We start from the raw sequence: 72,089 nt of genomic DNA, 5'->3' as shown, positions 1-72,089 counted from the left end.
ATCCTCAAAATTTATCTGAACCACCCGGAATATATATTCCACACAACTGATTCTAGTTTCCTAGGTCGTTCCCTCGACCTCACTGTTTCTGTAACATTACCTTGACCAAAAGGTACAAATTTTTTCCTCAAAACCTTATTCTTTCTGTTAAAATCTGAACTAGTTACTCCTCAAAGGATAACTTAGCCCCAATCTCCAGATTCCCATAACTCATTTCACGAGTTCCCTGTAACCCATGTTCTCAACATGGAGATACATAATACACTATATACTACCGACAGTGCCAAAGATAAGGCCAATCTAAAGGCAACCTGACCGGTCCTATCCAGAATTCAAATGGTCATATCAATCTAGGGCTCAACTTGCCCCTATCTCCTCACCCATTTCCATGGTGATATTTTAAGGAAGATACAATCTTCTACTTGGAACTCCATGTTCTCGCTTTTCAATTCGATAAAACTTTTCCATTTACTCTGAGAAGTGAGAATCCAAGCTCTTGGTGGTTTTTATAGATCAAATCAGAGATTATACGTAGTGGAACAACAATCAAAATTGTTAATTTAACCCCACAAGATTTCTAGATCTACTTCTTCACATACATATATATATATATTGAATCAAAGAGATGAATAGAAAATTACCTCAAGTCCTTCCTTGCTGCTTTCTTTTTGTACAGCAAAAATCCTTGAGATCTCACACCAGGATCTTCCAAAATGTTCTCAACACACAAAGAACGAGTGTGGGCTCGCTATACAAAACAATAGGAAAAATCTATTTATCAGATGTTCTCAACACATGAGATCTGATAAAGTTTGGACCTAAGTTTGTGAAGAACAGTGACCTATGCTTGTATCACTGTTCTATTTCTCTCAGGGAGATTTCACGATATGTTTTCTATCAATGAAAAGTATCCCTCTGAAAAAACGGATCTCCTATATTTAATATATCCAATATATTAAAAATAAAATATTAGTTATTTAAAACAATTTAAAAATAAATAATCAGTTTTCAGATTTTGTTTAAATGATAATATTTTAATCATATTACTATATCTCATTATTTATTTAATATTTAAGTAACTAAAATTGTTGAACCAAGAATCTTCTAGAAGCTTCTTGTGCATGTAGCACAGTGACTGTGCACTGTGCTACACGTCCGCCACATGCTAGGGAAGGCATGTGATTTTTTCCAATTTTCATCATTATTTAAATAACAAAAATCCCAAAAATAAATTAATTCAAAATTAATTATATTTTTGTTAAACCAAATAATTAATTAATTACACATAATTATACAATAATTATGTTTAGTGCATAGAAAAATATTTTACTTATCAAATAAGTCATTTTGCCCATTTTTGTATTTATCTTTGTCAGTATTTGTTTGAGCCATTTTGGGGACCATGGACCTAAACATTAAGCTCCAATAAATTAATACTAAATAATTAAACTCTTTAATCATTATAGTTAATTTATTAATTCTGATATTTCTCCACTATAAATTCATAATTGAACTCTTTATGTTATAGATATACTTTTACATAAATCTTATTTTCAGTTGTCCATTGATATAACCATCTTACAATAGTTCAACCCTCTAATTAATTAGTTCATAAATTAGAATGGAAGAATTACCATTTTACCTTTCTAATTTACTTCTTATTCCTTAAGTACCATTAATTCACTAGTGAACAATTAATCTATAATCTAATTATAGATTTGAGCTTAAAATCATTCAGTTCCAGAACTAACCCTTAAGGGAACCAATATACGATTTGTTAAGAAAGATTAGATTCCGTATTGTTGATACATGTTCCCAGCCATCCATGATATTAAATCTCCAAAACAAAAGTCATTAGCCTCATTCTATGAAGAGACCTTAACGAATGAATCAAAAGATTTAATAAACATGAACAGGAGTTCATGAACACTCAGGATTTAGGTTGATCTATAAATGATCATCAGTTATGATATGAATTACAAGTCTTTATTATTAAATGGTTTTTGGATAAAGACTTTTATTCATATCGGTCCATGTCATATATAATCATATTATATAAAGCACATTTACCGAGATGTCTTGCCACATCAATAATCTGAATCTAGATTATTTGTATCAACATGATACTCAATAAACCGTACCTACAACCCCAATTAAAGAATTTCATAACTTCAATTTGTTGTTGAATCTTTTTATTCATTCATGTGAACTTAATTCTCTCGTGCTAATACAAGATCGCATCCTCAATAATGAATATGGAATTTTTCTGATATTTACAAAAATTATTCAAACAATAATTTAATAATCTAAATATAACAATAATAGACCATTATATTTATTTATTTATTTATTGAAATAATAAATATCTTTTACATGCTTTTAGGACATACTCCTAACAGCTCTAACATTTTCAACAATCTCAATGATCCCATGAATTACCTCAGGATCCTGATATAATATCTCACCCATCTATTTCCAATGAACAGGTGATAAACATTTTCTATCATACCTCATCTCGTAAGGTACCTTTCCAACAGCTGGATAACTCTCTCTCTCTGATTTATCATCAGTCTGAGGATAATTAACTATACTAAATTCCATCTATATATTCATGGCCTTCTGCAGCCTTCCTCAAGACTTTGAAGTAAAAACTGAGTCCTCATCTGATAAAATAGACCTCGAGTTCCATGAAGGCAAACTACCTCTCTCACACATAGAGATCTGAATATTGATCAGTTGTGTTATTCGTCCTTACTAATAGAAGTTGACTTACTTTAAATACTGGTCCATAATGACCTAATTCAACTCATACTGGCCCACCATCCTGGGCAACCACACTGCGAAACATGTCGCAATGTTTCCTTATTTCCACTATAGAATACTCAAAGGCTATAATAGCCTTACTGGTTTCTGATACTCTGTTTTGACCTGCTAACAGGTTAAGAACTTTGTCACACATTCCATTATGTCCCTCTCCATCCCAAGCCATCAATATAAAGCTTTCATATCCTGTTACATTTCCATGATGCCTGGATGAAGAGAATAAGAGGATAATATGAGATTCATCCAGAATCTCCCATTTAATCCCAGTGTCCATCAAATTCCAAATCTGATCCGTATACCGCAATAAACTCATATCTGACACTATATAATCCTTAGCTAACCCAGCTAATACATTCCTCTCAATTCTTCCATCTGTGGTTCACTTAAATGTCTTCCCTTTAATCCTCTCTGAAATAGTAATCTCAAATGTAAAGCTGGCCACCTGACCCACCAGAAACTCTAGCTCTGGTCATATCCTTTAAAAAATGCAATGCATAGGCAATCCCTTTTTCCATGTCACTGAGGTGTCATAACAACCTATAAACTGATTCTGATCTGCAAGAAGACTCAGAACTCTTTCCCAAGGTACATATAATATCCTGCCCGTCCAAGGAAACTCTTGCCCTCTAAGGCGTTCCTTGACCTTGGAAAACCTCCAACTGAGAATATACTATAATACCGTCGATCAAGACATTCATAAATTCAATTCAAATAATCCTTAAATACTCTGTTCATCTGATTCATCAAAGCAATCTTGGCATTAACCAAATCCTCAAAATATACTTAGCACTCCCAATGCCCTTATCTGATACAATAGTCAGTCTTTTGCATATCATTCTCTCTCTGATCTTCAGCTGGTACTAACCAAATCAAAGATCCACCTTGGAGAATACCACCTTATCCAATAACTGAGCCTTTAGGTCTCACAACTTTGCTGAAGTCGTTTAAAATTGTGCCCTAGATCTTAATCCATTCCTGGCACCAATCCAATCACCATTCTATCTCTTCATATAAAGGTAACCCTGGCAAATCCCTTGGAAGCACATCTAGAAACTCACAGACTACTCTAGTCCGTCCTGATCCTACTGGCATAACCTAAGTGGTATCCACCACACTAGCTAAGAGTTCTATGCACCCTCCTGCAATAGATCTCTAGCTCTAAGTACAGATGCCATAAGCATACGAAATCCATGCACAGTGCCAACTGCCACAAAGGTTTCCCACTCTCAAACCCAAGGTTTACTATTCTTTCCTTGCAATCCTCCATTGCCTCACACTTGGTTGACCAATCCATATCCAGGATCATACTGAAGTCAGTCATAACCAACTTTATCAAAACCACTGATGAGTCCTTTTCATCATAACCTAACTCATCTCTTAAATCACCAATACAATATCGCATTCTCATCACAACATAACCAGGAAATCTTCATATCATTTCTATGCCTCTCTATATGCATCAAATAAAGAAGCACCATGGCACCAAAACCAATCAACATAATACAAAAATCAGAACTAGAAAGCTTACCTGACACCTCTGAGGAACTAGTCTTAGTCTCTGGCTGCATCGGAACGAACACTCGAGCTGGAATCGAGCTGCCCATCCCATTTTGCTCATCCTTTCTTAGCCTTGGGCAATCCTTCTTGAAATGCCCAACCATGTCACATAAGAAACATGCCTTTGCTCGGCATTCTCCCAGATGACGCCTCGTGCACCGAGCACATACTGGACGGGTCCTCCACTCCTTCTTCTTGCTTGGTCCAATAAATGGAGGCATCACTGCTTAAGCTCCATGCTCTCCAGCACTCTCCTGCCCAATCTGATTTCCTACGCTCTCAACAACAAGAGCCTTCCCTACCACCTGAGCGTAGGTAGAGATTTCATGCACTAGGGCAACTCTAATGCCCTGAGCTATTCTGGGATTCAATCCCTGAATAAAAATTTTCTTTCGATCTGCATCTGTGGGTACCATGTCAAAAGCAAACTTAGACAACCCATCAAATCTATTAATATACTCGGTTACTGTTGCATTACCCTGAATGAGGTTCATAAAGTCATCCATCTTAGCAGTCTTGGCTGCATCACAGTAATACCTTTCATTGAACAACTGCCTAAATTCTCTCCAATCCATCACAGCTGTATCTCGCATCTAGGATACTACCTCCCACCATGTTCGGGCATCATCCCGCAATACATATGTAGCACAGATCACCCTATCGTGACCTACCAGCCCCATATTGTCAAGAATGGAACTGATCATGCCCATCCATTGCTCAGCTCTGAATGGATCTAGGCCTCCCTCGAGGACTGGAGGATAAAACTCCAGGAATCTTCCACAGAGAAATTCCCATTTGCTTTTAACCCTAGGCTGAGCCAAAACTGGTGCCACTCCTGGCACAACAAAGGAAGAGGTGTTCCTCGATAGATTCTGTTGTTGCTTCAAACACCTGATCTCTTCCTCCTGCCTCTTCAATCTTAATTGCACATCTGTAAGCAGCTGCTGGAAATTCTGAGGGGCAGATGAAGAACTCAACCCCTGGCTGAAACTCCCAGCCTCTGAATAACCGCCACTAGGTCTCATTATTTTCCTTGGATACATACCTGCTGATTGAATCTGCAGTCAATAACTTGACCCATTAAATATGATGAGCATATTAAGAGATTTCCCCACGGGAACAAGCATACCATACTACAATCACAACCCAGTGCAGTGCTAAATACATGCCCATAGCATTCATACATCAATCATAATCCCTGCTCTTCCAGCATTCACCTCATGCTTCCAACTCCAGCATGCAAATATCACAATTATATATTCATGGAGCAGCTAATCATATAGTCAAGAGCCATACTCTATCAGAATCTCATGCTCCCTAATACAATGTCCAAGTAAAGCATTTACATTCTATTTAAGCAGTTAAGCACATGACTACAGAAATAGTTACCATTCCCTGAGTGAAGCTATCTTTGATGATGAGTGTACATGCCCAGCTTGTCTTCAGGAACCCTTAACCTTGGCTCGCTCTGATACTAAGTTGTAATGCCCTAAACTCCAGGGACCGTTACGGTGTGCATTTTAAACAGTGCTAAACTCGCTAATCGAGTCATTTGTCCATAATTGTGTAACTAAGTATGATTAGCGGTTTAGGGTTAAAAATCTTGGTTAAGATACAATGTTTCATTAGAACATTTACTGTATACATTGGGATCCCAAAAATATAATTTAGAGGTCTGTTGACGGTGAGAACTCGTCAACGAAGTTAAGTTAGAAAAAATCAAAGTATATAGCTTAAAAATGAAAAACTTCACGGATCTAACAAGAAGCTTAGAAGATAGTTGCAGGAAGAAAAAATGGAGAAAAGAACTTATATTCCTCTTGGTATAAAGCTACAGTGTTTTTTCAACCCCCTTCAATGTTGAAGTAGGGTTCCCTTTATGGTGGGCTCTAATGGCCCCTGATACATTGTGGTCTAGGGGACCAGATTGTACACAAGTACATTGTCAGGAAAGTGGTATCAGGTGTAGTGGTGTCGACTCCAGTAAATGGTCAAAGTCTGTGGGAGCACCTCCACTTTAGTACTCGATTGTGCCTCCACTACTCGCCTAGTACAAGTGTCAGAGATTGGCTGGTGAGGACCACAACAGGTACCTCACTCGTACCACCATTACTTGTCTGGCGTGGATATTATGTACGTACTCTAACTTCTTTTGGTTTGTAAGTGCGCTTTGTACCTCTTCTGACTTCGCATCGAATCGCTATGAGGCCTTCCCTTAACGCGGGTTAAAGAGATCCTCGACTTTACATCCTGTGATACCCACAGGAAAAAAGGTGCCCCGTTGGTGGCGGTTATCTCAGGGAGAGAGATGAGGCCTCTTCTACGAGGCCTGCTACGTATGAGATAAGACTTGACACCCATGTGTGAGTCGATGGTCTCACTTCACGAGACCAGTGCCCCGTGGCCCCCATGCGCGAGGTGCAGGTGCAAGGTGTCAAGGACCCATGCAATGGCCATGCCTTGCGAGGCTCCTAGGGCGAGAGGCCTCGCTACGCTTGCCTCCTTGCGGCACGGACCCAAGCATGCGAGGCGAGGGCATGATGGCCTCGCAAGAAGTCGTTGGTATGAGGTGCCTTGGGGTGCCGTGGGGGTCGCGAGGCACTTCCCTCCTTGCGGCACAGACCCAGGCGTGATGGCCTTGCAAGAAGATGGTGGCTCGAGGGCCTCACGAAGGCGTAGGCGCATGAGGGCCTTGCGTGGCACACCTCCTGGGCATGCACGATGGCCTCGCGAGAAGATGGTGGCCATAGGGCCTCGCAGAGGCGTAGGTGCATAAGGGCCTCGCGTGGCACACCTCCTGGGCGTGCCCGATGGCCTCGCGAGAAGATGGTGGCCCGAGGACCTTGCGAAGGCATAGGCGCATGAGGGCCTCGCGTGGCACACCTCTTGGGCACGTACGATTGCCTCGCGAGAAGATGGTGGCCTGAGGGTCTCGTGGAGGCGTAGGCGCATGAGGCCTCACGTGGCACACCTCCCGGGCATGCATGATGGCCTCGCAAGATGATGGTGGCCCGAGGGACTCGCGACATAGGTATGTACTTAGGCATTTATGGGACCTTAGCGCGCGCTTTGGATCTTTTACAAGTATGGAATTTTGAGCATCCACACTAGCCCTCCAGTCTAGGAGAGGACCTTTAGGTGCTCTGGTAGACTCTTCTCTTTGGTTCTGATAAATTGGCCTTCAAAGCATAGGTGGTGTTAGTGATGATCCTTGTTATTACTTGAGATTGAATTTGAGCCCATCATTTGGCTCCGCGGATCCCAATTTAGGTGTTTGGACATCGAGGCGAGGTGCGCCTCACTTGGTGCAAGACACATGGCCTTGCTATGCGAGACTATGGGCGCTTGGGGCGAGGTGTGCCTCACTTGGCGAGAGACCCTTGGCGCGAGACCCTCAGGGCGAGGCTAGGTGCGCCTCACTTGGTGTGAGACACATGGCCTCACTATGCGAGGCTATAGGTGCTTGGGGTGAGGCGCTAGGCACGAGGCCGTGGTGCACGACCCTTGGCGCGAGTCATTTGGACATTGAGGCGAGGTACGCCTCACTAGGCGCAAGACACATGGCTTCGCTATGCGAGGCTCTCCATATGCTGTGACACCAAGGGACCCAGACCCTTGCGCGACCGTCGTGGGCCTGCCACCCTCGGCACTTGGCTAGCCGAGTCATGTGGGGCCTCACTATGCAAGGCACTTAGCATTGCGAAGGGTGCACGAGTGCGATTGGCTGGCTACCTACATGAAGCCTCATGGTGCTAGTCTTCCTCAGCGTAAAGGACGGAACTCATAGAAGACTTTCTACGTGTTGGCGTAACACAGGCCTCCTTCTTGGGTGCCTTGCACCTTCAGTGGTTTTTTTCTTGGCAAATTTTTGGCATCCACACTTGCCCCCCAGTCTATTAGGAGGTCTTTAGGGGTCCTTGTAGACTCATTATAATGCTACACTCACTATGCTCTGGTGGTACTGATGTGTGATTCGTGTCTGTTGGTGCACTTTGATTACTTGTAAAGATATGTTGACCCATTGGGTTCTCGCTATCCTTTTATATATTTTTGTGCGCGCGTTTTACTTTGTGCGAGAAGCGTCCTTCCCATCATTATGCATAATACTATTTTTGCAAGCGTCTTCTTAGAGACCCTTTTTGCAAGCGTCTTCTTTGAGACCCTTTTCACAAGCGTCTTCTTTGAGACCCTTTTCACGAGCGTCTTCTTTGAGACCCTTTTCACAAGGGTCTACTTTGAGACCCTTTTCACAAGCGTCTTCTGTGAGACCTTTTTCGTAAGCATCTTCTTTGAGACCCTTTTTTGGCTAGGTGACCTTGGCCGATTGCGATGATTTGATGAATCCTACTAGCTTCTTCTGTGAAGCCTTTTCGTAGTCCTCTCTCAATTTTCAACTTGGTTAGCGACTCCCCCGTCACAATGTTTTCCTCTACATGGAATCCTCAGACGTATTGGCAAAAGGGTGACTGGAGGAAGGTTCACTTCCCTCAACATATAAGTTCTTATGGCCCTCTTCCACACGTATGTACTTCTGTGCTCTTTCCAAGAAGTCATCTAAGTTTGTAACCTCTCTCTTAAGCATGTTCCCCCGTAACTTTCTTCTCAGACGAACTCCGGCTGTAATAGCCATCTTGAGCTCCGCTTTAGTTGAACTTCCCGTCTTTGTTGCTTCCATATTGAACCTATGGACATAGCTCTTCAAACTTTCATTCTCACCTTGTTTTACGTTAGCGAGGCTAATAATTGGCATAACGTAATCATAGACTGCACAATGTTGCTGAATAAATTCATCAGAGAATTGCTACCATGACTTGATTGTTCCTGGCCTTAACCTCTTGAACCACTTGTACGCAACTCCTTTAAGTGTAACGACAAAGCAATGGCACTTTGCTCTGTTGTTGATCCCTCTTAACCTCATCAAGTTATTGAAGGAATCTAAATGATATTTTGGGTCCGTAGTACCCTCGTACGGAGTCATGCGAGGCTCTCTGAAGCCTGTGGGCATTTGCTCAGCCTGGATCTCCCTTGTGAAGGGCGAATCATGGTCAAATTATTTGTCATCTCTGTGCCCCCCAAGTGCAATGATAATCATGCCTCGAGGGCTTTGCATTTTGATGTCTAGTTCCCTCCTCTTTTTTCTTGAGGAGTCTTGTGGGTTCTCAGACTGAACCCTTGCTTTGGTTGTGTCTCTCGGGGGAATTGCGAGGGGAGTGGTTTTTACTTCCGACCTCTTCCCACTTGACTTTTGTCTTAGGCAAGGGGGCACCTCTTTTAAGGTGACTTCGGCCTCGTTCTTACGACCATTGTCGCCCCTCCGCCTTTGCTCCTGGGGGTACTTCGTTGGCCTAGGTCCCTCATGGTACTTTGTCTGGGGAGTGTTGCTGGTGGAAAGTCAGGTTCTCCCATCGTCTAGGGGGACACTGGTTTTCTTTCTCTCACGCTCCTTCTCTTTACGCTTAGGAAGGGGTGTGCTTTAATTTCCTTTCAGAAGGTCGTTTAAAACCTCCTGCATGCTTTTTAGCGTGATTTCCAGCCTTTGATTCTTTTTGTGTAACTCTCGAATCTCATCCTCGTAGAAGCGGATCCTTGAGCTGGAACTCACCGAGTGTACTTAGGGCCTATTGCCTGGCCTGTGCGTCGATGGACCTGGGTCTTGGTGGCCAGAGCGTGGTGCCACCGGGGGCCAGGGATGTGGGTGCACTAGCGGCTCTGAATGACCTCCGTCGGGCCGGACAGCCGGGGACGATGCTTCCTTCTCCTCCCTTGGGGGAAGAGGTTCCTCTGGCATACCTCCATGCTTAGGCGAATGAAGGTCTTTCCTGGAAGCCCTCAGTTGTTCTCCATCCAGGTGAACCTCATCATCTTGTAGTTGTCGTAAGCGTTTTGAATGCCTTAGCATCTTTCTTTATTGGAAGTGATGAAAGAATGTTGGCTTGATGCTTGTTCTTCCCACAGACAATGCCAAACTGTTGACGGTGAGAACTCATCAACGAAGTTAAGTTAGAAAAAATCAAAGTATATAGCTTAAAAATGAAAAACTTCATGGATCTAACAAGAAGCTTAGAAGATAGTTGCAGGAAGAAGAAATGGAGAAAATAACTTGTATTCCTCTTGGCATAAAGCTATAGTGTTTTTTCAACCCCCTTCAATGTTGAAGTGGGTTCCCTTTATAGTGGGCTCTAATGGCCCGTGATACATTGTGGTCCAGGGGACCAGATTGTACACAAGTACATTGTCAGGAGAGTGGTATCAGGTGTAGTGGTGTCGGCTCCAGTACATGGTCAAAGTTTGTGGGAGCACCTCCACTTTAGTACTCGATTGTGCCTCCACTACTCGCCTAGTACAAGTGTCAAAGATTGGCTGGTGAGGACCACAACAGGTACCTCACTCATACCACCATTACTTGTCTGGCGTGGATATTATGTACGTACTCTAACTCCTTTTGGTTTGTAAGTGCGCTTTGTACCTCTTCTGACTTCGCATCGAATCGCTATGAGGCCTTCCCTTAACGCGGGTTAAAGAGATCCTCGACTTTACATCCTGTGATACCCACAGGAAAAAAGGTGCCCCGTTGGTGGCGGTTATCTCAGGGAGAGAGATGAGGCCTCTTCTACGAGGCCTGCTACGTATGCGATAAGACTTGACACCCATGTGTGAGTCGATGGTCTCACTTCACGAGACCAATACCCCGTGGCCCCCATGCACGAGGTGCAGGTGCGAGGTGGCAAGGACCCATGCAATGGCCATGCCTTGCGAGGATCCTAAGGGCGAGAGGCCTCGCTATGCTTGCCTCCTTGCGGCATGGACCCAGGCATGCGAGGTGAGGGCATGATGGCCTCGCAAGAAACCGTTGGTGTGAGGCGCCTTGGGGTGTCGTGGGGGTCACGAGGCGCTTGCCTCCTTGCAGCACGGACCCAGGCATGCGAGGCGATGGCGTGATTGCCTCACGATAAGATGGTGGCCCGAGGGCCTCGCGGAGGCATAGGCGCATGAGGGCCTTGCGTGGCACACCTCCTGGGCGCGCACGATGGCCTCATGAGAAGATGGTGGCCGGAGGGTCTCGCGGAGGCGTAGGTGCATGAGGGCCTCGCGTGGCACACCTCCTAGGCGCCCACGATGGCCTCGTGAGACGATGGTGGCCCGAGGGCCTCGCAAAGGCGTAGGCGCATGAGGGCCTCACGTGGCACACCTCCTGGGCGCGCCCAATGGCCTCGCAAGAAGATGGTGGCCCGAGGGCCTCGCGGAGGCGCAGGCGCATGAGGGCCTCGCGTGGCACACCTCCTGGGCATGCACGATTGCCTTGCGAGAAGATGGTGGCCCGAGAATCTCACGGAGGCGTAGGCACATGAGGACCTCGCGTGGCACACCTCCCGGGCATGCATGATGGCCTCGCGAGACGATGGTGGCCCGAGGGCCTCGCGGCATAGGTATGTACTTAGGCGTTTATGGGACCTTAACACGTGCTTTGGATCTTTTACAAGTATGGAATTTTGATCATCCACTTATTACAAAAAAATATTTACAACCAGCCGACCTAAGCGGAAAAATAGGGCTTAACCCTAGTTCCTCTTTCAACCCTCAGCCGTGGCAGTCGAGCAGCCGCATATGTACATATCGTCACCTAAGCTCTCCAACTCAATGATGGTCCAGCTTTCTTTTGCCTTTACCTGCACCACATAGCACCCACGAGCCGAAGCCCAGCAAGAAAACTCAATATGCTCATGAATAGTAATAACATGTCATCAAATCATAATGTGCATGTCTAGCAATAATAGCCTTAATCGCGCATGCAAATAAGCTCAAATAATGATGGTTGTGGGCCCTGCCCTCCTGTATGGATGACTATCAAGTCAATCCTAAACAGATGAGTGATTAACACTTGAGGTTCTGATAACCATGCTAGGGCTCATAGCCCTAATCAAATGAGTGACTGAGGTGTAAGTCACTAACATGGGATCTGCACCCTTAGATGAGTGACTGATGAGCAAGTCACTAACATGGGATCTGCACCCTAAGATGGGTGACTGATGAGCAAGTCACTAACATGGGATCTTCACCCTTAGATGAGTGACTGATGAACAAGTCACTAACATGGGATATGCACCCTTAGATGAGTGACTGATGAACAAGTCACTAACATGGGATATGCACCCTTAGATGAGTGACTGAGGAGTCACTAGTGTAGGTTCGTACCCTTATCCATGCGACAATGCAGTCACCTGGGCCTTCTGGCCCTGGCTCTAAGTGACTAGCCATAGACTAGACAAGCGCTTATAGTTTTCATCGAACTTGAGGTCGGTTCGGCGTTAATGCTCATGATGAGTCATTCAATGCAGATGTCGATTAGATCTAATCTTTTTGGCTCTGCGTTCATGACGCTTATGCCACTCCTGACTCATAGGTCAATAATATACGACTAGTGCTCAATACTGCTGTCGAACTTGACTAGTAAATCACAGCTTCACAGTCAATTCTGACACCATATATCATATGTCAAATATCCAAATGTAGGGCATTCAGCATGCTTACTTAATAGTTGCTAGCATAATCATGATCATACACAAATACAGAGACTCAAGCTCTGATCAATCTCATATTCATCATTCATGGCATGCCCTAATCACATGTTTCTCGTGCATCACATGCATCACATACTGGGTGCAGTTTTCTTACCTTTGGTCCAAGCACAGGTTACCAATAAATGAGCCACAAGCACGATCCTATTTCCAAGCCCCTAGCGATAACCTAGTCATAACCATAATATAAAACTTCATCAAAATGAGTAATAAAAGATTCCTAGACCAAGACCTAGCCTCCGGGACGTCGAATCCCACCAAACTGGGTAGTAGGAACGATCCCGAGGCCTAAGGTTTGAGTTCCCATGATCAAAACACCACTTTGGCCACAAATTCCCTCAAGCACCGTGGCCCTCAAGCCCTTCAACACCACCGCCCACCTGCACCAAGCTCAGGCCGCGGCGCCCAAGAACAGGGTCGCGACCCCACCTCGAAACCCAGCCATAACCTCAATTTTAGCATTTTAAAACTTTCCAAAAACCTATCCAAACATCTCCAAATTCCAAAATCAAAGTTCCCAAGCATCCCCATGATCCAAAACCAACAAAACTCAAGCTTCAATTCAATCAAAAACTCATCAAAACATAAAATCCAACTCAAGCTTAAAAACTTTAAAAAATTATAACTTAAAACTTGGATTACCTCCGATTGAGTTGTTTCCCAACTAAATTCTCTGGGTCATAAGCTTCTAATCTTCCCTAAAATTGTTATGCCTCGATCCTCACTTGAATCCGAGTCCTAAAACACAAGTTTCCTTCGAAAATGTGATCGGGTGTCGGAAATGGAACTTTGAGGGAGAGAGAACGTTCTAAACGTTCTTTTTATTTCTTAACAGGTTACTTCAAGCTTAAGTAACCTCAAACAAATCCTAATGCTCGGGGTCCCGAAAACGCCCCCGGGGGTAAAATAGTCAAAACCTCCATAATTTTCCCCTGATCTTACTAACTCCTAATTTATCATTAAATACTTATTCCCATTACCCAATATTCAGGTAATGTGCTAAATACCCCTTGACTCACTCCAAGTCAAGTATAAATCCTGTTGTGACTTTCCCACCTCCTAGGATCGCCTCATGCTTAGCAACCCTAGCATAACTAAATAATAATGAAACACCACACACATATACCACATATATGCCAAATATTCCCAAAATGGCCAAAATATGAAAATCACCCAATTAATCAAAAATGGGTTCACATGCATATTATCATTTAATTGCATAATAAATCAATTATGGCCCTCCCGGACTCCTGCTCAAGGTCCTAAACCTTATTAGGAAATTTGGGGCATTACAGTTAATAAGAGGCAAATGTGGAGATTATTGAAGAATTGCCTCATTTTTAGAACATGTCTGGTCGTAGCCTCACAGTCAAAGAGCAGTTGTTGCAGCAAGGAATGTTAGTGGGCATGGCCTGAGCCCATGTTTTAACATGCGGTTTTGGATGTCTCAACATATCTGGGTTTTATATCAGAAAATTAGTTTTGACAGAATTTGTTGATGTGCCAGTTTCTTTTATTAGAAATATATTTACCCATTTTGTTCATTACGATCCGGAATGAATCGGAGAGTGCATTTTTTAATTGAGAGAGATTTCTAGAGAGAGAGAGAGACTAGTTCTTGGGGAACTAATATCTTGAGTTTGTAACTTTCTTCTAATTGTTCTTGATACACAATTGGGGTTTGAGAGTGGTTCTTTAGATCTCTGTAAATTACATTGGTTGTTGTAATCTCTTATATTTTTCATAGTGAATTTTTTCTAGGGCTTTGCCCTACCTTGGATGTAGGTAGCAAAAACATCTTGCTTTTGTCTAATGAATCAAGTAACATTGGTATTGTGTGTTTATTCTTTTGTTCTGATTTATTTTGTTCATCTTTCGTCTATTGTCTTTAGGTTTACCTAACAATAGTTAGTGCAAACATTTCAAGCCAAAAGTCTTTAAAAAGTTTGAATAATTTTTCTCATCACCATTAGAAAAACTCTTAAAGCACAAATAGTTTCAATTTTTCTTTGTATGGGCAAGAAGCACCTTTAGTCGAGAAGGTTGATGATCAAATTGAAAAAATAAAAATAAAAGACCTATTTGCCAAAACCAACCGTACATATAAACTCATAAATTTATATAAACTTATTGGATAGATTTTCATTTTAATTCTTTTTGTTACATTTTAAAGAAAAAAAAAGGTAAGACATCAGATATGACCATATGGCAAAGCTAGTTATTATATGGACATTAAGTAGTAAACCAAAAAAGAGACGAACATACGTATACATCTCTAACTATGCCTAGTCAGAATTAAATCAAAGCCCAAAGAAAACTTGAGGTCTATCTAAAAAGGTTAAAAGTTGAAATTATTTTTGTTCTAGGAGTTTTTTTAATGGTGATTTGAGAAGAGTTAGAGTTCAGTATTTGTTTTAGGATTTGTGAGTTATAATTTTGAGTATTTAATATCAATTTTTTTTTTTTAAAAAGTATTACATACTAAATAACAAATTTGTAAGTTTTAAGGGTACTTTTAATCTAAATAACAAAATTTTCGTTTTAGAGGAAAAAAACACTCACTCAATGGTTAACATAGACCACAATTTTTGGTGAAGTAATGCTCAGACCCGCAATAGATCTCACAACAAAATGACTAAATTCTAGGCTAATCAATCTGAATACAATGAAAACTCATCACGCAAACATAAAACTAGATGATTCAAATATAAACTCTCAAACAAATATGCATAATAATGGGTCGTCTTTTAAAGGTGTAACACTCAAGTGATTGTATTCCATTACCGAATCGGTGCCACCACCTAGCAATCCTCGACCATGACTAGTCTGATACGAGATAAAAGATAATACCAAAATTGGCACAAAACCAAAAAAAAATCAAAGGATGAGGTGATAAAATACTATTATTCAACCAAATACCAAACCAAACATAAACACTAAACTGCTAAATAGAACACAAACAAAACAAAGATAACTAGATCCAGAGCCAAAGGAACAGTGACTGAAGCATCTCCACTCCACCACCCAGACTAACTCATAAACCACTGGATGAAGGAAAGTGAAACACCTCAAATAGGAACCATCTTGGTGCCGAAGAAACCAAATGCTAAGCCTCATCCGCCCCGAAAAGCAAGAAGCCCCATTGATGGAAAAAAGAAGCCCTGAGCTCCCACCTTTCCCTCCCACTGTCGAAACCAAGCTTTTGTCCGCTGCGTCTCACTGGCCAAGAACAAGAGCCACAAAAGCTTAACACAACCAGTGGTAGAACCAATAACCTATTACGGGGGGCAAGCAAAGAAATCTTAAATATAAAAGGAAAAAAATCTAATTTTACATAATTTATGCATTATATAATTATTTTTCCAAAATTTTGGGGGGCCTCCATGATGCAAACCAAGGAGCTGGACATGCTGATCATACATGTGGGAATGGAGCTGGATTTACACTAGACCCTTTGTCACTTCCTAGTGGCCCAATTACAAGACTTAGAGCCAAGCGTTTCAAGGAAGCACTAAATGGGCTAATCCAAGAGAATTGGGCTGATTCTAAAAAGACCAATATGGACTCAAATAATAATCAAGGCTTAGTCCATGTCATCAAAGCAAGTGAAGGGGCTAAATAACATCCAAAAACGTAATCAGCATGGTTTAGTCATTATAGGGCATGAATTTGATGAGTTTCAAGGATATTAAATAGGGGAATGCCAATGGCATTGGCTGGTTATGTTAATGCATTGAATTTAGTCATTTAAGTCATTAAAGGGCATGAATTTGATGAGTTTCAAGGACATTAAATAGGGGAATGCCAATGGCCTTGGCTGGTTAAGTTAATGCATTAAATTTAGTCATTTAAGTTATTTTTGGCAGCCTTTTGAAGTCCAAAAGCCTAAAAACGTGGGGAGTTATTATTTTTATGTTTATGGTGATTTTTAAGGCTGAATTATGACTTTTCATATTCTTGGAGGATTGTTCCAAGTATATATAGGGGTTTTATGAACATTGTAAGACATTATGATTTTGAGAAATATTATTATTATTGTGAGGTGTGTTCCTCTTCATTCTTGAAAGAACTCTTGAACTTATCAAGTTAATCTTGTGGCGTTCAAACAACCAAACTTATCACCTTGATCCTTGAGATATTCTTAGGCTCCTTGGTGTGGCGTTTTCTATCCTTGGTAGTCTTGGTTTTCATCTAATTAGGTGACGGGTCAAGGCTTAACAAATCTTGTCTACACGATCTTGGGGTTCCAAACCATCATTGTTATCGGGTTTCATCACAATTGTTGGTGAGGTTCATATCATTTGGTATCAGAGCTTTGGTTCTAAGGCAAGTTTGACTATCTTTTATTTTCGTTTTCCAATTCCCTACTGTAGTTGAAAAAAAAAAAAAAAGAACAACAGCAAAAAAAAAAAAAAAGTACACGATTCCATTCAGAAAATTTTATTCCTTTCAATCTTGTTTCTCACCGTATTCAAGTTCTTGATCTTTGAGCTTTTGATGAGTCCTTTTTTTCCCTTCTTGATTTTTTGATGAGTTTGGTTGCTTCTCCTTTTTGAAAAGTTTCTAGATTATTTTGGATTAGTTTCTTGAAGTTTGATTAAGAACTAAAGAAGACACAAAAGAGTGGAAAAAGGCAAGAGTGTGTGAGGCCATAAGAGGGTAAAAGTTGTTTAGAGTGAAAACACGAGTGCAAGTGTATCAATTGTTGAGTGAAACACGTGAGGGAGTGCTTGTGAGGATTCTAACTTTGTTTTGCAGATTTTAAACATGTCCAATAATAATCAAGAAGAAGACACACCCGGAGATTTTCAACAACCCGCAGGTCCGAACCTCCAAATGCAAGCGTTGTTAGGGGAGATGAGGCGTATGATGAGGACTGAATTAGAACCTATTCATGAGAGGTTGGACAGGGTAGAAGCAGGAACTCCTAGGGCACAACAATAAGACATCCCCAATAGGCAACAAGGTGGGCGTGTTCCGTGGCAGAATGTTGAGGAAGAGGCTGAGTCAGAGGAGTTTGATGAGCCATATTTGAACCGGGGCAGGTTTGAGCATGGGTATGGGAATAGAGAAGATAGGATGGGTAGGCCTAGGAGGGATAATGATTTAGGAAACATAAAGATTAAAATCCCATCTTTTCAAGGTAAAAATGATCCTGAAGCTTATTTGGAGTGGGAAACTAAAATAGAGATGGTGTTTGATTGTCACAACTACTCGGAGATAAAGAAGGTTAAGTTGGCAGCAATTGAATTCACTGATTATGCCATTGTTTGGTGGGATCAATTATTGATTAATAGGAGGAGGAATAGAGAGCCACCCGTGGACACTTGGGAGGAGATGAAAATTCTTATGAGGAAGCGTTTGTACCCAGCCACTATTATAGGGGATTGTATCAAAAGTTGCAGAGGTTAAATCAAGGTTCCAAGAGTATGGATGAGTATTACAAGGAGATGGAGGTAGCTATGATCCGGGCTAATGTAGAAGAGGACAGGGAAGCCACCATGGCTAGGTTTTTGCACGGTTTAAATCGAGAGATTACGGATATAGTTGAGTTGCAGCACTATGTTGAGCTGACGGATATGGTGCATCAAGCCATAAAGGTGGAGGAACAACTCAAACGGAAGGGATTGGCTAGGAGGGGACAACCTATGGCTACCACCAGCCTCTGGAAGACAGCTCCAAAAAGGGACGAGCAGCTACACAATAATCCAAAATTTGAACCCTCGAATGCCAAGCCAACGACCACCACTACTTTAGGTAACACTGGTTCTTCTACTTCTAAAACACGTGATATTAAGTGTTTTAAATGTCAGGGGCGGGGACACATAGCTAGCCAGTGTGTAAAAAAAAGGGTGATTGTAACGCCCTGGTTACCCCAGAACAGTTACGGTGAACAGTGAACCAGAAATTTGACTCGCTACCCGAGTCCTTTGGTTAAAAACATGAACTAAGTGCTATTATCAGGTTAAGGTGAAAAACCAGTAAAAAGGAAAGGGTACATTTCATTAAGTAAACAAACTGCTCATGAGCCTTTCAAAATGTTTACAAGTAGTTCGTAATACAAAAGAGTCGCTACAGTTTCAAATTTACAATCCCCGCCGACCTAAACGGCAAAAATAGGGCAAACCCCTAGTCCCTCCGAGAACTCCTTGACCGTGGCGGTCAAGCGGCCCTGTATGTACACCACATCACCCAAGCTCTCCACTCAAGGTTGGCCAAGCTTTTCCTTCCCTTTACCTGCACCACATAGCACCCATGAGCCAAGGCCCAGCAAGAAAACACAATAAAGCATGATATAATATCAACAACGATCATAATAACCATTCAGGACTATTAGTCCAACAAATAGGTGACAATAGCCAAAAGTCACAATAATGAGCAGCGCTCCCTCTAGCCATGTGACGATAGGGTCACCAGGGCTTAACTAATAAGTGATTCTTTCATAAGCTTAGTCAGGACAGGTGTATGGTGATTAGTCACCAACATAACCTTCCTCACAACTCTAGAGTCGAAGCTATGGATAACGTCCCCTAGCCATGTGACAACGGTCACCGGGGTCAAATACCTTGGCTATAAACATCTGGTCGTAGACCAGGCAAGCGCTTATAAGTTCTTCGACTCTAGGGTCGGTCTAGCATTAATGCCATAGAGCCATTCAATGCATGATTCTCGACTTTAGAGTCGGTCCCTGACTAGTCAGTGTCTCAATAGGTAATCAGCGTTCACTAGCATTTAATATGCAATCCATGTCCACATATATCAACCAACATGCCTCAATATCAAACCATGCATGTCATATACCTATACAGGGTGCAACTGTACTCATACACGGTTTTCTTACCTCTGGTTCGAGTGAGAATTATTATATGAACGACCCCTGAGAACGATCAACCTTTAAATTCCTTGACGGTCACCTGGTCATAACCAAATTATAGGATTCATCAATAAAAATGATAATTGAGGGTTCCCAAACCAAATCCCAGCCCCCGAGACATCTAATACTACCCAACCGGGTATTAGGTCCAACCCCGAGGCCTATGGTTTGAATCCCCAAGCTAAAAACCACATTTTAAGCAAAATTAGCCTTAAGGGCCATGACCCTCCCCTACTGCGCCGCAGAGCGCCCTCAAACAGAGAGGGCTCCCTCCTGACAGACGCCAAGGGCCACGGCGCACCCCTGCAGCGCCACGGCGCCCAGCCCAGACCAGCAAGAACGCCCTTAACAAACCAGTTTTTCCCCTGTGCGATTTCCTCTCAAACCAGTCCCTCAAACCTTCATAAAACCCCTTCCTAACATACAATTAAACCCCTAAACAACACCCATAGCTCACCCTCATCAAATCCCAATCAAACCAACACAAAAACTCCCTTTAATTCTCACTTCCCACATCAAAATCATAAACTAAAAACCAAAAGAGAAAACAGAGCATACATGGAAACTAGTGGCTAAAAGCTTACCTCAAGTTCAGGTTATGGTGCTCTTCAACAGTGGAACACTCTCCCAAAGTATCAAGGCTTAGCTCCCAAGCTCAAATCCTCAACAAGTTCACAAAATCTCACAAGGAAGATGAGGGAAAGAGAAGGTACGGGAAGAAGAAGAGAATTGCTTCTATTTTTACTCTGTTTATTCTACAGCCTTCAAACATCATATATATCCAAGCCAAAATACTAAAGTACCCCTAGGTCTTTTAAAGCTTCTAAATCCACTCCAAGGGTAATTTTGGCACATTCCACTTATCCCGTTAATCATAATTAACGCTTCCCAATTCCCGCTAATCTCAATATCCTCAAACACCAATAATTCATATCCCGTTACCCTAAAATCCTCGAGACTCACCCCGAGCCCCGAGCTCAAACCTGTTATGACCAAACCGATAAATCATATTTAAAGATCGTCTCATGTCGAAATACTCGAACCAATCCACATTATAATGTGGTCTCACAATGTATCATTAACACTCAAACAAATAGTCAATTATACCCTCAACGGGCCAAATTACCAAAACACCCCTGTAAACAGATGTGGACCCACATGCATGCATTTAACATCATATTATAATGTAATTCTCATAAACATGCATAAACACATTTAATGGCATAATTAAATAGTTATGGCACTCCCGGCCTACTAACCCAGCCATTAACCATAATAGGGAATCCGGGGCATTACAGTGATGGTGATTAATGCCCAAGGAGAGCTTGAGTCAGAGAATGAGGAAGAAGTAGATGATGATGCCATGCCACCTTTGGAGGATGCTGATGATGAGAAAAATGCTGTGGTTGGAGATCTATTGGTAGCAAGGCGAGTTCTCAATGTGCAGCTTAAGGAGGAAGAAAGTAACCAAAGGGAGAACTTATTTCATACTCGGTGCTTTGTAAATAACAAAGTTTGTAGTGTCATTATCGATGGAGGGAGTTGTACAAATGTAGCCAGCAATTATTTGGTGGAGAAATTGGCCTTAACCACTTTGCAACATCCCCACCCTTATCGGCTTCAGTGGCTGAATGATTGTGGCGAAATCAAGGTGACAAGGCAAGTGTTGGTGGCGTTATCCATTGGCAAATATGAGGATGAGGCGCTTTGTGATGTGGTTCCTATGCATGCATGCCATATATTGTTGGGAAGACCGTGGCAGTATGATTTGAGGGTTACGCATGATGGATTCACGAATAGGTATTCTTTCACTCTTAAAAGGCAACCTATTACTCTTGTTCCATTTACTCCAAAATAGGTCATGGAGGATCAACTAAAGTTACAAAGATCAAATGAAAAAAATAAAGAAAGGAAGGCTGAAATAGAAAAAAGAAAAGAGTTGAAAAATAAAGAAAGAGAGAAAGACATTGATCAGAGTGAAAAAGAAAGAGAGAAAAACATTGATCAGAGTAAAAAAGAAAGAGAGGATTTCAGCCATAGTGAGAGCAAGAGAGGAAAAATTCAGTTATATTGCAAAAAAAAGTGAGATCAAGAGAGCATTTTTTTCACACCAGCCCCTTATTATACTCATGTACAAGGAGGCTCTTGTATGTACTAATGATCTCGTCGGTACTTTGCCGAGTGATGTTGTTTCTCTTTTGCAGGAGTTTGAAGATGTCCTTCCCGAAGAGGTACCTTATGGCTTACCTCCAATTCGAGGGATTGAACATCAAATTGATTTCATACCCGGTGCATTCATTCCAAACCGACCTGCTTATAGGAGCAATCCCAAGGAGACCAAGGAGCTTCAAAGGCAAGTAGGTGAATTATTGGAGAAGGGGTATGTGCGTGAAAGCATGAGTCCTTGTGCTGTTCCTGTGCTATTAGTTCCTAAGAAGGATGGAACATGGAGGATGTGTGTTGACTGTTGAGCCATCAATAACATAACGGTAAAGTATCGTCACCCCATTCCTAGATTAGATGATATGTTGGATGAATTGCATGATTCTTGTGTCTTTACAAAAATTGATCTTAAGAGTGGGTATCATCAGATTAGGATGAAAGAAGGTGATGAATGGAAAACTGCTTTTAAGACTAAATATGGTTTGTATGAGTGGTTAGTAATTTCTTTCGGTTTAACTAATGCTCCGAGCACATTTATGCGTTTGATGAACCATGTTTTACGTGCATTTATTGGCAGATTTGTAGTTGTGTATTTTGATGATATCCTAATTTATAGCAAAAACTTGGAAGAACATGTAATGCATTTGAAATCTGTTTTGGAAATTCTAAGAAAAGAAAAGCTGTTTGCTAACCTCAAGAAGTGCACCTTTTGCACGGATAAGCTTGTGTTTCTTGGTTTTGTTGTTAGTAAGAGCGGAATTGAGGTGGACGAGGAAAAGGTGAAGGCAATTCAAGAGTGGCCAACGCCTACAACAATCAGCCAAGTGAGGAGTTTCCACAGCTTAGCTAGCTTCTATAGACGGTTTGTGCGTGATTTTAGTAGCTTAGCCGCCCCTCTTACTGAAGTCATCAAGAAAAATGTGCAGTTTAAGTGGGGGAAAGAACAAGAAGGGGCATTTAATCTGATCAAAGAAAAGTTAACTAATGCGCCTTTGCTTGTTTTACCTAACTTTGCTAAAACTTTTGAAATTGAGTGTGATGCTTCAGGAATAGGTATTGGAGCTGTTTTGATGCAAGAAGGACGTCCAGTTGCTTATTTCAATGAGAAGTTGAGTGGGGCAGCCGTAAATTATCCCACATATGATAAGGAGATGTATGCCTTGGTAAGGGCTTTGGAAAATTGGCAGCACTATCTATGGCCAAAGGAATTCGTGATTCACACAGATCAAGAATCTTTGAAACATTTAAAAGGACAGCAAAGGTTGAAAAAACGCCATGCCAAGTGGGTGGAATTCATTGAAACATTTCCTTATGTAATCAGATACAAGCAAGGTAAGGAAAATGTGGTGGCTGATGCATTGTCCCGCAGGTATGCTTTACTTTCCATTCTAGATACAAAATTGCTTGGCATTGAATACATTAAGGATTTGTATGCACAAGATTCTGATTTTGGTGATGTGTTCAATGCATGTGAAAAAGTGGCGTTTGGTAAGTTTTATAGGCATGATGGATTTTTGTTTCGAGAAAATAAACTGTGTGTGCCTATCTGTTCTTTGCGTGAATTGCTTGTGAGAGAAGCTCATGGTGGTGGTTTGATGGGCCATTTTGGTGTAGCTAAGACTTTAGGAATTTTGCATGATCATTTTTTTGGCCTCATATGAAACGTGATGTGGAAAGAATCTGTGAGAAGTGTATCACGTGTAAACAGGCTAAGTCTAAATTGAAACCCCATGGTTTGTACACCCCTTTGCCAATACCTCATGAACCTTGGACTGATATTTCTATGGATTTTATTTTAGGTTTACCTAGGACTAAGAGGGGGAGAGATTCAGTTTTTGTGGAGGTAGATCGATTTTCCAAGATGGCACACTTCATTGCATGTCATAAAACTGATGATGCATCACATATAGCTGATTTGTTCTTCAAAGAAATTGTTAGGTTACATGGCATGCCTAGGACCCTTGTTTCTGATCGGGATGCAAAATTTTTGAGTTACTTTTGGAAGACTTTGTGGGGAAAGTTGGGAACCAAGTTGTTATTTTCTACTACTTGTCATCCACAAACGGATGGTCAAACTGAGGTAGTGAATAGAACTTTGTCTTCTTTGTTGCGTGCTATCATTAAAAAGAACTTGAAAACATGGGAAGATTGTTTGCCACATGTTGAATTTTCTTACAATAGAAGTACACATTCTGCAACTAAGTTTTCACCATTTGAAATTGTTTATGGCTTTAACCCATTGTCGCCTTTGGATTTAACTCCTTTACCTTTAAGTGAACGTGTGAACTTAGATGGAAAAAATAAGGCAGAATTTGTAAAGATGATTCATGAAAAGGCACGGTTGAACATTGAAAGGAGGACTAAACAATATGTCCATCAAGCCAACAAGGGACGCAAGAAGGTAGTGTTTGAACCAGGAGATTGGGTTTGGTTGCACTTAAGGAAGGACCGTTTTCCGGAGAAACAGCGTTCAAAACTCCTACCACAGAGTGACGGACCATTTCAAGTAGTGGCACGCATCAATGATAATGCCTACAAGCTTGACCTACCAGGTGAGTATGGTGTTAGTGCAAGTTTTAATGTTGCTGATTTGTCTCCTTTTGATGTAGGTGATGATTTGAGGACAAATCCTTCTCAAGAGGGGGAGAATGATGCAAACCAAGGAGCCAGACATGCTAATCATACATGTGGGAATGGAACTGGATTTACACTAGACCCTTTGTCACTTCCTAGTGGCCCGATTACAAGACTTAGAGCCAAGCGTTTCAAAGAAGCACTAAATGGGCTAATCCAAGAGAATTAGGCTGATTCTAAAAAGACCAATATGGACTCAAATAATAATCAAGGCTTAGTCCATGTCATCAAAGCAAGTGAAGGGGCTAAATAACATCCAAAAACGTAATCAGCATGGTTTAGTCATTAAAGGGCATGAATTTGATGAGTTTCAAGGATATTAAATAGGGGAATGCCAATGGCCTTGGCTGGTTATGTTAATGCATTGAATTTAATCATTTAAGTCATTAAAGAGCATGAATTTGATGAGTTTCAAGGACATTAAATAGGGGAATGCCAATGGCCTTGGCTTGTTAAGTTAATGCATTAAATTTAGTCATTTAAGTTATTTTTGGCAGCCTTTTGAAGTCCAAAAGCCTAAAAACGTGGGGAGTTATTATTTTTATGTTTATGGTGATTTTTAAGGCTGAATTATGACTTTTCCTATTCTTGGAGGATTGTTCCAAGTATATATAGGGGTTTTATGAACATTGTAAGACATTATGATTTTGAGAAATATTATTATTATTGTGAGGTGTGTTCCTCTTCGTTCTTGAAAGAACTCTTGAACTTATCAAGTTAATCTTGTGGCGTTCAAACAACCAAACTTATCACCTTGATCCTTGAGATATTCTTAGGTTCCTTGGTGTGGTGTTTTCTATCCTTGGTAGTCTTGGTTTTCATCTAATTAGGTGACGGGTCAAGGCTCAACAAATCTTGTCTACACGATCTTGGGGTTCCAAACCATCATTGTTATCGGGTTTCATCACAATTGTTGGTGAGGTTCATATCACTCTAGCTACTAAATGGTTCCACCATTGCTACTAGTAGACGCCACCCTCCCATCCGTGTAGCTCAGCCTCACAGTGAGGGCACCTCCAACGCTAGCAAAAGTATCGGTGATGGCCCGACCATGAGGAACAATCCTGGTTATGGTGGAAACATTTTTCTTAGAATAAATAGTATTTTTGTCCCCCGAATTATGACCACTGTATGATCGTGCCCCTCGAAGGATTTGCAATGTTAAAAATTCCCCCCGAACTATGCACGTTAATGAAATATGGGACTTCTGTTAGATTTCGTCCTAGGTGGCTAACGGATTGATGATGTAGCCTTTTGTCTCTTGATGTGGCAGTGTCATGTGTAGAATAATTAGAAATTTTGCCCCCGAACTTTGACCACTACCAAATTGTGCCCTTTTTATTAAAACTAATTTATTTTCTTAAAAAAATTGATAATTAAATCCTTAAAAAAAAAACATTTTAAAAGATTAAGAAAATAAACACTACTAAAAGTTTCAAATTAATTAAATAAAATTCAAATACTCAAAAAATAAAAATCTAATTAATAGCAAATAATTTTTTTTTTACTTTTTCTTTTCTTTTAGAATATATATGTTAATATAAAAATTAAAAAATAAATCATAAAACAAAGTTTTTTTCCCCTTTGTCCTCCACTTAAATTAAAATTTGTATTTATTTATTTAAGTCTTTTGTCCACCTCTTTAATTAAAAGTTTTTTCTTTGTTTTAGCATTTATTTTAAAATAGTTTTAATTAATATTTTTTAAGAAAAAGTAAAAAAGAGTTATTTGTTGATAATTAAAATTTTTTATTTATTAAGGATTTAATTATTATTTTTTAAGAAAAAACATATATATATATTTTTATAAAAGGGGTATAATTTGGTAATGGTCAAAGTTCGGGGGACAAAATTGATAATTATTCTACATATGGCACTGCCACATCAACAGCCAATATGCTACGTCATCAATCTGTTAGCCACATAAGACGAAATCTAATTGAAGTCCCATATTTTAGTAATGTGCATAGTTCGGGGGGAATTTTTAACATCGCGAATTATTCAGGGGGCACGATCATACAATAGTCATAGTTCGGGGGACAAAAATGTTATTTATTATTTTTCTTATTTGGATATTTGCTACGAAAATAACTAAATTAGATTTCTAGCACTTAGGTACCCAAATTATTTTTTTATCGCTGAAAGTACTTTCTGTTCATATTTTCTTGTATTTATTTTACCACTAAGTATACTAGTTTGATGTCAAAATTCTTAAAACTTTGATACTTTTACCACAAATATTTCTTAACTTATGTACCTTTGTCGCGTATATCTATTAGATTAGATACTTTCATTATTAATATTCATTTAATTTTGTATTTTTATCAACATGTCACAAACACACTTATGGAAATAACAAATGTAACAAAATATAAATGAAATGTATTTTTACCAACAAAAAGTAGCTTGAGTACTTAAGAGCTACAAACTTATAATTTAAGTACTTTTGCTGTAAATATTTTTTTTATTTACATATAAGTCATTTTCTCCGTACATTAAATTAATTAATTGAAAATTTGCTTTCTTCTTGTTGTTTTCCTTGTAACAAGACAAAATCAAACTTACACAAATTAAGAATTAGTACATGGTGTCTACGCCTCAGTAACAAAATCAAAAGGATAAAAAAGATTACAATGCCACAAATATAAAAAAAAATTCTTTTACTTTCTTTCTTTATTGTTCTTTCAGTTTTTTTTTTTTTTTGAGAATTTTTTTGTTCTGTCAATTATTTTAACTGAAAATAATAAAACTTGTGCAGTTGGAATAAATACTATTTGCCTTGTAAATATAAAGATTCCTTTAATATAATTTAAGCAAAAATAATTTTAAATTACAACTCTCACGTGCATTAATTCACGTGAAAAAAACTAAACAATAGGCGCCGCCGGGAAGTGCTTGACATGGTACTAACGAACTTGTTGGCTCCAATACAAATATCCACCATTTTCAAAACCGACCAAGGTTTTAGTATTACGATCCCATGAAGCTTTAATATTCTTCCCTTATTTATTGTTATTTTGTGGCCGAGAAAAAAAATATGTGATAAAGAATTTTGATTCTCAACATTTTTGCAGTAATCTAATCACAAATGAGCTATGGAGCACCATAATAGTAAATTTCAACGTAGCTTAATGAAACATTACCTATTTTTAAGCATCATTAACTTATTCCAATTATAAAACATAAAAATAAACATTATAAAAGCTATTTCCAGTCAAATGTGTACATTTAAAATCAAAATGCGATTAAAATATTATTATGGAGTATAGTATTAAACAAATTTATATCTCTTTTATATAAAAAGTGGGCAGATCATAGAAATTTTTTTGATTTTAAAGATTTTTTTAACGTTAACCAAATATTCTAAATATTTAACCGAATATACTTTTAAAATTAATTGAAAATAAATATATATTAATTACATTAATATAAATTCAAATATTATAAAATATCATTAGATATTTATTAATTATATTAATACAAATTCATATATTATAAAATATCATTATTATAATAATATTTAATATTAAACTAGATATTTATTAGTTATATCCATATAAATTCAAATATTATAATTATAATAATACATAATATATAATATTTAATCTTAATTTTTATAAAATTTTGCTAGAATAAATATTTAGTAATTATATTAATATAAATTCAAATATTATTATAATAATATTTAATACAAAACTAAATATTTAATAATTATATTAATATAAATTCACATATCATAAAATATTATTATTACAATAATATATAATTCATAATAAATACATTATATATAAGTGTCGTGTGTGTACAAATAGTATGATTGTGTAACTAAATAAGAAATTAGAATAATATTTATCTTCTATCAAGAATAAATAAATTTCTTCTCCAATCATTGAGTTATGATTTAAATAATATCATGAATATTTTGTATCTTAAATATGGTAGTTTGTGATCTAAAAGGTTATCGTATTGTTTTTAAAAAAAAATCATAAATAATGTTTTGGTTTAATTTTTCTTTACATATGTTTATGTCATTCTTGTATCTATAATATTGTTTATTTATTTAAAATATTAAAATATCATTATTAAATTCAAATATTATAAAATATCATTAGATATCATAAATTCAAATGTCATAAAATATCATTTTTATAATAATATTTAATCATAAACTAGATATTTATTAATTATATCCATATAAATTCAAATGCTATAAAATATTATTATAATAATATATAACATATAATATATGATCCTAATTTTTATAAAATTTTACTAGAATAAATATTTAGTAATTATATTAATATAAATTCAAATATTATAATAATATTAAATACAAAACTATATATTTAATAATTATATTAATAAAAATTCACATGTTATAAAATATTATTATTACAATAATATATAATACATAATAAAAACATTATATATAAGTGTGGTGTGTGTAAAAATAGTAGGATTGTGTAACTAAATAATAGATTAGAATAACATTTATCTTCTATCAAGAATAAAGAATTTTCTTCTCTAATTAATGATGTGTGATTTGAATAATATATCATGAATGTTTTGTACCTTAAATATGGTAGTTTGTTATCTAAAATATTATTGTATTATTTTTTTTAAGAAAATCATAAACGATGTTTTGATTTAAAATGTCATCGTATTATTAATATGTTTATGTCATTATTTTATCTATAATATTGTTTATTTATTTAAAATTTATATGGCAATCATAAAAATATAATAAAAATAATTAATAAAATTTCTAAATAAAATAAAGCAAAAATGCATTGCACGTTGCTTTCACCTAGTATTTATATAAAGGAGAGCGTCAATGAGATGGTGTGAGACTCTAAAATTTCTCCAAAGCCATCTTTCTATTTTCTCAATTTTTTTTCACTTTTTTTATTCTTATTTTAAAAATTTATGATTAAAAAAAATAAAAATATCATTAATTGAAATGAGAGATATTTAAATTCTAAATATATATATAGTTAGGATAATCTATTTTTATTTTTTATAATAATAAACAATTAATTATTTATTTTATATTCTAGTCATTTCATTCTGTCAAATCTAAAATTACTACTTCTTTTTTCTTTTCAAGTTGTCATCTTACACAATCTTGATTATTTTTCTTGATTTTGGGAACATTCATGCATCATTTGCAAATAAGTGATCATAGGGAATTAATACATTTTTTTCTCATTTATTGGGCAAATGGGGTCAAGTATAATAAAAAATTTAATATACACTTCTAAAAAATTGGTAATTGTATCTTGTGAGAATCACGCAAGTACATTGATATCTAACCAAATTTCAATTTAGGTCTTTTATAAATTTGTAGCAGTATTTTACTAAAAATTGTTCATAATTCTTTTTTCTTCTTCGTTTTTCATTTAGCTCTTTCATATGTGTTTTCTTTGGATAATACAATATATATGTGTTTGTTTTGGATAATACAATGTTGGGTTGGAAACTTTTTGACCAGTGTTGTCCATGTTTTCTCCATCAGACACGTGGCAATTAGGAGTAACTAATGACAAGACAAGTCATGAGGTTCTCAGAGTGTGAACTCTTCGAGGAAACCCAAATCGGCAAGATGTGGATGTCCCCAAGTGAGGCCACGCCCCAAGGTCTATCCTCAAGGTGAGGATGTCTCCAGGTTAGGCCACGTCTTGAGCATGTCCCGAGCTAGTCTCCAGGTCATGGATGTCTCCGAGTGAGGCCACGCCCCCTCGTGGTCTGTTCTCGAGGCGAGGATGTCTCCATATGAGGCCACGTCCCAAGAGGCTCTCTTCACTCGCCCATCTCTCAGGTCTAGGATTTTGGTCCTCGCACTTGGAGTAGCTACCAGGTGTCAGTCACTGCAGGTATAGGCCACCATAAAGATCATCTGACAACTTTTTGTGAGTCTCGATTAGTGGTGTCAAGTTTGTACCCTTGACAATAGGCATTTCTCTTAACGCCGCCTGACATGGGAGAACGTCCACCGCACCCTGACAGTCAGAGACATGTTCCCCATAAAGTTGGTATACAACTTTCTGCAATGAGCCCTGTGCAGTTCACCTAGGTCGTAGTCTCTATTTAGTGCAGCCCTTTTTGTATTAATTCAACATTAATACCCCAAAATGGGGGAATTTGTATTAATTATAGATGATTAACATCAATGACTCCAACCTCTATAAATAGGGCTGGGGTATCTCCTTGTAAAGGGTCGAAATTTTATGGAGAGAAACTCTATAACTCAGTGCAATACTAGAGACTCATGGACTATGGCTCTTTTATAGCATGAACCACATAAAATCCTTGTGTTCTTTTCTATTATTTTCTTTAAACTATCGAATTAGGTTGATAGCGAAAAAGGCAGTCAATAACAAAAAACACAAATTTCTAATGAAATATGATAAGATATGCTTTAAACAATTAACATTTTTTTTCAAGTACAATTAACACAATTTTTTGTTCAAGATATGCTTTTTTCACATTTTTTTTATTCTACTTTTGTTAAATTATGATTATTAATAATTATAATTACTTCTACAATTGATAACTCTACAAAATAGAATTATTTTACCACTTTTTATGTGCTAATTGTTGCTTAATTCTTGAGTTTTTAATTGATTTATTAAGTTTTTAAGTAATTTTGAATTTATTAGGTTTATTTTGATTTTATATATTTTTGTGTGTTTTTATAGTTATTTTGTTGTAAAATGTTGTAGTTAATTATTTAAATTATTGTGTCTAGTTAGAAGTAAAAAAATGTTGTTTTATTGAAACTAAATGTTAAATATAAATTAAGTTATAATTAATATTTTCAAAGAATTAACTTGATTTATTTTATAGTGAAAATATGTTATTATGATTTATTTTATGTTTATTTTGTCAGGGATTTTGGTGTATTTTTGTGCTTGAAAGACAAGGATAGAAAGCTTAAAAAAGAGAAAGAAAAAGTGGCATTTTTGGAGAAGCAAGATCCAATTCACCCAAGGCCCAAGCCTGCCCAGTTCGGCCCAGCCGAGCCCAATGCCAATATCTCCACCTCTCCAGCAACCTTCGAACCGTTTCCCCCATGCCACACGAAGTCCCAGCCACCTGCCCAACACTCCTGATGCCGCCAGCTGTCCCAAGTTCTCTTCAGCAATGCACTTCCTTCCTTCAGCAAAGAAAGCCCGCGCCACAGAAGGCCCAATGCCAATCTTCTCTCATTCCAGCAGGCCCGCAAGCCCAACTCGCCTCCAGCACCCAACCTTCGGCCAGCACCATCACATGTATCTCCTCTTGAAGCAGCTGTCAACACAGCCACAAAAAGACCCAAAAATCATGTTTTTATTACCAATGTTTTTTTTTTCTTTTCACTCAAATATCAATTCACTCTTCCCTATTTTTCTTACCTAAATAAACATTCCTAATTCATTTTTTCACCCTAGTTTTTCACTAATCTTCCATCCAACCAAACATTTCATCTTTCCAATACCCTTACACTTACTCTATTTATCCTACCACTTCCCAACACAATTAAATTAATCAATTTATTTATTTTAATTTGATTAATTTAATCTCCATATTTGCCTATAAATAGAGTCTTGTAAGACCATTTGGGGAGCTCTTCTTCATCTTTTCAACCTCTTCCACACTTCATATTTTTCTCTCTTCTTTTCACTATTTTCTCTCTACCATTTTCATCTTTTGAAGAGCATGTCAAGTATGTTATTTTGTAATTTTTATTTCAATCTAGTTATGAGCTTCTAATCTTTTTTCAAGATTATTATGATCATGATGAAGCAAAATGTAACTAGATAGTATTTTTTATTGTATGTTGATTTCTCATTTGTGCAACATTGTTTATGGATTTTTCTATCAAAGATATGCATTTTTCATCTATTATTTATTATTAAAGCATATTACACTTAGTTCTTCATTATGCAAAAATATGATATTCTTTTATTAAATGTTTTTCATTAAATTGTTCACATCTAATTCTTAGAGCATAAGTATCATATTTTGCATAAACATAATCTCTTTGATTTTTGTAGTTTCCTTAGGTTGTAACACAACTAATGCTTAGAAATTATATCTTATATAAGTGAAGAAAAATCCTACATTTTTTAAAGTAACTTGTGTTTGAATAGAAAATGTACTTTGAAAAAAATATAGTGTGATTTATTTCAACTATATCTAAACTTAGGAATCAATATACTTATAAATACTATTGAACTTGCATTTTGTGGATTCTAATATCTTAATAATCTTATTTTACATATCTCATTTGAAAACAATTTTTCTATTTAATCTTAAATATTTTTATTACTTGTCTTTTATTTTTCTAAAACAAAATCTCATCAAATATTTGGAACTAGGTTAGAATCTTCTTGCTTTGTTTGAAATAGTTTCTTTTCATGTTAGTCAATTCTCATGGGTTCGACCTCGTACTTACATGAACATTATATTCTGAAACGTTTCGTGCACTTGCGAGTATAAATATTAAAACACCATCTTTTGGGCTCAACAACAATTTAAATATTGATTTGGATTTAAATAAGATACTTATTATTAACTAATTTTTTTAATAATTATAATAATAAATCAATTATTTATAAATTGACATTTATCTTCAAATTTTTCCATTCCACCTATGTTTATCTTTTTATTTTATGTTTTGATATTTTAAGTTTAAAATCAAATATTAATAACTAATTTTTTAATAATTATAATGATAAATCAATCAAATATAAATTGACATTTATCTTCAAATTTTTCCATTCCACCTATGTTTATCTTTTTATTTTATGTTTTGATATTTTAAGTTTAAAATCAAATATTAATAACTAATTTTTTAATAATTATAATAATAAATCAATCAAATATAAATTGACATTTGTTTTCAAAAAAATTCATTCTACGTTTACCCTTTCATTGTTTTGATATTTCAAACTCAAATATTAACAACTAATTTTTAAATAATTACAATAATAATTAAATCATATATAAATTTCCAATTATCTTCAATATTTTTCATTTATTATTTTCAAATATTTTATACGCTAGTTTTTAAAAATAAAGAATCAAAACAGGTGATCGGCCAAGATATAGTGTTCAAATAACCGACTTATCTATTCCTATTTTTAACCTTTTTACAAAACTTAATGTCCACAAGTTAATTTTAAAAATAAAGACTCCCAACGAATAACCAACTAAAATAAAATGTTCAAAATGGTATGAACCTTTAAAGAAAACATACAGAATTATTAACCTTTTGAATAAATATGTCCAAAGGTTAATATTTAAAAATAAAGGGTCAAAATGGGCAATCATCCAAAATACAGTACTCAAATAATCGACCTATCAATTCCTATTTTTAATCTTTTGACAAAACACAATGTCTAAAAGTTAATTTTTAAAAATAAAGAGTTCTAATGGGTAAGTTTGTGGTAGGGAGATTTGGTTGGTTAATAGATGAGGAAGGGAGTGATTGGGGTTGAATAGGTTGAGGTACAGTATGAGATAAGGGAGAAGTAGAGAGTTGGGGTGATATTGTGGAAACAGAAGGTAGAGGGAAGGAGTTTGGTGTAGGTTGGGAAGGTTGAGCTATATTGGTGAGGAGAGTTGGATAAGGATAAGGATTTTGTGGAGATGTAGTGCAAGGAAGATGTACCTCAGCAGGCAAAGAAGTAACATTGTTATTAATAAAGGAAAAAATAGGTGAAGTGTTAAAAGATGCAGAAGCAAACGAATGAGAGTCAGTGAGTGGTACCTGAGTAGTAGGTGAGATTGTAGAAGCAAGAAAGTGAATTTCATTGAAGATCACATTCCTGACTATATAGATTCGGCCTGAAGAATGTTGACAGAGATAACCTTTGTGTTGCAAAGAGTAGCCAACAAAAAGGCATTGGTCAGTTCTATAGTCAAGCTTGTGGTTTCCATAAGGCCTCAGATGCGGGTAACAGGCACATCCAAAAGTTTTGAGGAAGTCATAATCAGGTACTTTGTGAACAAACAGTCATAGGGAGAGACATTATGAAGAACATGCGTTGGAAGCCTGTTTATGGTGAACACAACATGTTGAAAAGTTGACCACCAGTAGGAGAAGTCAAGAGCAGATTTAGCTAACAAAGTCGATCCCATTTCTATGATGTGTCGGTGCTTCCTCTCTGCACGACCATTCTGCTCATGGTCATGAGGGCAGCTATGCTGAAACTTAATACCATGGTTAGCCAAAAAATTTGAAAAAGATCTATACTCCCCACCCTAATCGGATTGAAAAGCTTTGATAGGCAAATTAAATTGCTTTTCAACAAGCTTTTTGAACTGTGTAAAGGTTTCAAGAGCTTGACATTTTAAGGTTAAGGGGAAAATCCAAGTGTAACAGCTATAATCATCAATGAAATGAATATAGTATCTATAACCCTCTTTGGAAGGGAAATGAGAAGGTCCCCATAAGTCTATGTGCAACAGTTCTAAAGGTTGAGATGCTCTAGATTGAGATAGTGTATATGGTAATTTATGACTCTTACCTTTTTGACAAGACTCACAAAATTCCAGATCTTATAAAGAGTACATGTTTTACTTTGGGAAGAATTTCGGCAAGAATCTTTGGGGCTGGATGGCCCACTTTGGAGTGCCAAATATTGACATTTTGAACTAAGTTGGTAGTAAAAGCTTGAGGCAAAGAAACTACAGTAGGTATCTCAAACATATTTTTATTAATAGTTGATGAAATACAAGAAGTGGAAGCTGGAGAAACAACTTTATTATTACAAGAATGTGTACAACAATTCGAAACAGATGAGGGAGATGTTGCTGGTTGAGTTGTAGCAAGATGACACTCAAGATGAATATTGTGATGAGCTAAGGTGTTTTGGGACAACAAGTATAAACCATCTTTGGCTCTTCCTTTAAGCAAGACCCTCCCAGTATCCTTGTCCTTGACAAAACAACAAGTTGAGTGAAATTCAAGAAAAACATTGTTATCTTTTGTAAGTTTGGAAACACTAACTAGATTTTTGGTTATATATGGAACTTTTAAGACAGAATCTAGTTTAAGAGGGGTAGAAGAAGAGGGTAAGGAATGAGTACCAATGTGAGAGATATGTAATCTCTTACCATTATCAACCGCTAAGGATTCATAACCATGATAAGAAGTTTCGGATTCAAGGTGTTCCATGCCTATATCAACATGGTTTGTGGCACCGGTATCAGCATACCACTCATGATCATCTCCTAGATTTGGAACTATGGAAGTGGAGGAAGCTTGAGGACCACTTTCATCAATTTCTGTCAAGTAGGCTCTCTGTTGGGGTTCACCAATCTTTGGAGTAATGAAGCTTTTGTCAAACCGATAGTGACATACTGATGCAGAATGGCCAGCTTTATGGCAAACTTGACACATTAGTCGAGGGATATTAGGAGCTCCTTTACCAGAAAACTTGTTAAGAGAACGAAAGGAATTGTAAGGAAAGACAGTACCATAGCCAGAAGAACCACAATAGTGATTGCCATTGTATTGAGAGCCATATCGTGAAGAGCCAACAGAAAGATTGGCAGAGAGTTTGGAGGAAAGATCACCAAGATCATAATGTCTTTCAAGTCTACTCTCATGAGACAAGAGTAAGGACTAAATAGATTCAAAGGAAAGATTGTCGACAAGGCTGGTGACATGTACCAGAACTGGATCATATTCAAGTCCTAGAACGTTTAGTAAGTGCATAATGAGATCATGTTCATCCATGGGATAACCAGCTGTAGATAAAGAATCAGCAAGTAAACGCACTTTATCATAATACTCAGTGATGGATTGATTTCCCTTCTTAATCATGGAGAGTTGGGATTTGATTTGAAGTAGACGAGCCTTAGACTAACTTGAATATCGTTGCTCCATGGCTTTCCAAACAGAGTTAGAGGTGGAGTACTGAGCCAAAGAACCAAGAATTGCCTCAGACATGGATGAACGAAGCCAGCTGAGGAGTAATTGATCTTTTCGTGTCCAAGAAGTGAATTCTGGATTGACCGAGCCATTGGCAAGAAGCTTTGTTGGAGCAATTCCAGTCAACAAGATGTCATCAAGACCGTGACCTATAACTGTGGGAAGAACCTGAGATTTCCAAGCGAAATTCGATCGATCAAGTTTGTTGGTGAGGGGAGAACTCAGAGAGTTCTGAAACGGATTCCATGAAGCTTGCGGAACAGAGGGCGCCAGAGTATCAACCGGAGTGGAGAAAGACGATGGCAGTGTGACTGAAGCAGTAGCAGAGGTGGTGGAAGTAGGTGGAGGTGGATGTTCAGTAACGGGATCCATGGTAGACTTTCGCCGATGGCTTTGATACCATGAAGGAACTTATCACTTGCAAATCTATCTTAGACAAAGTTTAGAGGAAATGTCTCAAAGGCTTACAAAAAGTTATTAAGCCTTTGAGAAAGAGATTGTATTTATAAAGAAGTTGTACAGAGGAAAAACGGTTACAAGTTTCAACAACCAAATTGATAACAACTTAATGTGGTGCAACAGAGTATTACAGTTTAACAATTCAATCTCTAAAACTGTCTAACAATAAGGTTGCATATCACAGCCAAAATAACCCTTACACAAAACATAAATTTTTTTATACATAATTTTACTTTTTATATAAAAAAAATCATGCAAAGTGTATAATAATAATAATATTATTAAATAAAAACATACGTACAACAAACAATTTGAACTTTATTTTCAATACTTTAATTATTCAGAATTTCTAAAAAGCCTATAGAGGACTCACTATATAATAAACATCATCATGAAAAATAAATTACGGTCAAAATGCTCTTACGTATCCATATGAACAACATGTTATATTGTTATGTTTTCTAATTTTCATATATATCTCGTTACTATATCAGATGACGTGCCTCCCAACAATCAAGATTGATACAAGGGATGTAAAGAGTTTGAAAAATAAGTGCGTGTAATTTTTTGTATATGTTTTCTTTTATATATAGATATATATTTTTTAAAATGAGAAGAAAGGGCAAGAATAATACAAAAAAGTGTAAAACCCTAACAAGGCAATATTTTTTCCCAAATGATGCACCAAGATTGAAAGGAAAACTTGCCTAAAATAAATTACAAAAAAAGATTGAAAGGTAACTCTAATCTCTAAAGCAAAGATCATAATAAATCTAAGCTACCAATAACGATTTATATGACTGCAATTTACAAGCTTTCACCTCTTTTAACCCCCCAAAAAAAGGTAAAAACTTTTAGAGCCTCTCCAGCCACCCGAAGGAAACTTAGAACCTAGAACCTACAAACTACAGCCTACTTCCACGCAACACCAAGATCTAGAGCTCTCCAGCCAAAGGAAGCTAAGAGCAAGACTATAACAGCAGAAACCCCAAAGGAGATAACAAAGGATGAAGTTGGGGCAGGGTGTCTAGGTAGTTTCTCTAATGATTCTGATGCCTCCGTAGCGCTGCTACCCAACATTTTATCCTTAGTTTCTGCCCTAAAACTCAGTTTCGTCAAGGATGATCTATTGAAACTTTCCTTGTTTGGTTCTTTTGTTGAGGATACTTCAATGATTTCCTTGCTTTTATCTTCAACTTCTGTAAAGGACTCTATAGCAATTTCCTTGGTACTGTCAAACTTCAAAGGATGATGACTCTCCTTACCCGTCTCAAGGCATGGACTCTGCTTTGTAGCAGGTTCTGCCGTCTGCACAGAGCATAACAGATCATTTGTTGAATATAAATATGTGAATGTCTGAACTAGGTGTGCATAAACTGATGATTCTTACCTCAGTAGAAGTTGGCTCTACTTCATCTTCGATTTCACTGTTGTTTGCATCTTCCACATTGTCCTGGGATGCAAAATTGTTTGAACCATCATAATCAAAATTTGAAGACTGCAAAATGTGGATATCTTTAGAAATCATACATTAACTGAATTTACGAACCTCGGTAGAAATTGACCATACTTCTTTTTCGCTGTCGTTAGCATCATCCATAGAGTCCTGATATATAAAATTATTTGAAAAACCAGAGTGAATTTGAAGATTGGTATGCGAATGTCTAAAGTAGGTGTATTCACCTCAGCAGAAATTGACTGTAGTTCATCTTCCTTCTCACTGTTGTTTACATCTTCAACAAAGTCCTGCAATTCATAATTTTTGAACCAGGGTGAAATTTTGAAAGTTGGTATGTGAATGTATAAGTTGTGTAGCTTTAACTGGTGATTTTAACCTCAGAAGAAATTGAGTCTAGTTCATCTTCTGTTTCACTGTTGTTCGCATCCACAGAGTCCTGAGATGCAAAAAATAAAAATACAAATGATCAGAGTGAATATTTGAATATTGATATGTGAATATCTGCAGCAGGTAAGCATTAACTGACGATTGTAACCTGAGAAGATATTGAAAGTAGTTCATCTTCTTTTTCGCTGTAATCCACATTCTGAGAGTCCTGAGATGCAAAATTATTTGCCAGTGAAAAATATGAAGATTGATACATGAATGTCTTACATAGGTGTAGCATTATCAGGTGATTCTAACCTCAGTAGAAGTTGAATTCACACCATATTCTCCTCTTTCTCTTCCCTTTGCATCTTCTGTAGTGTCCTGATCATATAATTATTTGAACCACGTGAAAATTTGAAGCTTAATAGCAGCGGGAGATCTCGATGTCACCTATAATTCTTACCTCAGTAATGATCAATTGCACTTCACTTTCTTTATTTTGGTCCACACCTTTGAGGTTGTCACTGGCAATTGACTTAGGCATGGTATTTATCTGTAGACGCAATCTTCTTGAAGAATCACCCTGAGATATAAAACTATTTGAACTTGATTGTGGTTGAGATTCACGGTTCCTGATCTTAATTCCAGTCCCAGCACCAAAATCACCATTGGGATTAACATGACTCTGCTCAGCTTTGAAGACCTTAACAAAAGAATAAACAAAGTCAAAATTTGGCAAAACGTGTATCATCAGAATGTCATAAATAGCTTCATCTTATGATCCTACCCCTGTAGCAGCTGACTGTACTTCCTCTTCTTCATGGCTCTTATTTCCATAACACACATCATCATTTGCAGTTGATTCATGTGATGAATTTATATTCAAGCGGAGTCTTCTTCCAGCAGTGCCCTGAGTATCATTAAAACCTGAACTTGGTCGATGAGGCTGACGGGGCATAATTTTGATTCCAGTTCGACCAATATGACTGTATTGGTTATCAGGAAGATTCCAACTGTTCGATTCTTCTAAATTATTCCACATAGAATAATCACCACCAAGGGAAGCTTGACCAACAAAATTACCCCCAGGGGCACCCAAATTTCCCATCATAAGTCCCTGATCATTAGGTGGCACTTCAACTTGAGAAGGTCCAAATAGAGCTGGCATCTGCAACATGTCCTTAGCAGCCATTTGCCCATTGTACCATGCAGAAGCTCTTGTATCAATGTCATGCTAGAAGACAATGAAAAGCACTAGATTACTATACAGAACTTGCAATTGAACACACTGTTCTTTTCATACATGTATAAACATTTTGTTAACTACAAGCTACATATGTAAGCTCCAAAATTAACATGCATGAATTTTTACAAGTAATCAGATATATAATCTTTAATCCTCTACCCTTACCTGGGTCATATTAGCTCCCATGTTGTTGTATGGACCATTGTATAAGGTCCCTGATGGTATGTTCTCCAATGATTGTGCCTGAGCATATAAATGGGTCTCCTTTCCAACAGTTGAGTTCTTCAGTGAGTTCAACTTATCAGAAGAACTCTCATCACGGCTATGGAAGACCTCATCCAACAACTCTGTGAGAGATATATCTTGCTCATCAGTACCATCCATAAAAGGAATTACATTATCATCATTGCCAAAGTCAGAGGCAAAAGGTGAATAGGGTGGTTGCTCAATTTGTGAAGGCAACGAGGAGAATGCTGTATAATCAGTTTGGGCATGAGCAAGCTCACAAAACTTTGAGTTTTCTTCCATCAGCATGGGCACCTAGTGTAAAGAAGCAATTAGACGTTAAGACTTCTGAGGGTGAAGCTGCAACTGATTTATCACAGTAATTACAATTCATACAAAAATAACAAGGAAAAAAGTACAAAAAGATGCATCACCTCCAGAGGAGTTTCATCTATTACATGGTCTTCCACATCAGATGTCAGATAACTAGTGGAACCACTTTCAACAGGTGCTTGAGCATTTGGGGTCATATTGTCTGACTTATCAGTTAACCACCTGTTTATAACTTCTGACTCCTCTCCAGCTGCCATATCTGATGTCGCTGATTCTTGAAGCAAATCCGATGAGGTATCATCAGGAGAAGATTTGGTTGTGGTGGGTGATAATCCAGTTTGATCCACCTCATCATACTTTGGAGCATCAGACTTTTCTTCAGTCTTTCGGAATAAGCGGCAGAGAACATAGGCATCCTGCAACATAAGAAACAAACAGAAGCTCAAATTATGCAACAGGCAATAAATTATGAAGTTACAGCAATTATAAAACTGATAACCATTGTTATCATTTCAAAAAATCTTGTCATGATTCATATCAACATAATAGAACTTGATATAGGCTCAAAAGAATGATAAAGGATACCGTACACTTAGTCAAAGGGCTTCTGATACCATGAAACAATTCACAATACAAATCTATTTAGAGAGAAAATGAAAACAAGGCTCTCAGAAGTTTTGCAAAGTTCAGAAAAACAGTTTGAACCAACTCTTATTTACACCGAATCATAAGCTCAAGAGTACATCAAGAAATGTTACAACTTATTCTTGAAACTAACTAACAGAGCAAGACTAACAAACTAAGCTACCAAACGAACAGTGCCATGAACAGGGACAAGTCCTCAAGCATTTCATCAAAACAACATCAAACCAGTATAAATTCTACTACAGTCGTAGAAAAAGAAGTTCAGTATCACATCCACTACAAGCAAAGAAAAATCCAAATTATATTCATTACAGAATTAAAAAAAATTCTCAATTACCAAAACCTTAAAATCTCAACAACAAAATAAATAAATAACGTAGATACCCATAAAGCATTCTTTAAAAAAAACGACCACGAAATGTATGGAAACGACGAAAGAAGAAAGCTTGATAGGATTTTCTACTTTCAAGTACATTACCTGACCAGGACCCGTACCATCCAGATCCTTCAGCGTGGGGCGATACTCGTGCATAATCCAGTGAGTGCGCACCCCTTTAGGAGCTCGGCCTCTGTAGAAAACAAGGGTCTTCTTCATACCGATCGCGCCAGTGGTATTAGACGCAGACCTATAGCTCCGGGACCTGATCGTCCGGTCCTTTCCGGTGGCTTTCCAATATCCGGCACTAGTAGCCCGGTTCGACCTCTGACCATTTGGGTACTTCCGATCACGTGGGCAAAAGAAAAACCACTCTGGGTCATCCGTCTTTATCACTGACAACCCTGCAAGTCACAAAGCTCAAAAACTTATACCCAGTTCCAAAAATGGCTTCCACGACACAACCCTTTAAAAAATATTTTTATTCATCGATCTTTCCAATTTTTTAATTTAAGAAAGAATGGAATCTTGTGAGTGATCTTCAGTGACGAATAATTCCCAATTCATTTAGGTGGGAATAAAGGAAATTAAGCCTATATCCACAAACACAAACATATAGAAATACACACGCGCATATATATATATATATAGATAATTACACGTAGAGAAAGTAAGACATACCAGGTAAATCCGAGGGCTCCCATTTACAGACATCAATTTCAGGGATGACCTCAACCTCAGAGTGGCGACCATTAATCTTGAGCCTCAAGTAATGATTGATAAGCTCCTCGTCTGTTGGCCGGAACCGGAACCCCAACGGCAGCTTCCCAAACGACACCTCTCCCATCTCAAACGACAACAATCCTCTTCCTTCTTCTTCTTCTTCTCCAACTTTTTTTTTAATTTAATTATTATTATTTTTTCTCAGAGCTTTCAGACGATTTCTTTTTTCTTCAGCTTTACTTGTGATCGTTGAAAAAAAAAAACTGGCGTTCTGTGTTTCTTTGTGTTTTTTTTTATCTTTAATAAATTTTTGTTTGTTTTGATTTTTTGGATTTTTTGGTCGTTTTAGAAGGAAATGTTTGACTTTTTGAATGGTAATGGCATTATCAGATTCTGATTGGGTGAAAGATCTGATGATAGTGTGGAGTCGTACGTATGGGATAATTATTTGGACAATTCCTTATCCACCAAGTTTTCTTAAGCTTTTTTTTTTGTTTAATCCCGTACATACCGCGTTGCTGCCTTAAAGGTTAAACCCACGCGCGACCCACTATTTTCTGTTGTCCGGCCACGCTCCTAACTATTCATATATTAATCAATCATAGCCACACCACACCAAAATTTTGTCTTCAATATAAACAATAACAAATTTTATTTTATTTTTGGACAAAACTCCAATTATTATTATTATTATTATAATTATTATTGTGGGAAATCCAATGATTTTTAATTTTTACTTGAACATTCTCATTTAGAAAAAGCCAATCAAATTTATGCGAAAAAAAAAATTATTGTTTGTGATGGGTGGATTTAGATTAGTAGTTCTTTTTATTGTTTGAAAACTATTATGTCATTATTTAGATTATTGGAAAATTAGTATACTTTTTCTTAGTATTATTTAAAGTTGAATCCTACCTTTAGTTCTATAAATTCCTCCAAATTTTAGAAGTAGTCAAATTATGAGACTTTCTCCCTTCAAAAAAAAATATCAATGAGTTCTCCAATATATATATATTTTTAAAAAGAAGTTGAATTTGTAGATAAAAATTAAAAAAACAAACTACACAAGTGATAATTCCGAATTTAAATAAAAATTGGAACGAATTACCGATCAAGTTTCTGGCTGAGTCGCGAACTATGTCGTTCTCTTTAAGACGTTTCGCGGCTCTGCTCCAAGTGTGCACAGCAGTCTATCAACTACGCCGTCTCCAGAATAAAATAACCTCTGTATACAATTCATCTCTGCACCGAAAGGCTTCGTTCTCTTACACCATCAAGCTCAGAGAAAATTCGATTATATCAGAAGAGAATATTTCTCAATAAAAAATATGTATCTTCCTGTTTATTCTGATCTGACTTATGTAAAGAAGTTGATCTGTATAAAACGATAAGAAAACGTTTTTCAAACATGGGAGGAAATATCGTGGTCATATGCAATTAAAACGGATCACATTTACTGCTTCTTAATAAATCATTTTAAAAATTAATTAATAAATAAAAAATATTTATTTTATTAAATAATAATTTTTTCAACAAAAAATAAAGTATGACACCACACCACTCGCCAACTCAGCTCGGTCGGACGGCAGCGTGTGCGCGTGTGGTGGTCAAGTGTATGAGTCCTCACCCATGCACACTAAACTAGGTACCCCTTGGGGCACACCCCAATGCATGACACTTGTATCTTATATACACTCTTAGAAGAGTGTTTCAAATCCATGTAGGATTTTTCCCATATCACACACAACTATACTTTTTCAATTTTTAACAATTCATTTTCAAAAAGTTCCAACAACAAGACATCTTCCCTTTAATATGGACTTTAACTTAGAACCCTCCACATTAAGTAATGTAATCATAAGAACACAATTTTTTTTTCACTTTTAATAAACTAAAGAATATATTTTACGTGATTCCATCCTCATTACAAGAATGGGAGATTAGGGGTGTATACGGTTTGGTTTGGTGCGATTTAGAATAATTTTTAAACCGAACCGCTCATGCGGTTTTTTCAAAATGAAAAACCAAACCAAGCCATTAAAATTAAACGGTTTTGTGCGGTTTGGTTTGGTTTTAACCATATAACCAAATTATTAAAATTTAAAACTTTTTTTATTATTAATAATAATTTTCGCTTTACTTTTAAGACCATAAAAGTCTACAAGAAGCTTATTGTCTTTGTTGTTGTAAGTTTAAGTATTTTGAATCCACTACAACAAAATAGAGGTTTTATGACTTTAATTGGGAGACATTGGAAGTCTACAATGTCTCCCACTTAGTGAGACGTTGTTGCTAGGGTCATTGTAGGTATATATCCCACGTCTCCCACTGGGAGAGGTGAAAAGTCAAACGTTGACTTTCCACCTCTCCCATTAGGAGACGTGGGAAGTCTCCCACCTCTCCCAATGGGAGACATTGAAAGTCTCCCACATTTAAAAAAATAAATTAAATAAATTTATAATTAATATTATTTTAATTTGATTTAATAATTAATTAAATTGAAATAATATTAATTTAAATTGAAATTATTTTAATTTAAATTGAAATTATTTTAATCTAAATTGAAATTATTTTAATCTAAATTGAAATTAATTTAATAATTAATTAAATTGAAATAATATTAATTTAAATTGAAATTATTTTAATCTAAATTTAAATTAATTAAATTGAAATAATATTAATTTAAATTGAAATAAAACAAATATATTTGTTAGATATATACAAGAAATACAATATTTGTTAGAAATATTCAAAATGAACAAATATTGCATTGTGTATGAAGAAAGAGTTAAAAAATTAAAAAAAAAAACCTATCAACGAGGTCGGTAACTTTGGATTATCGGCAACATATATGTCGCTCATTCTTGTCGCAACTCATCAATTTGTGCATCTGTATATGATGTGCTTGTTACCTGCAAGAAATATAAAGTAAAATATATTAATTAATTATTTGATTACATTTATAGTTTCAAAAATAATTTGTAAATTTTAATTAATAATACCGTTCTCAAGTAATGCCCGGGACTCGCATGTTCAATCAAGTAATGCCCGTTCTCAACTAATCGTTTATTATCCTAAATAATATCGGGCAGCATTTCCCCTATAATAGTGACATAACCATCTGCATGTGAATAACAAAACAAACAATTCAAACAACATACAATAAGTTTCTTCCTTATAGAATGCCTATATAAAATTAATTGTTTATTATCCTAGATAAAATCGGGCAGCATTTCCCCTATAATAGTGACCTAACCATCTACACGTGAATAGCAAAACAAACAATTCAAACAACATACAATAAGTTTCTTCCTTATAGCTCCGCAGCACACAGTCAAATTTCTCAGAACCTACTTCACTAATACACACAAGTTCTCAACCTTCCGTTATCACCGCAGCACACAATTTTAATCTCAGAACCTACTTCACTATGGATGAATATTTAAGATATTCAAACTCTTCTAACATTTGTTTAATAATATTAAAAGTAGAAGTAAGAGAATATATATTTACCTCTTGCAATTAATAATTCAAAAGCTAGCAAAATTACTTCAAGTAGTAATCGAATTCGCTATTAAATCCACAAACCAATATAAATAAATTAATAAATAATAAATAAAATATCACTAAATATCTAGCAATATATAACTTATTATTATAATTTTATAAACTTAATTACCTCAAATGTGTGATTGATAGATATAGAAGTTTTGATGCAAAGTACTCTCTAAAATCTCACCACAAAAATCACAACCTACGAAATTAAATTAATTAATATGTTAAACATTACTAAACAAATATCACTAAATTCCTAATAAGTAATTGATTGGTAAACAAATAAAAAAAAACTCCAATGAGCCACTAATTATAACCTAAACAAAAAATCAATAAAAATTTCATAACCTAAAATCTCAATAATCAACAAAAACATAAATTTTTGCATATATTTATATTTTTAAAATTATTTAATAAATTTATTTTAACATAATAACTATATATATATATATAACAAAATAGTTAGAATTTAAAAAAAAAAAAGAAGTTTAAATATACATACAAAAATATATCTAAATTTCGAAATAAATAATGATAAAAATTAAAAAAAATCATGAACATATATATTATAATGAAATATATACAATGTGATAGGTTAAATTAAAAAAAAACTATGAAATCTTAAATCTATAAAAAACCTCCATGGAAAAACAAATAAATGTAACAATGTATAGAAAAAAATGCATAAAAATGTAAAACTAACACAAAATCATGTATATTACTCATCCTAATGCTAAACCTATGATTTTTTTATCAAAATAATTAACTAAAATTCATAAAAATTAAAAAAAACTAACCTTGAAAACCCTAAAATCGCAGCCCCTTTCGTGCTCTCTGTTTGGTGTGCTCTCTCTGTTTGGTGTTATGAGGAAGAAGAAGACCCAAAATTCATTAAATGGCCAGGGGGACATCCAACGTCTCCCACTGAGAGACGTGGGACACGTGGCACGTCTCCCACTGGGAGACATTGAATGTATAGAGGGGTACATCCAACGTCTCCCATTGGGAGACGTGCCACGTGTCCTACGTCTCCCAATGGGAGACGTTGGATGTACCCCTCTATACATTCAATGTCTCCCAGTGGGAGACGTGCCACGTGTCCCACGTCTCCCAGTGGGAGACATTAGATGACCCTCTGGCCACTTCTCAACCTATTTCCAACGTCTTCCACCATTTTTAATGTCTTCCAATTGTAGTCATTAATAAAAACTTTCAATGTCTTACACCATTAGACATTTAAAACCTCTGATAAGTTTTAATGTCTTACACCAATGGTGTAAGACATTGTAGGAAGTCATTGTATATCAAATTTGTTGTAGTGATCATTTTATAGAAGTGAGAAAAAGAAATGTTTACTTTCTAAACAATGTGGGACTTTACATTTTTTTTTTAGTTTTAGGAACTTGTGCATGTATTAAATACTACTATAAACATATCATAAATAATTAAATTGTTTGGCTTTGATGGTTTGGTAGACTTTATATTAACTTAAGTGTAGGGATTCAAACCTTTGAACCATCATTTCTAAAATTATTTTTTTAGAAAAAATCACAGTCTGGTCCAGTTTAATTGGTTTTAAAAAATTAGAAACTGTGATCAAACCATTCAAGTTGAACGGTCCGGTTAAACCGAACCATCAAAAAACAGTTTCATTAGTTACAGTTTTTAGCAGTTTGGTGCGGTGCGGTTTGGTTCCTAACCACGGTTTGCGGTTTATATGAACACCCCTAGGGGAGATGAATTTTGTTGTAGTTATTAAATATATAATAACATATATCTATATATTTATGTATTATCAAATTAATGTCTCTAATTGGTTTTAAATTTTTGAAGTTTTGTGGTAGGATAGTTCTTTTTACGCTATTAGTACGACATGCTCCCTATATATGGCCACGTGGGAGTATTTTTATATATTTTTTTCATGACAATGTTTATTCTAATTAACAAATCTTTTGCAAATTTTAAGAAATTCTGAATAATTTTCAGTATAAAAAATATAGTTCAAACAACTTGTTGCATGCGTATTTTTTTTTTATATTTTTTGGCATTATAAATTATTCAAAATTTCTCAAAAGTTTATTGGATGTTTGTTATAAGTGTTATGAAAAACAATTGAGATCAAAACGTCCCCTCATGTACATATAAAGATTGTGTTGTACCGAAAAGTAAAAATGATTACCCTTTTCCTTAAAATTTTAAATAAATTTATATCCAAGTTAGATTAAAATTATGAGAATGATGGAAGAGATTCTTCCAAAAAAAAGAGTAATAGTATTCTTGTCGTCCGTATGTATGTAGCTTGAATATTTAGAATAAATAATATTTTTGCCCCCTGAACTATGACCAATGTATGATCGTGCCCTCCGAATGATTTGCGATGTTAAAAATCCCCCCTCCCCCGAACTATGCACGTTACTAAAATATAGGACTTCTGTTAGATTTCGTTCTAGGTGACTAACAGATTGATGATGTAGCATTTTGACTCTTGATGTGGCAGTGCCATATGTAGAATAATTAGAAATTTTGCCCCCCGAACTTTGACCACTACCAAATTGTACCATTTTTATTAAGATTAATTTAAAAAAAATGATAATTAAATCTTTAAAAATTAAAAAATATATCTTTTTAAAAAAGATTAAGAAAATAATTAATACTAAAAGTTTCAAATTAATTAAATAAAATTCAAATACTCAAAAAATAAAAATCTAATTAATAGCAAATAATTTTTTTTTTACTTTTTCTTTTCTTTTACAATATAAAATAAATATATTCTAATATAAAATTTACAAAATAAATTCTAAAACAAAATTTTTTCTCCATTGTCCTCCTCTTAAATTAAAATTTTTATTTATTTATTTAAGTCATTCGTCCACCTCTTTAATTAATTTTTTTTTCTTTGTTTTAGTATTTATTTTAAATGTTCACTCTAAAATAGTTTTAATTAATATTGTAAAAGAAAAAGTAAAAAAAGAGTATTTGTTGATAATTAAAATTTTTATTTATTAAGGATTTAATTATTATTTTGAAAAAAAACATACCTATATTTTTTATAAAAGGGGTATAATTTGGTAGTGATCAAAATTCAGAAGACAAATTGATAATTATTCTATATATGGCATTGCCACATCAACATACGTTATCAATCTGTTAACCTCATAAGACGAAATCTAACAAAAGTCACATATTTTAGTAACATACATAGTTCAGAGAAATTTTTAATATTACGAATCATTTAGGGGTACGATCATTCAGTGATCATAGTTCATAAGGCAAAATTATTATTTATTCCAATATTTATTACGAAGGTATCCAAAAATTCACTAATTTACAAAGAGTGTTTTTTTTTAAGAAATAAAGTATTGAGAATGAAGGAGAAGATATATAATAAACCATAATAATAATAATAATAATAATAATAATTAACGTTCATTCAGGCCATCCAAAATATCCGTGCCATGTCAATTTGAAAATAAATAAATAAAATAAAATGGAGACGTGAAGTGGGTCCCTTATAGACAATAGTATCTAATCTAATCATAAAGTGTTAAAGTACTAATAATAGTGCAACCAAATTCTAATCTTAAGCATGCCACTCACGTGCTAACCAACCCAAATCATGTACCATAACAACGGTTTACGTGTCACACTAAAATACTGTTAACCCCAAAAAGGTACTTGGAAAAACTTTCAAAAAGAAAAAAGTTAGTGGAATCTTTTAAAGGTAAAGGGTCAAAAATGGAAACTCACCCACTAAAGAAAATTTATATGTGACCAGCTTTTGTAAAAATAAAGAAAAAAAGGTTTACGTCCCTAACCCTAACCCCAACCCCAACCCTAACCCTAACCCTAACCCTAATAATCACAGTAGTCAGATTCGCTTGCACATGGTTCAATCACCACCCTGACACTGACACTCCAGAAAGCAAAGGTCTGGTTTCAAAAGACCAAACCCTTCCTTCTACTCCATCATCATTGCTTCAATCACTATTCATTGATGAATAAATAATATAAATTTGACAAATATATGTTACTTCTTACGGAATGACATGACATGTCATAGTCCAATTTTTTTAAACGGTTTTTATTGTAGTTACAATATTCTTTTAAATTTTGAATAAAAAATCAATTTTAATTTTAACACACTAAATTATATAATTATAATGAACATCATTATATAAAAAAAAACTTACCCTACCACATACATGCGCTATTTCTTAATAGTTTTGCTTTTGGGGTAATGAAGATATGTTTTGTTTATTCAAACAAAAAATGGTATATATCTTAACAAAATTTTGAAGTAATATAGTATAAGAAAATAATATAATACCCAACAACCACTTTTATAAAATAAATTAGATCCACGCTTTGTCATACACAGATTTTGAATGTTTCCAAGTTTGTATGCATGCAAACAAGACTATTTTTACAATGTATAAAATAAAAATATAACAATTGCTATAGAAGAACTCGTAAAAGACACAAACTTCAGATTTTGTAAGAACAAATTACAAACCAAACCGTTTGAGCTACCATTTTGGGTGCAAACAAGACTCTGTTCAACACTAAATGTAACTGAGAAACCATCTTTAGTAAACTAAACTAAGATTGCCACTTGATTGGGCGGATGAGTGAGTTTGTAAGTGTACATGTGTAAGAGAGGTATGTAGTTCAAGTATGCAAATGTGCGTATGAGATGTTTCCCTGTTGCTAACTTTGAACAACACTCATCCTCCAAATAGAAGCTTTGCATGTTCTTTAAATTACAACCAAAGAAACAGTCGATGCGGTATTAATCAGACTAAGAATCATATATAAACTCTCGATACATTCATTAAATGAAGTTTTTCAGTTCATCAAAGTGTGTTCGTGTGGTAACTATCACAAACCGTGCCAAATATACAGACAAGGGTAACATTATACACACTTCAGAGCAGATCAAAGCAAAAAAAAAGTTTGTTTTAAAGCTCAACATCTGACCTACAAAGCTGGATGGTAAGCAAGATCCATGTTTGTTTCCACCCTTTGCACAACTCTTCTCATGCTCCACTCATGACAGAACTCCAAGGCAAGTCGCAGTGCGGTTCCAAGACCAAGAACCACGATGACACCTTCACAATGTTTCGCAGATATGTTAACTTTAAACATTATCTAGCACATTCTTCATTGGGAAGAACTGAAATTTGCATTTCTAAGTTGCTTTAAAGTATACCACCAAATCTAAATGAGCATACCGATAATAATGTTGACAGGCAGCGCAGAGACACCGAGAGTAATTGATATTAAGACATCCAGCATTAAGCCACCAATGAGGATGGAAAAGGCCACCCAGAGTGGGCTAAAACACCCCTGTTTCATAGATCATTTCATGCAAAATCAGTGTTGGATAGAATACCATATCTTATGAATAGCAGACAAACTTAGAAGATAAATCAGTAACTTTTCTTACCCTATCACGATTATGTGACCGAGAGGCAGGGTCAATCCTCCATACCCAATAATTTGTCTGCTCCAACAAATTATAAGGGATCAATATTTCACAGGCCAGTGAGATGCTAAGACATTATTTAGATAAACTGTAGAAATTTAGAAGTTTTCCTAGGCCTTTCATACAACTTTAGTATAAGGGTCAACATTTCACAAGCCAGTGAAATCAATAGTAAAATTTTAGAAATTTTTCAAGGCTTTTCATAGCACTTTGGTCATACAAAACATTAATTTTCTTTTCAACTTCATCATGTATGTGTATTGATTTCCTCTAAAAAATAAATAAAATGAAAATCAGCCAGTACAAGATCAAATATGATATAGCTGACTAGCCTGACTCTATGCATGCAAAATATCAATCGACAAATTAGCAAATCCTATCTTCATAGACATATCACAAGTCTTTGCACAAAAAGTTGCAAAATACATACGATTGGCTGGGACTCTGGTTGTGAAACATTTGTAGCTACCTCTCTGCATAAAATGATTAAATCTCGTTACTGTGTGCAGCTTCATAACTGACATAACTTAGACGACAATAAATTCGGTGAATAATTTACTGGCATATCTCGCATTTGTTTGATCCTCTTGTGCGAAACCAAGTATCTATGCATGATCTGTGAGCCTTAGCAAGGGCCCCTCGGCAGTGACAACCGAGGTCTATGAGGTTTTCTTCTTTCTCCTGCTGACAAACCCTGAAGAACAATACAACAACAAATACATCTTATGTTATGGATCTACTTCCATTGAGAAATGTCCATCTTAACAAGGCAAATATCAGTCAGATATACCCAGTACATGGAAAACATACGGAAAAAGAAAGGACAGGTACGTGTGGTGGGTTTTCAATAATAGTCACAATCAATAAAGTAAAGCATCAAGATGTGATCAACTTTCAAAAGAAAAAATTCCAAGTAGTTTATATATTCCTACTTTATAATCACTTGAAAAGAGTAATCAACGTATATTATTCCCATCAAGTCTTTGTGGCACCTTACCATAGATCATGTAGTGAATTAAAAAATGTCTATAGCCATGCTTTTTATACCATTTTGTCAGGATTCTAAATAGAACAAAATCTTACATTAAGAACTTCTCAGTTACAGCACCCTACCAATTTTTACACCAGTATTCCAATAAACACCAAGCCAAAGACCAACATTTGGACTTGCTGCACTCAAAGTAATTGGAAATACTACTTATGAGAGATTTTTAAGTACTAAGAATGATTTGAGCTTACAAAGCAAATTAGAACAAGAAAAGACACCCGGGAGCACATCATACTTGTAATTACTACACATTTAATCAGATGTACAAGATTCGGGTCCTCTTTATCATCTAGGAACCAAAGACAGAAAAAGTCCTAACACTTTTCTAATCCCTTGCTTTGTTGTTCATATATACACCTTTTTGAAATCTACTCCTACAGGGATTCAGAAAGTAACTTTATGGAATCGGCAAAAGCAAGGGCCTATTGAAGCAGTTAACCAAATAATATTGATAAAACAAGAGACCCACAGCAAGACTTCTAAAAATGCATATAATTTATCTTTAGTCTGTATAGATTTTTATTGGGTTTACCTGCATTCTTCATCAAAACTATCACTCCTTGATAAGAACCCCTTTTTAGGTGAGGGAACATCCTTGGATAAGTTTGCTATGGACTCTCCATCAGAGACAACAATGGTGACCTGTCCTTGATTGCCATCACTGAACTCAATCCCTTGCTGGGCTAAAACAGTAGAATTGCTCTGTTTCTCTAGATCATTAGCTTGATCACTGTCGTTACCCATCTCAAACTCCACCTGACTCACCAAAAACAAAAACACTTTAAAACCCCCCCAAAAAAAATGGAGAAAACTTTCGGTTATAGAAAGACACAAAACTTGCAACTCCAAGAGAAATCCACTTGACACAAACGTTAACCAGTATCAATCACTATTCCAAATACCCTAAAAAGAACAAAATCACATGATATTAGAAATTTTACGAATACCCATGTAAACTTAAAGCAATATACATTCATTTATATACATAATTCAAAGAAACGTACCTAAGGAGACAGCTTCGTAGTGTATTTACTTAGCTGAAACAGAAAAACTGCTTGATGTTTAACCCCATAAGAAGAAGATTACTGTGCAAATCGACAAAAACAGCTTAGTTTCCAAAATGGGAATCATTCTTTAGGTGGGTGAGTTTGATACAATTTCAGAGTCTACAAAATCGGTGTTTAATTTGGTTCGATAATATAAATCTATCTGAATAAGCAAAAGAATTTATTGCATTTATAGATGTTACCTAATTTTTTTTTTGGGGGGGTTTCAGCTTTATGGGATTGAGTGAAGCAATGGTAAATTCATATTTCAGATTTTTCTGTATTAATAATAATAATTAATAAATAATATGTTAATAAATCAAGTAAATAACACTCCTCTCACCCAAGAACTGAACTGCCAACTAACTACCATATCTATCAATCCACAATATTCTACTATTTACTTGCCTAATATTTAGTTCATATTATTTTAGATTTTGTTTTTTTTTTTTTGCGTTGTGTTGACTGTTTAGGGAATTAACTTATTTGACTATTGGATAAATTAAAAATGAGCAACAACGACAAAATAATATATTTTTTTTAGGAAAAAACGACAAAATAACATAAATAAATAGGAATAGAAACCATATTTATTTACTTATTTTTCTTCCAAAGCCCACTCATTTCTAGTGAATTTAATGACACACTTGTATAAAATGACATGAATTCATTCATTAAAGATTATTAATATGGTATGTACTATCCATTAAGATATACATGGGTAAAACTTATGTACTTATTTATTTAATTTTAATTATAAGTCATCTATTCAAATTAGTTTGACACAAATTAAAATACAAAATTAAACAACCACCAATGAAAGTTGACATTTAAATTCGATCAAAATAATTGTAGATTTGGAGCAATATGGCCACAATGATGTGTCGAACTAACTAAATGTATCTACTTTTAATAATGAAAGAGATTAGCCATGTTATACTACTGTTTTTTTTTTCCTTTTTGAATATATTTTTTTGACAAATTTTTATTTTTTAATATTATTATACTTACCAAATAAACATTTTTATGTTGTATGTATATTCTTTTATGGGTAAATATAATTTTGGATCCTGTATTTTGCAAAAATTACCAATTAGACTTTATATTTTGTTAAATGACAATTCGGACTCTGCGTTTTGCAAAACAGAACAAAATAATATTCTGGACATGATTTTGATCAAAATATTATTGAATATGACAAAAATATCCATAGATTTTTAATTAATGAATTATATAAATAATTAAAAATATATTTTAAAATATAAAAAAAATTAATTTTAAACTAAAAAAGTACATTAATTAATTAAAAAACATAAATATTTTAATTTAAAAAATAATATTACATATAAAATTAAAAAAAAAAACTTAAACTAAATCAAAAAATTAAAAAAATCACATATTTCTTCTTCTTTATCTTCTTCTTCTTCTTCCCTCCTTCTCCATTGTAGAGTCCCAGAACTTTACTTAGCTAGTTAGATAGTAGTATTATTGTTAGGGCTGAGCATAAAATCCGAAAAACCGAAAAAACCGTGTACACCGACCTACCGAACACCGAAAAAACCGAAACCGTTTAAACCAAAAACCGAAAAAACCGCCGACGGTGCAAACCGCCACTGTTCGGTCGGTTTGGAAATTTTGGGTGAACCGACCAATAAAACCGAAACCGACCGAACACAATAAAATAATAATATAATATTATATAATTATTAATTATTAAAATTTTTAATAAAAAAAAAAAAAAACTTAGGGCACTTGTAAATGTAATTATGTTCTATATATTTATGTTGTAAAAACACACAAAAATGGATTCTAACAATCCAAAATTTTTAATTTTTTAACTAAAACTTTCAAAAAAAAATTAAAAATTAAAAAAAATAATCATATTCGGTTTGGTCGGTTTAACCGACCAAACCGCGGTCCAAAACGGTCGGTTTTTTTTTAAACTGGTTTGGTTCGGTCGGTTTTTGGATTGCACCAATCCGAACTGAAAACCGAATTCTGGATTTTTTTTTGGTGAAAAAACTGCCCAAACCGACTGATGCTCACCCCTAATTATTGTTATGACTGTGGATTTATTGGTTCAGACTGGGATTTATTTGGACACTCATAGTAACACTTGTAGATTTTCTAAGTTTAACTTATAGTTTAGGAATTTTAATTTTAACCTAAGCTTTGATTAATATGACTGATATTGAGGGTAATATTTATTATATTATAAGGTTTAGATAAGACCCAATAAGATAATAGCACATGTCATGTGTATGTTTAATAATGATTAAGTATTTTGAGGATTAAATTTATTAAGGTTAAAATTTGAATATCCTAGGGTCAATCAGCAGCTTTGAAAACGTTAGAGGGCTTAGTCAAGGTTGTTTACTCAATTCAAATTAAGCTAAAAATGTGTAATTTCGTGTTTAAATATTCAGCGTATGCCGATATATCGCAGCTATAGGGGGCGATATATTGCAGCACGAAAAAAAAAAACGTCGCACGATTGCCTTGGGCATACTGGCCCAGGCGATATATCGCCTCCTTCAGGGCATTTTGAAACTTTTTGAAAATGTTCTCCATTCAAATCTTCAACCTCTTGATAAGTCTAGCATCTTTCTAAACGAGTCTTTAGCCTTTGTTGAACGATAATTCAAATATTTTTCACTTAAAAAGCCAATATTTTTATTCAAGTTAAATGAAGATCTTTCATTCCTAAAATCTATAAATAGGACCTAGTACCTAGCCATTTATTCATTCTTCAAGCTAAGTTTAGAGGCTGCAAAGTTGCCAGGTTATTGTGAGAGTGTAAACACTTGGGTTGGGGATCATAAGCTTGATCATTATAAGCTTACCAAACACTTGGGAAGTAAGATTTTATAGCATTTCGGTTCAAGGTTTAGATCGGTCATATAAGTCATCAAGGTATTCCAAAACTCTAGTCCATTTCTGTATTGTTTCCTTTAAAATTCTTGTAGTCTTCTACTCAGCATTCTAACCTTATTCTTCATTCTTGGTTAGGAAATCTAAGTTCTTGAGCATAAGGTTTTTGGTAAGTATATTCTTGATGGTATAGCTCTTTCTTCACTTTCATCCCTTTTCTTCAATATACTCACCCTGTTATAAATGGTTTTTAGGAGTGTTCCAAGGTCCCAAACCTGTTCTCATATCCTAGTAATTTTGGTAAGGAAAATAGGATAGGATTTATGTGTTATATGATTTTATATGTTATCTTATGATTTTATGTTATGTAATATGCTATGCTAAGTATGTTTGTAGACTTGGGCTATGACCTATACAACTAACAAGCCTCAAATAGATTATGGGCATATGACTTGCTTAGCTAGCAAGCCCCACTAATCTAATGGGTATATGACTTGTTTAGTTTATGGGACCCCAAGTAATAATGGCCATTATAGTATGTATGTGACATAAGTATTATGATATATTTTATGTTTCTTTATGAAATTTATGTATATGGTTTATGTGTTAGATTTTCCTTGCTGGGCATTAGGCTCACTCCTTTTTGTTTATATGTGCAGGAAAATAGCTTTAGTGGCGGGAAAAATTCTTGGTAGTTTTGGGCATGTGTATTGAGGCGGAATGGATTCAAAGAGTCGAGAGTTTCGATTCGAGGATAAAGTCTTTACTTATGGTTTTATGTGTATTTTTCTGCACTTATTTATGTAATCTCTTTTAATTACAATTATGTTATGTTTTGATTTTAAAACAATGGGATCCCATATCCTACTTTGAGTTTTATGTAAGTTTAATATTTGTTTTTACAAGTTTTTAATAAAGTTATGATCATTTCACTTGTAAGTGTTATTAAGGATTAGTGTCTATGTATAGTTTTTGTTAATGGTCCAAATTCTAGAGTAGTTGGGTCATTATGTAACGACCCAAATTCACTAATAAGGCTTAAGGGCCTTGATTAGTGTGCCGGGAGGGCATGATGGGAATTATGTGTGATTATTATGATTAAGATGCATGATTATGATTTTAAGCATGTTATATGACTATGTGAATTATATTATGTGATAATTATGATGTGTGAATTGTACCGCGTGGGTGCTGTGATACCAACGTGATGCACGTGCCGAGACGGTCCTAGGAAACTAGATAATGGTAACTGGTGATTTGGTAACCTGCGTAACTGTTAGTAACCATAGAGAGTAACAGGTTTTATGGGGAAAGTGGTAGAATTGCAAAGCTGGTGAAAAGACAAGTATGGCCTTGAGGTTTAGTTAGGAAGGGGTATCAGTGGAAGGGTAGAACAGTCATTTGGTAGGATAAATGATCATTAGCTGAAGGGAAAATATGATATACGTATAACACTTGGAGAAATGGGTTTATGCTGAAATTGGGGACCTAGAGGAAGAGCAAACCTAAGAAGAAGAAGGGAGAAACTGAATTTAGCTTTTGGAAGAAGAATTTAAGGGTGATTGAAGTTGTCAAGCAAGCTTAGATCAAGGATATTCAGAGGTAAGATCTTGATTATGATATATCCAAGTTTTAAGTCTGAAATTTTAGATAATGAATGTGAATTGAGGCAAGTTGGTGGCTGGTTTTATGTAATTTCAGAATTGGGAAATCAAGGGGGAAGGAGGTTTAGAGCTGGAGGTTGGACTCATCATTCAAGGTAAGGTCTCTGTGTGTTTATTAGGCTTGTTTCTGTTAAGGTATAGGGAGTTTGGAGTGTGGTTTGTGTTTGAGTTCAAGCTGTTCTTAATTTTCTGGTTTGAGTTGTTAAGTGTGAAATTCAAGAGTGAATTTTAGGATTGAAGGTGTGAGTGAGCTTGGGCATGATGTTTTTGGGTTGTTGTGAGGTTTATTAAGGGTATGAAGTTGGTTTTGGGACTTAGGATAGAGTTTGGGGTGATTTGGAGAGGTTGGAGCTCGGGAAAATGCGAAGGAAAAACCCAGAATTCTGGGCTGCGAAGGCGTGCCACGGCACGGGTTTTGTGTGCCGCGGCTTGGAGTCTCTGACTGATGGGTGCCGCGGCACAAGGAAGTGGTGCCGTGGCACAAGGCTAATTTCAGAGTGTCACTTTTGGCAATTTTTGGCCTTCGCTCCGGGGGTTTGGGGGGATGTCTCCGGGGTGTTGTTCTAAGGTTTTGGGGGTTCCGAGAGTGTGGGTTAGGTTCCGGGAAGGTAGTCTTGGATTGGTTAATGACAAAGAATATTATATTTGTGTTGTGATTAGGACTTTGGAGAGGCTTGGAGTAGAGGACCGTGCTTGTGGCTACGTGGCATCGGAAACCAGTGAATTGAAAGGTAAGAAAACTGCACCCGAATGTATGATTGTGATGGGACTAAGTGCTCCCGAGAGTTGTATTGTGTCATCGTTGGTATTATGCCAAGGGACACGTATAAGCGGTCTAAGAGTACCGTTCATGATTTTAGCGCACGGGGCGCGAATTGGCCATTGGAAACCAGAAACAATAGGTTAACAGAGGGAGCAGCCTGTGAGCGCTAGCCCTGGTTAACATCTGTGTTTTATGTATTTTGAGCTGAGATGCTTAGTATGTGGTATACTTGAATGATGATATACCTGAATTTATGAGATGCTATATGAGTAATTGACTTGATTGCTAGTTGTTCATGCTCTGTTATTGCTGTGTTTTCTTGGTGGGCCTTGGCTCACGGGTGCTTCGTGGTGTAGGTAAGGGCAAGAGCAAGCTGGACCAGGCCTGAGGTGGAGAGCTCCGAGGTGAAATGTACATAGCCAGCCGTTCGATCACCATGGTCGAGGAGTGTGTCAGGACAGAGATTACCTAACTGCTCATTTTGCCTTAGTATGGCTGTTAATGTACTCAAACTTTGTAACTTTTGTAAATGGCTTTTTAACTGTCATTTTTGGGATCCCATGTACATAAACAATGTTTATTAATGAGAACATAACTTTTGAGGCCAAAACGCTTTTAACCTTAGTACCTCTACTGTTTCAGAACACGTTTTTACTTTTACGACTTGATTAGCAAGTCTGACACTTTATAAACACACAGTGTAGCGGTCTTGGCTATCCAGGGCGTTACACATTACATCCATCTTCTTCATTCCTCCATTTGCAGGAACCTTGTTGCCGACCCCAAGCATCGTCACCCTCGTCGACCTAATGCCGAAAGAGCCCCAACCATCACTAACCACGATCCAGATCTAAGATGTATGTGTTGTCGTCGAGCCCCCACACCCATCCCCGCCATCGTCGTTCCAGATCTGGGTTGTCTGCGTTGTCTTCATCAAGCCCCCACACCCATCCCTGGCGTCATTTCCTTCCAGCCAACCAAGCACCTCTGCTTGCCTAGTGCCATCGCCTTTGCTTACCTCCGAGGTCATCGTTGGTGGAGAAGAAGAGAAGGGGACCGACATGGGTTGAAACCAGGTCTTCGATGCGACAAAACTCCACATTCGCAGTCTGTAATGACCCAACTATTTCTAAGACCTTGGACCATTAAAACTACTAGACATAGCTACTACTTTGAAGAAAACATACATAAGAAATAATCATAACTTTTATTAAAACTCCAAAAGAAATATTGTGCAAATTACAGAATAAAATATAAAATGTGGTATGGGTACCCATTGTTTAATAAAACATAAAAACATAGCTTTAAATCAATTGTTCAAAAACTAGATGCGGAATTACAAAAGAAACATAATTCAAAAGACTAAAATAAACATCATCCTCGATCGACACGCAGCCCATTCATTCCATTATCCTCAATACACAAGCCAAGCCACCAAGAATCCTTCCACCTCTGTATCTAGCTTCCTGCATCACACTAAAAAAAAACAAAGGAGTGAGCCTAATGCCCAGCAAGGAAAATATACTAACAACATATAACATAAATCATATACATCAGACTATAACATAAACATATACTATAAAACTTAAATCATATAAAACTACAATGGCCATCATACTTCTTGGGGCTTGTTAAATAAGCAAGTCATATGCCCATAGATTTGTGGGGCTTGCTAGCCAAACAAGTCATATGCCCATAAATTATTGGGGCTTCCTAGCTAGACATGTCATGTGCCCAAGGACTATAAACATACTATACATAACGTAAACGTAACATAACATAACATAACATAAGCATAACATATCCTAAAACCAAAAGTAAGAATGGTGAGTTTCTAAAGAAAAGAGATGAAAAGGAAACTAAACCATCAAAGAGGAAACTTACCGAGAAGAACCTTAGATTAAAGAACTTAAACACCTAACCACAAAACCATAAACAGAAGTTAGAATTTGAAAGAAACTTAAGGAAAACTAAGGAATCATAAAGAATAGAACTTATGAATAATATTACCTTGGATGAGCTAGAACCGGTCTATACTTCAATATCGAAAACACACTTTATCTCACTACCCAAGTGTTTATAAAGCTTAAGATGATAAATATTTTATCCCCAAAACCCAAGTGTATCACTCTATAGAAATCCTAGCAGCTTGAAGGCTCTGAACACAGCTTGAAGAATGAGAGAAATGGCTGGGTACTAGGTCCTATTTATAGAGTTCAAGGAGTAAAAATATCTCCTTTTTTGGCTTGAATAAAATAATGAATATTAAATGAAAAATAATTGAATACACGGTCAACAGATGCTTAAGACTCGGTAAAAAAAGTTCAGAGGCAAGTCAAGAGGTTAAGGGATGAATCAAGCTCGGATTTCTCAGAGTTCGAAAAACCACTCCTAGGGCCGATATATCGCCCACTCTAGGTCATATATCGCCTGACCCTATATCCCGAGTGCTCACAATTTCGTTCGTGCGAAGTCAACGTGTTTTCTATATCTCCCGTGCTGCGATATATTGCCTCTAAGGCTACGATATGTCGGCATACGTAGATAATTTAAACGCGTTTTTGCACGAATTTAGGATAATTAGAGTTGATTAATCAGGTTTGACTGAGTAATACGTGATTCCAGCAAGGTCTGGAAGGGTCTAGAGCTTCTAGAAACTTCTATTATTGGATTATTCATTTAAAACACTTAAATCCTCAAATAAACAAGATTGTGACAAGTGTTATGCTCTTAATGGTTCTATCTAAACCTTAGGTTATAATTAAAATATTTCTATGACCAAAAATATTAATCAAACCTTATGTTATAATTAATATTTCTAAACTATAGGTTAAACTTATAAAATCCATAACTATTGCTACGAGTGTCCTACTAAGTCTCAGTTTGAACCAAAATCCACGAAATCTAAAATACTACAAACTACTACTAACTATCTAGCTAGCTAAGTAAACATTCTGGGACTCTACAATTCTCCCCTACTACAAAGAATTTTGTCCCCGAAATTTACTTACCAAACAATTCCGGATACCGAGCTTGCATGTCCTCCTCCAACTCCCACGTTGCCTCCCGTTCAGAACTATTACTCCATAAGACTTTAACTATCGGAATACTCTTAGATTGTAATTCCTTCATCCCTCTATCTAGGATGCTAACCGGTCGTTCCTCGTAACTCAAGTCTTTCTGAAGTGCTATCATATCATATTTGAGGACGTGAGATGGGTCTGACACATATCTATGCAGCATCGAGATGTGAAACACATTATGGCTGTCTGCTAGAGCTGGCGGTAGGGCTAATCTATATGCAACTGCTCCCACTTTGTCCAATATCTCAAAAGGACCTATAAACCTGGGACTAAGCTTGCCTTTCTTCCCGAACCGCTTCACACCTTTCATAGGAGATATCTTCAAGAAGACTTGATCTCCGACTTTGAATTCCACATCATGTCGCTTGGCATCTACATAACTTTTTTGATGGCTCTGAGCAACGAGCATACGCTTTCTAATCAGCACTACTGCATCCTGAGCTTCTCTAACAGCTTCGAGTCCAAGTAGTTGCCTTTCTCCTACCTCGTCCCAATGTAACGGCGATCGACACCTCCTTCCATAAAGTAGCTCGTAGGGTGCCATCCCAATTGTTGACTGGTAGCTATTGTTGTAGGAGGATTCTATCAGTGGCAAATACTTATTCCATGATCCTCCGAAATCAAGTACACAAGCGCGCAACATATCTTCCAAAATCTTTATGGTACACTCGGACTGATCGTTTGTCTGAGGATGAAATGCCGTACTAAGACTTAACTTGGTACCCATGACTTGCTGCAAGCTTCCCCAAAATCTTGATGTAAACACCGATCCTCTATCAGATACTATTGTCTTAGGAATTCCATGCAGTCTTACTATATCTTGAATATAAATGTCTGCGTATTGATCTGCTTTATATGAAGTCTTAAAAGGCAGGAAATGAGCTGACTTGGTTAATTTATCTATTACTACCTGTTAACCGAGATTTTCGGCAACTCTATTAATGAATAATTTTTGCTGGTAATAATAATGAAAGTAGAATATCGACACGGGGTTTTTACGTGGTTGGGGCATTAACTAGCCTTAGTCCACGAGTCTATATATTAGAGCTAGAAAAAGCTTTTACAATGGAGTTTTCTATCAATATCTGAACAGAGTTTTCTGCCTTTTTCCCTCTTCCCAAAAAACTCTCTTTTTTTTTACATTGTTCTACAACTTATATTTATAAGCTGAGGGGAATACTGGGTCTGGGCTGGATCCGATCCGGGCCCATCGGAGAAATGGGTACAAGGGGCCCTTCTAGTGGAGGCCCAATACAAAAAGGTACAAAGTTCGTAAATCCAGAACTAGTTAAGGCCCAACAGGCTGACCTCGGAGTTGTATCTCGCCCGACAAAACGGCGCTTTTGGCCTGATCGCTTCGAGTCACGAGGCAGGAGACAAGACCAGTCAGAGTACTTGGCTGCGCAGTCCTGACACATTGGCGTGCAATCCCGAGATGACCTTTTCTGCAGGTGAAAAGTGGGGGACAACGCCCACGTGGAGTGAGGCGGCGTCAGCATCCTTGGACGCCTGGCCCTTCAACCACGGGTGAGACGATCCGGGTCCATCTACCTTCGTCCTGCTTCGTTTACCATCGGCCCGGACCGCGTCAGTTGTCCGCGAAGGGGATCCGTGGGACCCGGCGGTTAGAATGCTCTGCTCGCCTCCCGGACGATCCTTGCCGAGTATGGACCCGGAGGGACACCCTGGACACCACCCATGGGCCCAGTCAAGAGTTCCTGGCTCGCGCCCTTCCCCTTGGGCCTTCTCCATATCAAGGTACCTTGGGCCGGGCCCGCGTGCAAAACCAGCCCTCGAAAATGGGCCAAGACGAAGGTCCTGAGCCCATGCAAGAAATGGGGATAACATTTACCCCCCAAGCCTTCGCCCGGGCTTGCCGGGAGGAGGATTGCACTGCCACCTCGGAGCTCGCTAGGTCATCTCCCCAGTTCTTGCCCGAAGTCGTGGGTCCGGGCAAAGAGCTGAGGCATTGGTTGGATGATTAGCCCGGATCGTTTACCACGATCCGGGGACGTTTACCCTCGTCCCGCTTTATGACAAGGACACACGTGTTGCCAGGTGACTGACGCAGGGGTCTTGAAGGGTCGCCTAGACCTCCCAAGGGTCGCTAGGCCTAGACTAGGGTGTCAGTGCAACTCTCGAGGCGTCCCATCCGCACGGGGGGGGGGGGGGGGCTATCATTAATATCCCTGGAACGAGGTGGATCGCAGGATGGGGTGACCTTCAGCCTCTGCCACTCCTGGGCCGTCGGATCTGAGACGGTGAGGATCCAACCCGAAAAGGACTCATAAATGTCCCTGCGCGACTCCTGACCGTCTGATGAAGAGACACCTGTTCGTTGGATCGTGGGCCAGAATTTGGGGCTAGTATAAATACCCCAAGAGAATAACGTTTGGCACTTTCCCCTCTTCAAACCAGCTTAAGAAAACACGAAAGATATTCAAGCTTTGCATGTCCAACCTCGCCGACGGCATACACCGCCGCCTGCTGGTTCTGCGCCGCCGTCTGTTTCCCAGAACCCCAACTTTTGTTCTTCTACCTGACGGCACTTCTCGGGTTTGTCTCGTCGACGAACTACTGCACCGGCTACGCCACTTCAAGAACGAGGTTCTGACCTCCTTATAGTGGGACAACCATCATCCTCAACGGTCGATGCCGCACAGTAAGTCTTTTCTAACCTTCTTGCCAACTTGGTGAACTTATGTTCTCTAGGTGCGTGCGCTTAGGCTCTGGGCTTTAGAAATTGCTAGGAAGGCTGCCTAGTTTGGGTTTCTCCATATTCGGATGCTTCCCGGACAATGGGCGGGCCTTAGTAGCCTCCTCTCCCGATCAGGGTCCCGAGGCTTTTCGGGGTCCCGGGCCTGATCCGACGGGACTCCAAGCAGTCCTTAGGAGACTCCCTGTACCTTGACCAACTTTTTTGGGTTTAGGTACTGACTGCTTGGTCTTTCTCTCTTTGTTCCCAGATCGTCAGTCATGGCAACGAGCATTACACTCCACCCTGAAGAAGAGGTCAATAGGGCCCCTGTAGTCATTCCCGGATCCAAGACGCCCACAGGCAACAGGTGGGAAATGGACGTAACGACCAACTCGTTCCGGAACTACCAGATGATGCTGCTCCTGGAGATGCGACTAGGCATCGAATCAACTCTGGGCCTCTTCCACAATCGCATGGCCAGGCTTGAGGAATGGGCGCATACGTCTGTGGAAGGATTCGGGGCCTGGAGCGCCGGTCATATCAGTGCGGGAGCTACGCTCCCGCTTCATGACTATTTCGTGCGATTCCTGACGTATGTGGGGATCGCACCGTTCCAGTTGTTGCCGCAAGCGTACTGCCTGCTTGCTGGGTGGAAGGTGTTCTGTGTCACGAAGGAGATTGCGGAGCCTACCCGTGCGGAAGTCTTGTACTTCTACAAGTTGGTGCCGCAGGTCAACGTCAAAAACAAGAGCCTGGACGGCTTTTACAGGCTGCAGCCGCGGAGCGGCTACCCTGCTCCTACCAGCACCTGGAGGCACCCCCCGGATGTCAGGAATTACTGGTTCATGACATCCGGGTTCCTTATTGACAAGAACCCCACATTGCTGCTGGATTTCCAGCGAGTGGGTAAGTATTCCTCCGGACCCCTCTCTTTTATTCATCTTTTGCTCTCGTCTCTTATCGTGTCTTCCGGGTCACAGGGCCCTTCATTCAAACCCCCTTTACTGAGTTCCTCCTGGAAAGGAGGAGATTCTACGCCAAGCTGACTGCGGAGGAGCTGGACGTTGGGGGCTACGTCAGGGATGACAACCTCCGGCTAGTTGGGTTGCTCGCGGCCACCCAGACCATTGTTATCCCGAACCTTCGGGGCATCCCCTGCGAGAAGGACGCTGACATCCGGGAACAGTTGGCCCTCGACCACATCGCCGAGGTGGTGAGAGCGGCGCGGGCCGACGCAGCCCAGCGTAAGAAGAATCCGCTTACGGCAGAAGCGGCCACCTCGGAAGAGCTGGAGGAGCTTTTTCGAAGACGCCTTACCAAACGCCGGGACTCCCGGGGCTAGTGTATCGGGGCGAGGTAACTCCCCTTTAATCTTAACTTATGCTCCCCAGGTCGGGGACTTAGCTAGGGATAGGCTAGAACCGCCGGGCCCCGCGTTTGGGGCAGATGGGGAGATGAGGCCTTCATCTCCCGTCCCTGTAGGATCAGAGGTCCTAATGTTCCTATCCGGGTTCCTCCAGTACGGGGGATTTCTGACCCCGGACGACGTAGGAGATCAGATCCATTCATTTTCTTTTAGGGAATTGAGTCTCGCCCAGGGCTTAGATGAGGGTTCGTCCCGGGCCATTTTTTACTACTGTGTATTTTCCTCTGTTTGGCTTACCATCCTAACTCCTTTTTTCTATACTTTTGCAGAGGATTCTGACATGTCTAACCCGGCCAGCGAGATGAGGAGACTCATCAAGGAACGGGCGGCCAAGAAGGCAGCCAGGAGAGCAAATGATGTAACGGGCACGGAGCCCCTCCCCACCAGTGAAGCACCCGGGATAGCGCCCTGTCCAGGCGAAGCTCTGGCCATGGTTCCCTTCCAGGCCGTGGAGCCTGCTGCAGACGTCACTTTTGATCAGCCCCCCGTGATTGATTTGGAGGCGGGCGAAGCCGTCAGCCGGAGCTCTGGGAAGAGGGGCCCGGAAGTCGACGCCGGGGAAGGCAACCTTGGGAAGAGGCCCCGAACGACGCGGGTGGGCTCAACTGAGGAGTCGCACGGGGAGAGTCGGCTAACCGCGAAGGAAATCCCTGCTCCGCCCGTCCTTCCCCTCCGCCCAACTCTTCTCGAGGAGGGGGAGTCCGCCCTGCGGGACGAGCAGTCCCGGCTGATCAACCGGACCTGGGAAAACGGCCGGTGCTGGAGGGACAACGCTTATAAGGCCCTGACAATCCGTCGTCAGGTCGAGTTCTCGGACCGTCCTGCCGAGTTCAGCGTTCCCCAGCCGATCGTGGATCGGCTAAATGCCGAGGCGGGCTTCCGCCCCAAGCTCGGCCAGGACATCGCCCCCATGGCTGCTGATCTGCTGGATCAGGTTGGGAGCACTACGTCCAACCTTCAGCTGAAGAGGTACGCCACGATAGCCAACCCGGACGTGTTGTTCATCTCCCAGGCTCTCCGCCACCAGGCCACCGCGGTAACTTTCACCTTACTCATGCTCCTTCCATCATTTGTTGGTGGTGGTTTTATTTTCTAACTTTTCTTTGCTCCAGGTTGATTTGCTGTCCCAGAGGAGTGCTGATCTGGTGGCCGAGCTTGCCATAAAGATGGAGACGGCCAAGCTAGAGCTGGAGGCGGCTGTGAACCAGAGGGAGGCCGTCAAGGAGACCCTTAGCCGGGAAACGGCCCACCTCCAGGAAGAAGTGGCCCGTCTGAAGGCGGAGCGCGAGGAGATTGGCCGCGCCAAGGTCGGGTTGGAAGAGGAGTTGTCCAGGAAGACAAAAGTTGCCGACGAAAGGGCGACGCACTTGGAGGCGGCCGCGGCACAGTCCACCCTGGACAAGGAGGAGATCCTGGCCCTGAAAGCCCGAGTCTGCGAACTGGGCGACTCCCTGCTTCAGGAGAAGGCGGCGCATGAGACGACCCGTCAGGAGAAGGAGGAGGCCGATAACTTACTGGATGTCACCTTTGACGAGGCCATCTATATGGCCAGGTGCAAGGATAAGAACATGAACCTCCTTGTCTTCCCTGATCCTGAATCAAAGCGTGCCGAGTATGAGGCCAAGGAGAGGGAGGATGCGGACCTCCGGGCGGATGCGCTGTAGGCCCGAGCCCTGGCCTTGTACTTTTGTTAGTGTTTTTGGCTTGTAATTAAATTTAGAACCTTGCTACTTTCTTTGGTTTTTAAGAATGCTTCCTTCCATTGTTCAGTAGAAATTTCGATTTGTTGCCGCGACTAACCGATTGCAGGGGTTTAGTTCTGGTTCCAACGGCCGGGACTAGACCCAGCGACTTAATTATCCAAGTCTCTAGCCCTGGCGCTTGGTCCAGGGCTCTCCGGGCTTGGGTCAACTTGGTGTTTTGTCCTCCTTCAGTTTTAGGCTCCGACTTTACCCTGGGGCGAACCAAATATTTTTATATCCCCGGACAACGTCCGGGCGGGACCAAGCTTAGGCGTGGCCCCCTTTTTATACCCCCGGACGTTGCTCGTCCGGGGTGGGGACCGGCCTTGGGCTCGGTCCTCTTCATAATATCCCCGGACGTCGTTTCGTCCGGGGCGGGGCCGGCCTTGGGCTCGGTCCCTTTTTATATACCCCCAGACATTGTTTGTCCGGGCGGGATCGGCCTTGGGCTGGGTCCTCCTTTTTTTTTTTTTTTGTATAACCCCGGACGTCATTTGTTCGGGGTGGGACCTGCCTTGGGCTTGGTCCCTTTAATTATACCCCCGGACATCGTTCGTCCGGGAGGGACCGGCCTTGGGCGCGGTCCTCTTAATAATATCTCCGGACGTCGTTTCGTCCGCGGCGGGACCGGCCTTGGGCTTGGGCCCTTTTTATATACCCCCGGACATCGTTCGTCCGGGCGGGACCGACCTTGGGCGCGGTCCTCTTAATAATATCCCCGGACGTCGTTTCGTCCGGGGCGGGACCGGCCTTGGGCTCGGTCCTCTTTTTTTAATAACCCCGGACGTCATTTGTTCGGGGTGGGACCTACCTTGGGCTTGGTCCCTTTAATTATACCCCCGGACATCGTTCGTCCGGGCGGAACCGGCCTTGGGCGCGGTCCTCTTAATAATATCCCCGGACGTTGTTTCGTCCGGGGCGGGACCGGCCTTGGGCTCGGGCCCTTTTTATATACCCCCGGACATCGTTCATCCGGGCAAGACCCGCCTTGGGCGCAGTCCGCCGGGTATTTCGTTTGTACCTGGGATGATACCCCCCGCAAGTGAGCGGAGACGGGTTTGGGGTCACTTGAGAAAGAAATTCGAAAGGAATTCGCCCTGAGGCGTACATTTCCATGACGTTTTGCACACGTCATTTTCATTGTTAAAAAGGGAATTCGCCCTGAGGCGTACATTGCTTACAACGAAAACATTAAACTGGGATTAGTTCTAGGACTACTGGTAGTATTTATGGAGATGCTCCGCGTGTCAGGCTCGCGGAACTTCCGAACCATCGAGCCGCTTCAAGCGGTACTTTCCGGGGCAGACCTCATGTTGGATCTCATATGGCCCTTCCCAATTAGGGCCCAGAACCCCTACTCCTGGATCCTGAGTGGCAGGGAAGACTCTCCGCAGGACTAGATCGCCGGTTCCAAACTTACGGCTCTTGACTCTGGAGTTGAAATGCCGCGGGATCTTGCCCTGGTACATCTTCAATTGCACCTGCGACTCTTCCCGGATCTCTTCGATGAGATCCAGCGATTCCTGGAGTAAGGCGTGGTTCTGGGTGGGATCATATGTGTCGCGTCGATGGGACGGGATGGCCGTTTCAATTGGGATGACGGCTTCGCATCCATAAACCATCGAGTAGGGGGTGTGCCCGGTTGACGTCCTCTCGGTCGTCCGGTAAGCCCACAATACGCGGGGGAGTTCCTCGGCCATTTGCTCTTGCAGGCCTGGAGCTTTTTCTTCAATGTCCCTTTTAGGATTTTGTTCACGGCTTCTGCCTGCCCGTTCGCCTGAGGTCTGGCAACCGCTGAGAAACTCTTCACTATACCGTGTCTTTCGCAAAAATCCGTGAAGTGGAGGCTGTTAAACTGTTTCCCGTTGTCGGATACGATTTTGTAGGGGAGGCCATACCGACACACTATACTATTGATGACGAAATCCAAGGCCTTTTTGGAAGTGATTGTGTTCATGGGTTCTGCCTCAACCCATTTCGTGTAATAGTCCACAGCCACAATGGCATACTTCACCCCTCCCTTCCCGGTCGGGAGAGATCCCACAAGGTCGATCCCCCACACCGCGAAGGGCCAGGGACTATTCATCAAGGTTATCTCTATCGGGGGGGCCCGAGGGATCTTCGCGTATCTCTGGCGCTGTTCGCACTTGCGGACGTAGTCTGTACAGTCTTTCTTCATGGTGGGCCAGAAGTATCCTTGGTGCAGGATCTTCTTGGATAGACTGGGCCCGGTCGTGTGATCTCCGCAAAAGCCCTCATGGACCTCATGCATGATGGCACTCAGCTCAGTTTCGGACACGCACCTGAGGTAAGGCATAGACAGTCCCCGGCGGTAGAGTTTCCCGTCCATCATGACGTACCGGTGGGCCTGGTATAGGAGCTTCCTGGCCGCGGCCCGGTCGTTTGGAACCTCCCCTGTGGATAGGAACCGGATCAGCGGTCCCATCTAGGAAGCGGAGTGGTCGACGGTGTGGACGGTGGGTGCCCTGATGCTCGGGAGGGGGAGATGGTTGACGGGAACCAATCCGGCCAGCTCGGCCTCTGCGTCGGTCGCCAGCTTCGCTAAGGTATCCGCAAAGACATTTTGCTCTCGAGGGATCTGGCGGATGGAATGCACTGTGAACGCTTGGAGCATTTCCCTCGCTTGAGTAACGTATGCCGCCATTCTCTCTCCCTTGGTCTGATACTCCCCTGAAATTTGCCTGACGACCAGCTGGGAATCGCTGTAAATTTCCAGGCTAGCTGCCCCTACCTCCCAGGCCAGGCGTAACCCGGCGAGGACAGCCTCGTGCTCCGCCTCGTTGTCGACGCTTTGAACCGAAAACGGAGGGCATTTTGCAGCTGGTGCCCCTGTGGTGACACCAGGATGATCCTGGCCCCTGCCCCATTCTCGTTCGAGGCCCCGTCCACGAAGACTTTCCATACGGGCGTCGCGGGATTCTCGGGGACATGTTCTTCCGGGGAAATCCCGGAACATTCGACGATGAAGTCGGCTAGGGCCTGTCCCTTGATGGACACTCGGGGCACGTAAGATATATCGAACTGGCTCAGCTCCATTGCCCACTTCAGGAGTCTTCCCGACAATTCGGGTTTCTGCAATACCTGCCGCAGGGGATGGTTGGTGAAGACCTTTATAGCGTGAGCCTGGAAGTAAGGTCGAAGCTTCCGGGATGCAATCAACAGGCAGAAAGTCAGCTTTTCGATCAATGGGTATCGAGACTCGGCGTCTAGTAGCCGCTTTCTCACATAGTATACCGGGAGTTGCGTCTTTTCTTCTTCTCGCACCAGCGCGGCGCTAATCGCGTGCTCGGTCACGGCCAGGTATAGATACAGTGGTTCTCCTTCTACGGGTTTCGCCAGGATTGGGGCTTTGGCCAGGTGTTCTTTCAGCTTCCGGAAAGCCTCTTCGCACTCGGGCGACCACTCGAAACGTTGGCCCCCCCGAAGGATGTTGAAAAAAGGGACGCACTTGTCCGTGGCTTTAGAAACGAAATGGCTCAGGGTGGCCACCCGCCCCGTCAGGCTTTTCACGTCCTTGTGCTTCTGGGGAGAGGCCATGTCGATTAGTGCCTTGATTTTGTCTGGGTTGGCTTCTATTCCTCGGAAGCTCACAATGAAGCCCAGGAACTTCCCGGAAGCCACACCGAAAGTGCACTTCTTAGGGTTCAGCTTCATCCTGTATTTCCGGATAACTGCGAAAGCCTCCGCCAAGTCGTTCGAATGGTCCCGGGACGTCTTGGAATTGACCAGCATATCGTTGATGTACACCTCCATGTTTCGCCCTAGCTGGGCCCGGAACATTCAATTGATGAGCCTTTGGTATGTTGCTCCGGCATTCTTGAGTCCGAAAGGCATGACTATGTAGCAGTAGATGCCCTTGTCAGTTTGGAAACTGGTATGCTCCTGATCCGCCACATGCATGGAGATCTGGTTGTAGCTGGAGTAAGCATCCATGAAGCTCAGGATCTCGTAGCCGGATGTGGCATCCACCATCTGGTCGATTTGGGGGAGCGGGAAACAGTCCTTCGGACACGCTTTATTGAGGTCCGTGAAGTCAATGCAAGTCCTCCAGGTCCCGTTAGGTTTCGGCACCAAGACCGGGTTGGCCATCCACACGGGATATACAGCTTCGCGTATGAAGTTGATGGAAGACAACTTCTCCACCTCCAGCCTGAGGGCCTCGGCCCTCTCCGTCCCCAAAGGCCTGCGCTTCTGGCGGACCAGAGTCGCGTTTGGGTCGATACTTAAGGCGTGGCAGATGATATTGCGGTCGATCCCGGTCATGTCGGAGTGGGATCAGGCCAGGAGGTCCTAGTTTTCCTAT

At 38.7% G+C, this 72,089-nt stretch overlaps 2 protein-coding genes and 1 long non-coding RNA gene across 6 annotated transcripts; all 3 read right to left on the bottom strand.

Annotated features, from left to right (window-relative positions):
* Nucleotides 1-37,650: 37,650 nt before the first annotated feature.
* Nucleotides 37,651-42,677, bottom strand: LOC133778161 (protein NTM1-like 9). The gene is made up of 13 exons (XM_062218016.1): nt 42,343-42,677; nt 41,764-42,065; nt 40,742-41,056; nt 40,248-40,622; nt 39,624-40,070; nt 39,300-39,539; nt 39,152-39,217; nt 39,003-39,062; nt 38,844-38,903; nt 38,692-38,754; nt 38,558-38,614; nt 38,399-38,461; nt 37,651-38,316 (listed from the first exon to the last, which is right to left on the bottom strand). Exons 1-13 carry the CDS (start codon nt 42,506-42,508, stop codon nt 37,921-37,923), a joined length of 2,610 nt encoding a protein of 869 aa, XP_062074000.1. The 5' UTR covers nt 42,509-42,677; the 3' UTR covers nt 37,651-37,920.
* A 2,435-nt stretch (nt 42,678-45,112) lies between these two features.
* On the bottom strand, nt 45,113-46,227 carry LOC133833969 (uncharacterized). The gene is made up of 3 exons (XR_009893239.1): nt 46,064-46,227; nt 45,387-45,505; nt 45,113-45,296 (listed from the first exon to the last, which is right to left on the bottom strand). It is a non-coding gene; the product is annotated as an uncharacterized LOC133833969 (long non-coding RNA).
* A 4,520-nt stretch (nt 46,228-50,747) lies between these two features.
* On the bottom strand, nt 50,748-53,873 carry LOC133778159 (uncharacterized). 4 transcript variants are annotated; one of them, XM_062218015.1, is made up of 9 exons: nt 53,722-53,873; nt 53,477-53,557; nt 53,310-53,375; nt 53,005-53,228; nt 51,984-52,118; nt 51,855-51,897; nt 51,386-51,442; nt 51,171-51,285; nt 50,748-51,047 (listed from the first exon to the last, which is right to left on the bottom strand). In XM_062218015.1, exons 4-9 carry the CDS (start codon nt 53,214-53,216, stop codon nt 50,917-50,919), a joined length of 693 nt encoding a protein of 230 aa, XP_062073999.1. In that variant the 5' UTR covers nt 53,217-53,228; nt 53,310-53,375; nt 53,477-53,557; nt 53,722-53,873; the 3' UTR covers nt 50,748-50,916. The 4 variants fall into 4 exon arrangements, with proteins under 4 accessions (XP_062073999.1, XP_062073997.1, XP_062073998.1 ...); XM_062218013.1 differs by lacking the exon at nt 53,310-53,375 and having other exon boundaries at nt 53,722-53,870; XM_062218014.1 differs by lacking the exon at nt 53,722-53,873 and having other exon boundaries at nt 53,477-53,715.
* Nucleotides 53,874-72,089: the final 18,216 nt, after the last annotated feature.

The sequence above is a fragment of the Humulus lupulus genome, chromosome 5 (assembly GCF_963169125.1).
Source record: "Humulus lupulus chromosome 5, drHumLupu1.1, whole genome shotgun sequence".
Classification (NCBI taxonomy): Eukaryota; Viridiplantae; Streptophyta; class Magnoliopsida; order Rosales; family Cannabaceae; genus Humulus; species Humulus lupulus.
The sequence above is the reverse complement of the archived record's forward strand: the minus strand, read 5'-3'. Positions and strand labels throughout refer to the sequence as shown.

Coding starts and splice junctions, on each gene's coding strand:
- LOC133778161 (XM_062218016.1), bottom strand. CDS start 42,508: ATGGGAGAGGTGTCGTTTGGGAAGCTGCCGTTGGGGTTCCGGTTCCGG. Junction 38,755..38,843: donor TAGACTCAATTTCTTCTGAG/GTTAAAATCACC, acceptor TATGAATTGCAG/GACTTTGTTGAAGATGTAAA. Junction 38,615..38,691: donor TACAGTCAATTTCTGCTGAG/GTGAATACACCT, acceptor TTTATATATCAG/GACTCTATGGATGATGCTAA.
- LOC133778159 (XM_062218015.1), bottom strand. CDS start 53,216: ATGGGTAACGACAGTGATCAAGCTAATGATCTAGAGAAACAGAGCAAT. Junction 51,898..51,983: donor AACAAATGCGAGATATGCCA/GTAAATTATTCA, acceptor CATTTTATGCAG/AGAGGTAGCTACAAATGTTT. Junction 51,048..51,170: donor GCCTGTCAACATTATTATCG/GTATGCTCATTT, acceptor AACATTGTGAAG/GTGTCATCGTGGTTCTTGGT.